The sequence below is a fragment of the Triticum aestivum genome, chromosome 7A (assembly GCF_018294505.1).
Source record: "Triticum aestivum cultivar Chinese Spring chromosome 7A, IWGSC CS RefSeq v2.1, whole genome shotgun sequence".
In the NCBI taxonomy this organism is placed as follows: Eukaryota; Viridiplantae; Streptophyta; class Magnoliopsida; order Poales; family Poaceae; genus Triticum; species Triticum aestivum.
This window is the reverse complement of record NC_057812.1, coordinates 20,952,999-21,018,140: the sequence shown is the minus strand read 5'-3', so window position 1 is coordinate 21,018,140 and position 65,142 is coordinate 20,952,999. Positions and strand designations below refer to the sequence as shown.

The 65,142-nt window shown below is 46.0% G+C and overlaps 2 protein-coding genes and 1 pseudogene across 2 annotated transcripts; 1 reads left to right on the top strand and 2 right to left on the bottom strand.

The window, feature by feature from the left end:
- Positions 1 to 5,109: 5,109 nt before the first annotated feature.
- Positions 5,110 to 5,851, bottom strand: LOC123149025 (putative cysteine proteinase inhibitor 7). The gene is made up of 2 exons (XM_044568552.1): positions 5,718 to 5,851; positions 5,110 to 5,587 (listed from the first exon to the last, which is right to left on the bottom strand). The coding sequence occupies exon 2, from the start codon at positions 5,580 to 5,582 to the stop codon at positions 5,247 to 5,249; it is 336 nt and encodes a 111-aa protein (XP_044424487.1). The 5' UTR covers positions 5,583 to 5,587; positions 5,718 to 5,851; the 3' UTR covers positions 5,110 to 5,246.
- A 20,253-nt stretch (positions 5,852 to 26,104) lies between these two features.
- On the top strand, positions 26,105 to 31,049 carry LOC123152854 (putative disease resistance protein RGA3; annotated as a pseudogene).
- Positions 31,050 to 48,070: 17,021 nt separating this feature from the next.
- LOC123151291 (disease resistance RPP13-like protein 4) lies at positions 48,071 to 50,567 on the bottom strand. The gene is made up of 2 exons (XM_044571024.1): positions 49,557 to 50,567; positions 48,071 to 48,815 (listed from the first exon to the last, which is right to left on the bottom strand). The coding sequence occupies exons 1-2, from the start codon at positions 50,559 to 50,561 to the stop codon at positions 48,657 to 48,659; spliced, it is 1,164 nt and encodes a 387-aa protein (XP_044426959.1). The 5' UTR covers positions 50,562 to 50,567; the 3' UTR covers positions 48,071 to 48,656.
- Positions 50,568 to 65,142: the final 14,575 nt, after the last annotated feature.

Below are 65,142 nucleotides of genomic sequence, written 5' to 3'. Positions count from 1 at the left end.
AAATATGCCCTAGAGGCAATAATAAAAGGATTATTATTATATTTCCTTGTTCATGATAATTGTCTTTTATTCATGCTATAATTGTGTTATCCGGAAATCATAATACATGTGTGAATACATAGACACCAACATGTCCCTAGTAAGCCTCTAGTTGACTAGCTCGTTGATCAACAGATAGTCATGGTTTCCTGACTATGGACATTGGATGTCATTGATAACGAGATCACATCATTAGGAGAATGATGTGATGGACAAGACCCAATCCTAAACATAGCACAAGATCATATAGTTCGTTTGCTAGAGTTTTTCCAATGTCAAGTATCTTTTCCTTAGACCATGAGATCGTGTAACTCCCGGATGCCGTAGGAGTGCTTTGGGTGTACCAAACGTCACAACGTAACTGGGTGACTATAAAGGTATACTACGGGTATCTCCGAAAGTGTCTGTTGGGTTGACACGGATCAAGACTGGGATTTGTCACTCCGTATAACGGAGAGGTATCTCTGGGCCCACTCGGTAATGCATCATCATAATGAGCTCAAAGTGACCAAGTGTCTGGTCACGAGATCATGCATTACGATACGAGTAAAGTGACTTGCCGGTAACGAGATTGAACGAGGTATTGGGATACCGACGATCGAATCTCGGGCAAGTAACGTACCGATTGACAAAGGGAATTGTATACGGGGTTGCTTGAATCCTCGACATCGTGGTTCATCCGATGAGATCATCGAGGAGCATGTGGGAGCCAACATGGGTATCCAGATCCCGCTGTTGGTTATTGACCGGAGAGCCATTTCGGTCATGTCTACATGTCTCCCAAACCCGTAGGGTCTACACACTTAAGGTTCGGTGACGCTAGGGTTGTAGAGATATGAATATGCAGTAACCCGAAAATTGTTCGGAGTCCCGGATGAGATCCCGGACGTCATGAGGAGTTCCGGAATGGTCCGGAGGTGAAGAATTATATATAGGAAGTGCAGTTTCGGCCATCGGGAGAGTTTCGGGGGTCACCGGTATTGTACCGGGACCACCGGAAGGGTCCCGGGGGTCCACCTGGTGGGCCACCCATCCCGGAGGGCCCCATGGGCTGAAGTGGGGAGGGGAACCAGCCCATAGTGGGCTGATGCGCCCCCCTTGGCCCACCTCCTGCGCCTAGGGTTGGAAACCCTAGGGTGGGGGGGCGCCCCACTTGCCTTGGGGGCCACTCCACCCTTGGCCACCGCCCCCCTAGGGGAGCCTATATAAAGTGGGGGGAGGGAGGGGCAGCCGCACCCTTCAGTCTTGGCGCCTCCCTCTCCCCTGCTACACCTCTCCCTCTCGCAGTAGAACGGCGAAGCCCTGCTGCGGTGACCCCCTGCATCCACCACCACGCCGTCGTGCTGCTGGATCTTCATCAACCTCTCCTCCCCCCTTGCTGGATCAAGAAGGAGGAGACGTCACGCTGACCGTACGTGTTTTGAACACGGAGGTGCCGTCCGTTCGGCGCTAGGATCTCCGGTGATTTGGATCACGTCGAGTACGACTTCCTCATCCCCGTTCTTTGAACGCTTCCGCGCGTGATCTACAAAGGTATGTAGATGCAATCCGATCACTCGTTGCTAGATGAACTCATAGATGGATCTTGGTGAAACCATAGGAAATTTTTTGTTTCCTGCAACGTTCCCCAACACATTTTTCCTGCCTGTACCATCCAAAGCCTTTAACCACCAGTCCAATATAGAGCCAGTATGAGCAATAGGTAAGAGGTTGAATGGAAAATTATATATCGCCAGGCAATAGCCCCAGATTCCAGCCGTGAAAGGGCAGCTGGATACAAGGTGCAGACCATCTTCCCACCCTAAGTGGCATAATTGACAGATCGGGTTGTGAGGCCAACCTTGCTTCGCAAGGTTGTCCGCAGTCAAACATTTGCCCTGTACAAAGAGCCAACTGAAGAATCTTATTCTTGGTGGAACCTTGATATGTCAAATGATCTCAGGAAGAGGAGAATCAATCTTGCCCCAGAATTGACATAGGTAAGCTGACTTAGTATTATATCTTCCATCTGCTGACCATTTCCAAATGAACTCATCCTTCAGGTTGGACAAAGTGACCACATTGGATCTGTGTCAGAAGTCAATGTATTCGTGCAACACCTCGGTGCCCGGGTTGCGCTTGAGAAGAGTGACCCATTTTCTATTGGTGAGTCCTTCAGCCAATGATATTCTTCTGTTCTTGCTATGATTGAAAAGTTTAGGAAACGAAACAGCTGGAATCTCACCGTTGAGCCAGTGATCATGCCAAAAGGATATCTTAATACCACTACCAATTTTGATGGAGGTACAAGCAATGAAAAGAGCCTTAACGTGCTTGTCAACAGGGAGCTGCAGACCTTGCCATGGTTTATCTGGGTCTGTGACGCTTTTCCAAAGCCAGCGTACTTTAAGCGCCCGCCCCTGAGCTTGAAGGTCATGGATGCCAAGCCCGCCTAGAGAGATGGGTGAGCACACCTGGGTCCAGCGGACAAGGCACTTGCCACTACAGACAGCATCAGAGCCAGACCATAAAAAAGCACGACGTAACTTATCGATTTGCTTGATGACCCATTTCGGTTGATGAACAACCAGAAGCATGAAAATTGGCATTGCCGAAAGTACAAACCTCACGAGTACCATTCTTCCAGTGGAGGAGATCCACCTAGCCTTCCAACCAGCAATCTTCTTAAGTAACTTGTCAAGCAGGTCTTGGGAGTCAACGAGCTTCAACCGCCTACAAGACAGAGGCATCCCAAGGTAAGTGCAAGGGAAGCTAGCCAGCTGGCATCCAAGAGCCAACTGCAGGGGAGTAAGGTCAAGGCCATCGCACCGAATAGGAAGGATCTTGCTTTTAGCTGGTGGAGGCCTTGCTTCATCTCTGCCAGCGCCCACTTTGCGAGCTCGTCGATCTTGGGGCCATCGTCGCAGGATTTCCACCCGGGTGTGGGGGCGACGGCGGCCCATATGACGGCGAGGACGTGGCCGGTGGCAAGGAGTCTGGCTGTCCTCATCCTCATGCTCGCTGGGTAGACAATTATTTGTGGCATGTGACAACATACCTAGCTAGTCAGCATATAATAGATAATAAATAAATCAAATAAAAAACCAAAGCCAGATGACGGCGATTTATTAGGAAAACTTATAATAAGAAAGTAAATACTGTATACTCTAGACTTGAAGGTACCAGCTGGCCTGGCGTGATGCCTAGCTTCTTCTTCTTGGACGGACCGCGATCGGCCGACGTGCTATTCTTCTTCTAATTCTTCACTGGGGGTGGGGTATGTCCTTCTACCACAGCTCTCTCCTCCTCCTCCATGCCAGGGTGCCCTGGTTATTTGTACTCGTGAACGGAACGGGACGGTCTCGGCACGTACATCCGTCCCTGCGGCTGCATGCATGCATGGCTTGAGTGGACGGCCTCCATTTTACTCCGCGCTGGTCACTTCGCCCTTTTCGCGTCCCGGCTGGCTGTATGTACGTGCATGCTGCCAAACGGACGGGCGTGTACGTACAGACATAAAACACGCCACACATGTACGTATACTCAGTGGCGGAGCCAGGAATATTTTTTAGGTGTGGCAGAGTTTGTGAGGGGAAAAAACAATGTAGTAACATATAACTATGTGACGTTCCTGCTTGCTGCATCTCTTGACGGTGATCGCTGCCATGCCCACCACGCTGACTAAAGATCGCGTGGTTGCTCTGTAATCGCTGCCTCTGTTGCATGCCTTAGGGGTTAGCCGACTAGGGGTCGGTCGGTCGGTCGGTAGTAGGGACAAATATCACAACAAGACATACATTGTCATGAGTTTGGAGAAGTAGCCGTTGCTCCTAGTTGTATATTGTAATACCTCAGACGATTTGAGTCCGATTAGATCTAGTTTCTTCACCGGAGAGACGGAAAGCGGTGAGGCTCTGGGTTTTGCGGAGTTGGCACTGCTCATCACACAGCTAGAGACAAGCTTGAGGGGCGACTGCAAGGCGATTCCTGATCAACCGTGCTTGAACGAAACAGCTCGTGTATCTCCAATCAACTAGTACATTTTTTTAGCATGTCCAATCAACTGGAGTACATGTGAATTGATTTGCAATTGACTGCCAATGGTGTCCTCGTTTAGAACATGGGCTTGTGGGTCATGGGCTTATGTGATGCAAGTCACCTATATTGCTTAATTCTCTCCTTCAGCGGCAGTTAGGCCTCTAATGAGGCAGAAACACGTAGGTAACAATACAACTACCTGGCGAAATACATTCGAGGCCATGAGTTGCCTGCCCCCTGCGAGTATTCATCCTCCAAATTGACGAAACTGACCAAAAATCCATTGACTCAGCTCAAAGCTTCATACATACAGTATATATATGCAATACTTTTGCCAAATTTTAGGTATGGCGGCTGCCAAACCTCGCCATATAGATGGATCCGCCCCTGCGTATACTACACCTTGTTTTTTCTACTAGACCGCTAGGTGAAAATTAGTAAATGCATGGCAGTGAGGTGAGCTGGTTAGAGCCCGGCCAGTGGTTTCCTTTTCAAGAGAAAAGGGCCAAGCAGCGCCCCACACTACTGAAATTTGCTGCTTTGCCCCGGGGTCCTCGGCCCGATTCACCTTGTCCGAAAACGACGTGGTGAGTATCCCTAGTTCAAGACACCATCACCGGTCATCTCCAGTGTTATATGGGTTGGGCTTTATCCCTCGCTTGGGCTGAGCGGGTCGTCCTCGGGCTTCACCTGAAGTGCCTGGTGTAATTGTTCCCGTGACACCTTCCTAGGAGACAGCTCGGGCTTCGTCGGCATGCTCCTCCGGTAGCGGTGACACGAAGAGGGAGCGGGGGAGGAAGGTGGTGGCGGATCCAGTGGGCTTTCACGGTGTCGCCGAGGAAGGGCAAACACGGCGGTGGCAGGTTGACTTTGCAAAAATGCTAGACTCACCGGTCTTTACAAGGGCATTACGGGCTTCTTCCAACTAACTAAACCAGCCACCCCCTGATTTTTCAGGAGGGTGTGGGCCAATTTTCCCAAATAGTCAACCATAAACTGCCAGGTGAATCCACCCCGTAAACCCCCTTAATGACTGACCCCGGGCGTGTAGCATTACTGCTTTTCTTGCAACATCTTATTACTAGTGTGAAACAAAAGACAAACATGCTTGATACTCCATCCACATGGGAAACACTGGCTTTAATTAATCACATTAGCCTAAATAGTCCTCCCATCCCGGCCGCTGCCTACTACCGGGCTGTGCCGAAGTAGAGGAGCGCGCGCACTTTGGTCGCCGCGTCCTCGTACACGTCCGCCGTGAAGTGGCCCATCCCGCCGGTGCGGTGGACCGCGTCCAGCAGGATACGATAGATGATTCCTGGACCGCCTTGGTCTTGCTCCTCGCAACGGACCACGTTGATCAACTGGAGGCCTTGCTTCATCTCCGCCACCGCCCACTTTGCGAGCTCTTCGATCTTCGGATCGTCGTCGGAGGATATCCACCCGTGTGTGGGGGTGGCGGCGGCGCAGATGACGAAAACGACGACGCCGGTGGCAAGGAGGAGGCCGGTGGTCGTCATCCTCATGGTCGCTGGGTAGACAATTATTTGGCATGTGACAACATAACTAGTCAGCATATATAGTAATAGATAATAAATCGAATGAAAAACCGAAGCCAGATGATGGCGATTTACTAAGAAAGTAAATAGATTTGAAGGTACCTGGCCTGGCGTGATGCCTAGCTTCTTCTTCTTGGACGGACGGCGATCGGCCGATGTGCTCTTCTTCTTCTTCTTCTTCTTCTTCTTCTTCTTCTTCTTCTTCTTCTTCTTCTTCTTCACTGGGGTTGGGTATGTTCTTCTACCAAAGCTCTCCTCCTCCTCGGCAGGGTGCCCTGGTTATTTGTACTCGTGAACGGAACGGGACGGGGTGGCCACCTACGTCCGTCCCGGCGGCTGCATGCATGCATGCATGGCTTGAGTGGACCGACGCTAGCTAAGATGCCGCGTGCGGACGACCTCGACTTTACTCCGGCTGGCCGTATCTGTATGTACGTGCATGCTGCCAAACGGCCGGGCGTGTACCTAGACATAAAACACGCCACACATGTGCGTATACTACACCTTGTTTTTCTACTAGACCGGTAGGTGAAAAATAGTAAATGCATGGCAGTAGGTGGCAAGGCACTGGCAGTGAGGTGAGCTGGTTACAACCCGGCCAGTGGTTTCCTTTTCAAGAGAAAAGGGCCAAGCAGCGCCCCACACTACTCGAATTTGCTGCTTTGCCCAGTGTTGTGGTCTTGTGGAGTGAAGGGCCAAAAAGAAAAAGAAAAACCTCGGCAACCCCTTTGCCGAGTTAATTTCTCGGTAAAGCGTATTCGGCGTACACCTCTCAGCCAAACAGGATTTTACCGAGAATCATCCATCGGAATACTCGGTAAACTTGTTGCCAAGAACCAAAAGGGTACTCTCTGCAAAAGAAAGTGACTTCATGTTTATCAGGTCTTTGCCAAGAGCCAGAATCGCACTCGGCAAACACTTTCCAAGTTACCGAGCGCCAACTATCGGCTTACCTGGCGCAAGGAACTCCCCAGAGAAACTTCCTTTTGCCGAGATCAATGCCATCCACTCGGCTTACCAGGCATTAGCAACTTCCAGATAGTACCTTTTGCTGAGCACCTCCTACTTGTTCTCGGCAAAAGGGAAACCAAGCTGCCAGCGCCTGCCACGTGTCCTGGTTTCTGAATACTACACTCGGAAAAGATAACTTTGCCGAGTTTGACTCTCGTAAAACGGCTTTGTTAACCTGATTTTATTTGTTTTTCATATAACCCTATAGAAAAAACAGATATAATTGTAATATCCATTAAGAATGACAAATAAAAAATTTGTATACTCAATACGGATCACATACATAACATCAAGCTCACAAAAATATCATATATGGTCTACACAAGCTTCATATGAAGTCACAAAGTAGATATTTAACACGAGTGCATGCTCACTAAACAACAAAGTGGACAATATGTGCTACATACGATCACATGATAAAAATAGCATCACAATCAGGACGAACTGAAAGATGATTATCAAGTTTTTGAATCCACTCAACCCGATAAGCTGGCTTATACCATTGACTATTCATGTTTAGTTGCTCTTCTCATCGAGCAAATAGTTGGAGTAATGGTTCTCTGCCTCCTCCTACTATTGAATAAATCAAAGGAGCTATATTTGTAATGAATCACTTGTTCATTGCAAGCGGGCCATGAATCATAGACTCGTAGACACCTACCTCCGTACACCACATACCACTTCATCCACAGAGAGAAAGAATAAGATTTCAAGAAGCAATGCAAGTTAAAATAACACATGTAACATAAGCCACGTAAGCATTCATCACTCATATACCCAAAAGCATCAGAATTGCAAATCCATGTCAACATCAGCAGCTACATAACTATGTTACTACATCAAGGTCAAACTATCTAGCTAGGTAGACTACTCCGAGTTGTAGTCGATGAAGCCAGTGATCATGGAGTCGGAGCAGGTGGGAATCTCCCCCATAGTGGAGGAGCAAGCATCATTTTTTGATGGAACCTCGTCAGAGGGTGGGGAGCTCCCGCATTGCATTAAGAAGAAGAGAATTGGTCCAGTTAATAAAGGAAACCGGACCCAAAAACCGTACATGGCACGGTTAATCAAGGGAAACCGGCGAAGACCACACACACCAGACTAGCACTCAAGGAACATCGTCCGAAGAAGCAAGCATCATCAGGAATGCCGATCAGTGGACTCGGAGGCACTGGGTCGTTGCTCTCCTTAGGTGGTGCTTTCTTCTTGGACAGGTCCTCAAAAATCTTTATTACGATGAGCTGCGGATTCTCCTGAATGAGCGTTGCCAAGGGGTCCTCACTAGCGTGCAACTCCTCAACCGGGGAATCGACCCTAGAGGTAGTTGCGTCATGGCCGGGTGAAAGTCATAACCTCGAGAAAAGTGCTAACACCTTGTAGCACACAATGAAAAAAATAACATAAGTATGGAACAACTCCGAACACCTACAAAGCTAATTCATTAGGATCTGTATGATTGTATGTTGACTTCTAATCCGTCAGAAGCTCTCTTCAACAACTCTCATCTCTCGGTATACATTGTACCTGGCATGGTGTGATGCCTCCTCCTTGGAAAGACAGTCGGATGTTTTGGCATTCTTCTTTTTCTCTTCACTGGCAGGTTCTTCTTCTACCGCATCTCTCTCCTGCTCCTCACCAGGGTGCCCCATGTCTCATTTCGTTCCGTTCCCTGCGGGCTACATGCTGGCTTGAGTGGAGGAGTGCTAGCTACGCTAAGCTATCTTCTGTCCGCTTTTTTGGAAATAATATTTTTCTTGAATGCTTTTGGCATTAGAACTAACTAAATACCAGCATCTTATAAAGAAGCACAACTCATCTAACAAATGCATATCAATCATTTGAAAAAATCATACTGTGGGACCTATACCTTGTAAACTACACCGAAACCTCCCTCCCCAAGCCTTTTGTGTTCAGAAAAATCATCTGTAGCAGCTTTTAGTGTTGATAGATCAAGGAGGAGAAACTCAATATTGCGAGTGTCATCTGAGCTTGTTGATTCTGTTGGAAGAAGTTACTCCCTCCATAAGTATTATAATTAAGAGCGTGGGCGGAGCTACAGCAGAATCGAAGGGGGGGCCAACAAGAACATATGCAGCTTTCGGGGGGGGGGGGGGGGCAAATGGCTGAACTATTCATAATTTAATCTTGTAAAAAAATTTCCTTCACTAAATGCGCAAGGGCTGGGGGGAGGGGGAGCCGCCCCCTCAGCACTACACATAGCTCCGCCACTGTATAAGAGCATTTAGATCACTACTTTAGTGATCTAAACACTCTTATAATACTTTATAGAGGAAGTATCAGGGAATATGTAAGATCTAGCTGAAAATTGCTAAAGATCTTCCTTTTTCAACCTTGTCGGTACATGATGATACTACCTCTTTTAGCACAAATGGCATCCGTTAAAACCACTACTCTCTTCCTTATGTGATTCATTGCGTACTTGCAGTGCTATAGTTTAATAATTCGAAATGGATAACAGGATTTACTTCGTTCTAATGTTGTTGTTGTTCGTCTCCTCCCCCTCTTCGAAATATAATACCATGCTACAGTGCCAGTCAGTGCTGCAATCCTCGTAAGCACGGCAATCGCTACTACTGTAGCTGTATGTATCTCGTGTTTTGGTCCTTCTGCAAACATATACAAAGTTTGTAAGTGCCAAAACAAGAAAAATATACCTCAATGCGCAAATGGTGATGCAGTAGAAAGCAAGCCATCAAAACACATTTTATTATTGATCTAGGTAAGTTCATGTTGAAAATTGAAATTTTCTTTTCCTTCGCCATAGCCCTGACAAGGCATGACAACACTGACTCACAAATGATATGGCTTGGTAGTAGACCACCATGGCAGAGGCGGAGCTATGTGTATCCCTGAGGGGGCTATTGCCCCCCCCCCCTCCCCCAGCCAAGGACAAATTTGTGAAGATTTTTTTTAAAGGGACATAGTTAGAAGGAAATTTTCTCATTAGCCCCCGCAAACATGCATACTCTGCCTTTTGCCCCCCAAGCATCTCAGTCAATCACCGCTAGTGCACCTCGTACAATAATAACCAAAAATAACATTTATGTATTCGCATGGAACTAAAGCTGATCAACCTGTAGTTATTGAATTGTGTCCACAACCAAACTTATTTTATAATTAACTATGGAAAATAGCAACGGAAGAAATAAAATGCTACTTAGCCAAACAGTGAACTGATGGAAAACTAGATGAAAAACCTGAATTGTCACATTCCATAGACTCAAGGTCACACGAGTCCCTTATTCTTTTAAACAAGGCAAAAGAATTGCCATTTTCACTAATTAAGAAGAGTTTGTTAAACATGAGCCGCAAAGTGGTAAACCCTAAACAAATACTCTCGCGGCATTACATTACTCAGACGAAACTACTCTACAGATGATACTTTATGCGGCCGATCACTATATGACACCTAATCAAGTGTGTTGGGGATCGTAGCAGAAATTTAAAATTTTCTACGCATCACCAAGATCAATCTATGGAGTAATCTAGCAACGAGGGGAAGGGGAGTGCATCTACATACCCTTGTATATCGCTAAGCGGAAGCGTTGCAAGAACGCGGATGAAGGAGTCGTACTCGTAACGATTCAGATCGCAGTTGATTCCGATCTAAGCGCCGAACAACGGCGCCTCCGCGTTCAACACACGTGCATCCCGGTGACGTCTCCTACGCCTTGATCCAGCAAGGGGAGAAGGAGAGGTTGGGGAAGACTCCGTCCAGCAGCAGCACGACGATGTGGTGGTGGTGGAGGAGCGCGGGACTCCAGCAGGGCTTCGCCAAGCACTACGAGAGACGAGGAGGGAGAGGGGTAGGGCTGCGCCAACAGGGAGATCGAATCGTGTGTTGGGCTGCCCCTTTGCCTCCACTATATATAGGGGGAGAGGGAGGGCTGCGCCCCCACCTAGGGTTCCCACCCCAAGGGGTGCGGCAGCCCTAGATCCCATCTAGGGTGGCGGCCACAAGGGGGAGAGGGGGAGGCGCACCTGGGGTGGGCCTTAGGGCCCATCTGCCCCAGGGTTTGCCCCCCTCCCCTCTTGGAGGCGCCTTGGGCCTTGGTGGGAGGCGCCCCAACCCACCTAGGGGCTGGTCCCTTCCCACTATTGGCCCATGTATGCCTCCGGGGCCCGTGGACCCTCCTGGTGGTCCCGGTACACTACCGGTGATGCCCGGAATACTTTCGGTGGCCAAAACCATACTTCCTATATATCAATCTTTACCTCCGGACCATTTCGGAACTCCTCGTGACGTCCGAGATATCATCCGGGACTCCGAACAACATTCGGTAACCGCGTCCGGGATCTCATCCGGGACTGCGAACAACATTCGGTAACCACGTACATACTTTCTCTATAACCCTAGCGTCATCGAACCTTAAGTGTGTAGACCCTACGGGTTCGGGAGTCATGCAGACATGGCTGAGACAATTCTCCGGTCAATAACCAACAGCGGGACCTGGATACCCATGTTGGCTACCACATGCTCCATGATGATCTCATCGGATGAACCACGATGTCAAGGATTCAATCAATCCCGTATACAATTCCCTTTGTCTAGCGGTATAGTACTTGCCCGAGATTCGATCATCGGTATCCCGATACCTTGTTCAATCTCGTTACTGGCAAGTCTCTTTACTCGTTCCGTAACACATCATCCCATGATCAACTCCTTGGTCACATTGTGCACATTATGACGATGTCCTACCGAGTGTGCCCAGAGATACCTCTCCGTTTACAGGGAGTGACAAATCCCAGTCTTGATTCGTGCCAACCCAACAGACACTTTCGGAGATACCCGTAGTGCACCTTTATAGCCACCCAGTTACGTTGTGATGTTTGGCACACCCAAAGCACTCCTACGGTATCCGGGAGTTGCAAAATCTCATGGTCTAAGGAAATGATACTTGACATTAGAAAAGCTTTAGCAAATGAACTACACGATCTTGTGCTAGGCTTAGGATTGGGTCTTGTCCATCACATCATTCTCCTAATGATGTGATCCCGTTATCAACGACATACAGTGTCCATGGTCAGGAAACCGTAATCATCTATTGATCAACGAGTTAGTCAACTAGAGGCATACTAGGGACATGGTGTTGTCTATGTATCCACACATGTATCTGAGTTTCCTATTAATACAATTCTAGCATGGATAATAAACGATTATCATGAACAATGAAATATAATATAATAATAACTAATTTATTATTGCCTCTAGGGCATATTTCCAACGGTCTCCCACTTGCACTAGAGTCAATAATCTAGTTCAATTCGCCATGTGATTAACACTCACAGGTCACATCGCCATGTGACCAATATCCAAAGAGTTTACTTGAGTCACTAATCTAGTTCACATCACTATGTGATTAATACTCAATGAGTTTTGGGTTTTAATCATGTTATGCTTGTGAGAGAGGTTGTAGTCAACGGGTCTTGCCATATTCAGATCCCTATGTATTTCGCAAAACTTTATGTCATATCGTAGATGCTGCTACCACGTTCCACTTGGAGCTATTCCAAATTGTTGCTCCATTATACGTATCCGGTATCTCTACTCAGAACTATCCGGATAGGTGTTAAGCTTGCATCGACGTAACTCTTTACGTCGAACTCTTTATCACCTCCATAACCGAGAAACATTTCCTTATTCCTCTAAGGACAATTTTGACCGCTATCTGGTGATCCAGTCCTAGATCACCTTTGTACCCTCTTGCCAGGCATGTGGCAAGGCACACATCAGGTGCGGTACTCAGCATGGCATACCGTATAGAGCCTATGACAAGAGCATAGGGGACGACCTTCGTCCTTCCTCTTTCTTCTGCCGTGGTCAAGCTTTGAGTCTTACTCAACTTCACACCTTACAACTCAGGTAAGAACCCCTTCTTTGACTGATCTATTTTGAACTGTTTCAAAAACATGTCAAGGTGTGTGTTCTTTGAAAGTATCATCAGGCGTCTTGATCTATTTCTATAGATCCTGATGCCCAATATGTAAGCAGCTTTATCCAGGTCTTCCTTTGAAAATCACTCTTCAAACAACCGTTTATGCTTTCCAGACATTCTACATCATTTCGAATCAACAATATGTCATCCACATATACTTATCAGAAATGGTGTAGTGCTTCCACTCACTTTCTTGTAAATACAAGTTTCTAGCAAACATTGTATAAACCTAAAAGCTTTGATCACTCCATCAAAGCATATATTCTGACTCCGAGATGCTTGATCTAGTCCATAGAAGGATCGCTGGAGCCAGCATACCTTTTAGCATCCTTAGGATCGACAAAACTTTGATTGTATCACATACAACTCTTTCTTACGAAAACTGGTAAGAAAACTTGTTTTTGACATCCATCTGTCAGATTTCATAATCGAAAAATACAACTAATGCTAACATGGTTCCGACGGACTTAAGCATCGCTACGGGTGAGAAATTTTCATCGTAGTCAACTCCTTGAACTTGTGAAAAGACTCTTTCCCACAAGTCGAGCTTCATAGACGGTAACATTACCGCCCACGTCCGTCTTCTTCTTAAAGATTCATTTATCTCAATGGCTCGCTGATCATCGGGCAAGTCCACCAAAGTCCATACTTTGTTCTGATACATGGATCCTATCTCGGATTTCATGGCTTCTAACCATTTATCGGAATACGGGCCCACCATTGCTTCTCCATAGCTCGTAGGTTCATTGTTGTCTAACAACATGATATCTAAGACAGGATTACCGTACCACTCAGGAGTAGTACATATCTTTGTCGACCTACGAGGTTCGATAACAACTTGATCCGAAGCTTCATGATCACTATCATTAACTTCCTATTCAACAGACATAGGCTCCACAGAAAACATCTTTCTGTGTTGCATCACTCTCTGGTTGAAGTAAAGGTTAGACAACCTCATCAAGTTCTATCTTCCTCCCACTCAATTCTTTCGAGAGAAACTCCTCGAGAAAGGACCCGTTCTTAGCGACAAACAATTTGCCCTCGGATCTGAGATAGAAGGTATACCCAACTGTCACCTTTGGGTATCCTATGAAGATGTGTTTGTCCGCTTTGGGTTCGAGCTTCTCCGGCTGAAGCCTTAAGCATCGCAGCCCCAAACATTAAGAAACGACAACTTTGGTTTCTTGCCAAACCAATGTTCATATGACGTCGTCTCAACGGACTTATATGGTGTCCTATCTAAAGTGAATGCAGCTGTCTCTAATGCATAGCCTCAAAATAATAGCGGTAGATCGGTAAGAGACATCATAGATCACACCATATCTCATAAGGTTCGATTACGACGTCCGGACACACCATTACCCTGTGGTGTTCCAGGTGGCTTCAACTGTGAAACAATTCCATAATGTCTTAAGTGTTTGCCAAACTCATAACTCAGAAATTCTCATTGATCCGATCGTAGGAATTTGATCTTCTTGTTATGATGATTCTTAACTTCACTCTGAAATCGTTTGAACTTTTCAAACGTTTCAGACTTGTGGTTCATTAAGTAAATATACCTATATCTACTCGAATCGTCAGTGAAGATGAGAAAATAGCGATATCCACCGCACGCTTCAATTCTCATTGGATCACACGCATCAACATGTATGATTTCCAACAAGTCACTTGCTCGTTTCATTGTACCTGAAAACGGGGTCTTAGTCATCCTGCCCATGAGGCATGGCTCGCATGTGTCAAGCGATTCAAAATCAAGTGACTCCAAACATCCATCGACATGGAGTTTCTTCATGCATCTTACGCCAATATGACCTAAGCGTCAGTACCACAAGAAAGTAGTACTATAATTATTAACTCTACATCTTTTGGTGTGAACATGTGTATTACCACGACCGAGATTCAATGAACCATTCACATAGGGTGCATGACCATGAAAGGTATTATTCATGTAAACAGAGTAACCATTATTCTCTAATTTAAATGAATAACTGTATTGCAATGAACATGATCTAATCATATTCATGCTCAACGTAGACACCTGATAACATTTATCTAGGTTCAATACTAATCCCGAAGGCAGATGGAGCGTGCGATGGTGATCTCATCAACTTTGGAAACACTTTCAACACACATCGTCACCTCGCCCTTAGCCAGTCTTCGTTTAGTCCGTAGCTTTTGTTTCAAGTCACCAATAATAGCAACTGAACCGGTATCCAATACCCAGGTGCTACCAGGAATACTAGTGAGGTACACATTAATAACACGTATATACTTTGAAGTTGCCAGCCTTCTTATCTACCATGCATTTGAGGTAATTCCGCTACCAGTGACCGTTTCCCTTAGAATAGAAGCACTTAGTCTCGGGTTTGGGTTCAACCTTGGGTTCCTTTACTGGAGCGGCAACTGGTTTGCCATCCATGAAGTTTCCCTTCTAGCCCTTACCCTTCTTGAAACCAGTGGTCTTGTTAAACCATCAACACTTGATGCTCCTTCTTGATTTCTACCTTTTGCGGTCTTAAGCACCGCGAACAGCTCCGGGATCAACTCCATCCCTTGCATGTCATAGTTCATCACGAAGATCTAGTAGCTTAGTGATAGTGGCTAGAGAACTCTATCAATCACTATCTTATCTGGAAGTTTAACTCCCACTTGATTTAAGTGATTGTAGCACCCAGACATTCTGAGCACATGCTCACTAGCTGAGCTATTCTCCTCGATCTTGTTGGCTAAAGAACTTGTCAGAGGTCTCACACCTCTCAACACGGCATGAGCCTGAAATCCCAATTTCAGCTCTTGGAACATCTCATATGTTCTATGGCGTTCAAAACATCATTGGAATCCCGATTCTAAGCCGTAAAATATGGTGCACTAAACTATCAAGTAGTCATCAGGATGTGTCTGTCAGGTGTTCACAACATCCACAGACGATGTTGTAGGGGTTTGCACATCGAGCGGTGCATCAAAGGCGTAAGCCTTCTGTGTAGTAGTGAGGACACTCCGGACCTAGTCCGTATCATTGCTTACAATATCTTTCAACTTAATGTTTCTCTAGGAACGTATTGAAACAGGGAGCTACAACATGAGCTATTTATCTACAACATATTTGCAAAGACAATTTAGACTATGTTCATGATAATTTAGTTCATCTAATCAAATTATTTAATAAACTCCCATTCAGATAGACATCCCTCTAGTCATCCAAGTGAAACATGATCCGAATCGACTAGGCCGTGTCCGATCATCACGTGAGACGGACTAGTCATCAACGGTGAACATCTCATATTGATCATATCTTCTATACGACTCATGTTTGACCTTTCGGTCTTCCGTGTTACGAGGCCATGTCTGTACATGCTAGGCTCGTCAAGTCAACCTAAGTGTTTCGCATGTGTCCCGAGGCCATGTTTGTACATGCTAGGTTCGTCAACACCCGTTGTATTCGAACGTTAGAATCTATCACACCTGATCATCACGTGGTGCTTCAAAACAACGAACCTTCGCAACGGTGCACAGTTAGGGGGAACACGTTTCTTGAAATTTTAGAGAGGGATCATCTTATTTAAGCTACTGTCGTTCTAAGAAAATAAGATGTAAAACATGATAAACATCACATGCAATCAAATAGTGACATGATATGGCCAATATCATTTTGCTCCTTTTGATCTCCATCTTCGGGGCTCCATGATCATCGTTGTCACCGGCATGACACCATGATCTCCATCATCGTGTCTTCTTGAAGTTGTCTCATCATCTATTACTTCTACTACTATGGTTAACGCTTTAGCAATAAAGTAAAGTAATTACATGATGTTTATGTTGACATGCAGGTCATAAATAAATTAAGACAACTCCTATGGCTCCTGCCGGTTGTCATACTCATCGACATGCAAGTCGTGATTCCTATTACAAGAACACGATCAATCTCATACATCACATATATCATTCATCACATCCTTTTGGCCATATCACATCACAAGGCATATGCTGCAAAGACAAGTTAGACGTCCTCTAATTGTTGTTGCAAGTTTTTACATGGCTGCTATAGGTTTCTAGCAAGAACGTTTCTTACCTACGCGAAAACCACAACGTGATATGCCAATTTCTATTTACCCTTCATAAGGACCCTTTTCATCGAATCCGATCCGACTAAAGTGGGAGAGACAGACACCCGCTAGCCACCTTATGCAACTAGTGCATGTCAGTCGGTGGAACCAGTCTCACATAAGGGTACGTGTAAGGTCGGTCCGGGCTCCTTCATCCCACGATGCCGCCGAATCAAGATAAGACTAGTAACGACAAGTAAATTGACAATATCGACGCCCACAACTGCTTTGTGTTCTACTCGTGCATAGAAACTACACATAAACCTAGCTCATGATGCCACTATTGGGGATCGTAGCAGAAATTTAAAATTTTCTACGCATCACCAAGATCAATCTATGGAGTAATCTAGCAACGAGGGGAAGGAGGGTGCATCTACATACCCTTGTAGATCGCTAAGCGGAAGCGTTGCAAGAACGCGGATGAAGGAGTCGTACTCGCAGCGATTCAGATCGCGGTTGATTCCGATCTAAGCGCCGAACAACGGAGCCTCCGCGTTCAACACACGTGCAGCCCGGTGACGTCTCCTACGCCTTGATCCAGCAAGGGGAGAAGGAGAGGTTGGGGAAGACTCCGTCCAGCAGCACGATGACGTGGTGGTGGTGGAGGAGCGCGGGACTCCAGCAGGGCTTCGCCAAGCACTATGAGAGACGAGGAGGGAGAGGGGTAGGGCTGCGCTAACAGGGAGATCGAATCGTGTGTTGGGCTGCCCCTTTGCCTCCACTATATATAGGGGGGAGGAGGGAGGGTTGCGCCCCCACCTAGGGTTGCCACCCCAAGGGGTGCGGCAGCCCTAGATCCCATCTAGGATGGCGGCCACAAGGGGGAGAGGGGGAGGCGCACCTGGGGTGGGCCTTAGGGCCCATCTGCCCTAGGGTTTGCCCCCTCCCCTCTTGGAGGTGCCTTGGGCCTTGGTGGGAGGCGCCCCAGCCCACCTAAGGGCTGGTCCCTTCCCACTATTGGCCCATGTATGCCTTCGGGGCCCGTGGCCGCTCCCGGTGGACCCCTGGACCCCTTCGGTGGTCCCGGTACACTACCGGTGATGCCCGGAACACTTCCGGTGGCCAAAACCATACTTCCTATATATCAATCTTTATCTCTGGACCATTCTGGAGCTCCTCGTGACGTCCGGGATCTCATCCGGGACTCCGAGCAACATTCGGTAACCGAGTACATACTTTCCCTATAACCCTGGCGTCATCGAACCTTAAGTGTGTAGACCCTACGGGTTCGGGAGTCATGCAGACATGGCCGAGACAACTCTCCGGTCAATAACCAACAACGGGATCTGGATACCAATGTTGGATCCCACATGCTCCACGATGATCTCATCGGATGAACCACGAAGTCAAGGATTCAATCAATCCCGTATACAATTCCCTTTGTCTAGCGGTATAGTATATGCCCGAGATTCGATCGTCGGTATCCCGATACCTTGTTCAATCTCGTTACCGGCAAGTCTCTTTACTCGTTCCGTAACACATCATCCCATGATCAACTCCTTGGTCATATTGTGCACATTATGACGATGTCCTACCGAGTGTGCCCAGAGATACCTCTCCGTTTACAGGGAGTGACAAATCCCAGTCTTGATTCGTGCCAACCCAACAGACACTTTCGGAGATACCCGTAGTGCACCTTTATAGCCACCCAGTTACGTTGTGACGTTTGGCACACCCAAAGCACTCCTACGGTATCCGGGTGTTGCACAATCTCATGGTCTAAGGAAATGATACTTGACATTAGAAAAGCTTTAGCAAATGAACTACACAATCTTGTGCTAGGCTTAGGATTGAGTCTTGTCCATCACATCATTCTCCTAATGATGTGATCCCGTTATCAACGACATCCAATGTCCATGGTCAGGAAACTATAACCATCTATTGATCAACGAGTTAGTCAACTAGAGGCTTACTAGGGACATGGTGTTGTCTATGTATCCACATATGTATTTGAGTTTCCTATCAATACAATTCTAGCATGGATAATAAACGATTATCATGAACAATGCAATATAATATAATAATAACTAATTTATTATTGCCTCTAGGGCATATTTCCAACAAAGTGGTCCACTGCAATTTACTTATATACATAGATGGCTCGATCTCATTGTCGTAGAAAAATCGTCTGATTGGTGTCATGTCCATAGCAACAATCTTACTCAGATGTTTAGCTCCACAATGGACCAAAGAGAAACCTCCTGTCCTCTTTGATGTTCCGCATTATGGCCGCCATGGGCGCCGCCTTGGTCCTAAAAACGCCTTGTAAACTAAGTAAATAATCATGGTAACCATGCATAAACTTTTTTTTGTTTAGTTTCTTACATGTGTCTCGCACTTGTAAGTTGATGCCGAATGTAGTTGGGTAATACTGTTCTCCCTTATGGAATGGTTCATTCTTCGGCCGGTGGTGTGAGGTGTATCTTTTCATAGCATCTGGTTTGACACTGTAGATGGGTTTTGTTTGGAATCCAGTACCAAGTGCGGACGTCCTCGATTTTACTCCGGACACGGGAAAGACATGTCGTGGGAGTGAGATCCGTTGCATCTGGCCATAGACTAGTTTTATCGTAGTCCGATATATTTTAGTTAAAATATAATACAAATGTTATCATCAGGTTTGAATGAAAATCATCCGGTTTACATGTAATTTGTCAGGTTTGTTTAAACCTGATTTGAAATGTATTGCGGATTGCATTGAACGGCCGGCTTCTTCATCATTGTTCGTGGACTGGCTCCCTCTTGTTCGTGGACAGATGCAGCGTCCGATATATGGGCAATGTTGGAGATGTCCATACTCCACACTTGTCACTTTACCTCTTTTGACATCCCGGCATAAAACACGCCACACATATTACGCATAGGACATCTTGTTTTTCTACTAGACCATTAGGTGAAAATAGTAAATGCATGCAGTTGTTATTATTAGGTGGTAATGCAGTGAGGTGAGCTGGTTAGAGGGCGCTAGTTTCCTTTTCTGCTATTATCTATCTATCTACTACCTTGGTATAAGCTCAAAAGAGTTCCAGATGAAAGCCCTTGTTCTTCATGTGGACTCGACAGCAACGACACTTCGCGCCGTTCCCCCTTCTAAGGGCGCTGTCATGGAGCTTAGATGTTTTAGGACGTGTCGTGGCGTAGTTTACAGGCCTACCTGTGTTATTGTTCGGCAACGTAGTCGTGTGCGTATATGTTGTCTGGTTACCTCCCAGGATCCTCTTTGTAAGAGAGTCACCTCGCCACTTTGTATCGTTCAACCGTGTACTGTGATTTGTGCTTTATATATAAAGCGAGGCGAAAGCCTATTTCTTCTCGAGAGTAAAAGGTCGAAAGGGCAGATCCAAATCAAGATCTCAGTTGTCTAACCATGCAATGTAATGGTACAAATCCCACTGATGTTGAGCATTAACTGATGCAAAGATCATGTTGGCGGGCAAAACTCTCTTGGATGAGCATGTAAAGAAGTGGCTTGCGGGGAAGAAGGAGTAGATCGACGAGCGCAGGGAGTACGAGGCGGCGAGGGCTGTTGCGGCAGCAGTGGAGCATGCTGCAAGGATGGAGGCCGAGCAGGCGGCATGGATGGTGTCCGACGAGTGATCCGGCCAGCAAGCGAGGCATCCTTCACGCTCAGACATTGATTTCATTTTGGCACATCTGGATTGTTGAACTATGATTTGCTTTGTTTTGTTTCAAATGTTGAATTCGGACAATTTATATTATATGATCGACATGCATGGATTGCATGGATTTAAGGCTTCGCATTTGAGGTGTGTGGATGTAGGGCAACCCATATGAGGGGCCCCTGGTGTTGTACTCGGACATGCCTGCGGACGTACAGGGGGCTGGATCTGCCAAGTCCGACTGTAGATGCTCTTATATTAGTTATCACTTTTTATATATTGTGTGGTTGTCTATGTTAAGATCCACAACAGATAATACACTAGTAGAACAAAAAAATATAGTATTTTATAAGAATCTCATAATGTTGATGGTCCAAATATTTTTTTTATAGACTTGGCCAAAATTTTAAAGAAGTTTAACTTATACTCCCTCCGTTTCTATATATAAGTCCTTTTAGACTAGTTACAATGGGTAGTAATTTAGACTAGTAACATGCATATGTTAGTAGTCTATGTTACTACCTCTACAGTGGGGAGTAACATATATGTGGTGTCATGCAACACTTTATTTATTAGGTTGTAGACTCATCTTATTTTGGTATGTGTGATGTTACAGTAACTAGCTATGTTACCATATACCTCTCTTTCCTCATTAATTACTCGCCGCATCATCTGTTTTGCTTAGAGATGTGTGATGCTACCACCTATGTTACTCCCACTAGAGGTAGTCTTAGAGATTGGACTATAGAGAGTATATCCAAATGTATATAGACGTCTTTTAGAGTATAGGTTCACTCATTTTGCTCCATGTGTAACTCACTGTGCTCCATGTGTAATTAATAGTGGAATTTCTAAAAGGACATATATTTAGGAATGGGAGGAAGCAGGATCAAGCTAGAAATTAAATTAGTTTGGACGGAGAGAGTAAAGGGGCAGAAGAATGAGTTACGTCCGATCTTGATCTAACGGCGCTGATTGGCTACGCGCGCGAAGCCGCGATCCAAGTCGTGTGGTTCACCGGCTGGCCTCCTCCCACCCACACCGGGGTCTCCTCCGGGCTGCGGCGGCCGGCCGGTCTCTCCCCCTTCCCTGCTATCCCCACTCTCCCCCCTCCCTCCTCAGCGGACAACATTCGCCGCCTTTAGAACATCAATGCTTATGCAACTATACATCTCTTCTCGAATTTTCTGGCTTTTTTGACTGTGTTCAATGCAATCTGACTGTCAGGATACTGACACCTACACTGTACGTCTTGTTTGGAACTGCACTAAGTGTTATGGGATCCCCGCCACCGGCCAATCCTGCTTCATCATCGCCCTCCTCTCTGTCAGCACAGGTATCCATCCTCCTACCACTCACTCCAGTAGTTCCGGCGCGCCTGTGCAAGCCTAGTACTTGTGTGCGATTTTCGGAAATTAGGGGGTAGCATCACATGTCATGTCTTCGCTCTTGGTCCAGCAATGCTGTTCTATCAGACTAGGTAGTAGCCTGAAGAACCTGATTACAAACAGCTTGAGAACTAGGCTGTAGCCTAGTGGCAAGGGAGCGCAGTGGTGTCTCTAGCAACCAGGGTTCGAGCCACGTCGGGGATGAATTTTTGGTTTCTCACAAGGGATGCTTCTCCTATATCAATAAACCATGGGTGCTAGTGCCCATGAGTTTCATCTGATTACAACAGCTTGTTTTATTGCAGTCAAGTAGTATCAGGTTGCTAGCACACATGGTTAGAACTTACTTTAGAATAGAGTAAAAAGGTCACAGTGCCATTAAAATCCCTGCTTATTCCTTGTTTCCATTGTTAAGTTTCCTGCTATCTTCCCTGTCTTCACCAACCGCTCATTATTTTTCCTCGTTTTTTCTTTCTTTCTTTTCCTGGAGACAGCCACCATAAAGAGAGGGAGAACAGTAAAGTAAGCAGAGGTGGAGACTCGAAACTCTAGGTATCCTTTCTTAAATTCATTGCTACAAGTAGTGCTTATCAAGATCCTTCACACAACACGCAAGAACTTAGGCTGTTTTGTTCAATGCCATCTGAAGGCGAGCATTGCTTTTTGTGGGGTGCTTTAGTGGCAGTGATTAGTTTAGTAGGGAGAGTTGATCTAAAGAGTAGTTAGTAGAGAGAGATGGGGAAACAATAAAGTAAACATGTGTCCTCTAAATTCGCCACCAGATGCGATGCCTTGTTGGCTGCGATTAGTTTAGTTAGGTTATTAGGTAAAGTAATGTGAAGTGAAGTAAAACATGACTGCCATCTGCTGATTGCCAATGTAAAAAAAAAACAGAAAGTAGAATGATTCGAATCAAGTAGGTAGACAAGCACCTACCATGGTTAGAAGATGTAACTAATGCTTTAGTTGTAAGATGATACAGGATCCTGTGAGTTTTTACCATTGAAAAAACTCCACATTAAGGCAAGGTGACCGCTTTCTTTGGCTTACCTCTGTTATCCCACTAGGCAAGAAGAGTCACATTCATTAGTATATTGGTGACAAGATACTCCCTCCGTTTCTATTACAATGCATATTAGTTTTTTCTCAAGTCAAACTTCGCAAACTTTGGTCAAGTTTATACCAATCATTGGTTTATACAGAAATATAATTAACATCCACAATACCAAATCAATTTCATTAGAATTAACACTGAATATATTTTTTGCATCATGCATATTTGTTATTGTGAAGGTTATATTATTTTTTATAAACTTCGTCAAACTTTATAGAGTTTGACTTAGGTCAAAGCTAATATGTGGAGTAAATAAAAACGGAGGGAGTATGTCTGTTTGGTAGTGAGAATAAGATTTGTTTCTTGGGTAGTAAGCCATCTCAGAGGAAGAGCAGCTCGCTACAAACAAAATTTGCACCATTGGTTCAGTTCTTGGTTAAGGTTTGCTTTGCCTTAGGACGCCAATGCTTATGCAATTGTAGATCTCCCCTAATTTTCCAACTTTTTTTACCATGTTCAACGCAATCTATTGTCAGGATATTAGCACCTACACTATCTGTTATCACTCTAGATGAGCAATTGAGTAAAGATACAATAATTTGCACTGATATTTTCATCCACTGATGATAGGGCGTATGGAATGTCATCATGTTGTTTCTCATGGCAATGTTTAATGTTGTTGCTCCTTTAAATAGATTTACAAGGTCTGTAGTACCGCCGTTGTGAAATACTCCCTCCGTCCCAAAATTCTTGTCTTAGATTTGTCTAAATACGGACAAGTCACATTTTAGTATTAGGTGCATCCGTATCTAGACAAATATAAGACAAGGATTTTGGGAGGAGGGAGTATTTGATGTGTGGTTATTGTCAGTGGCGAATCTAGAAAATGATGGAGGGGGGGCTGGGCTGCCTGGGTCATGCAAATATGTGTTGGATTGAGTCTGCAAGTAGCTGGGTTGGGCCTTAAAACTAGTAGTAAATACAAATTTTACATCACTAGAGGGGGGGCTTGAGCCTGTTAAAGCCCCCCTAGTAGATTCGCCCCTGGTTATTGTGGATGGTCAAACTTACTTCTCTGTCATCGACATTTGTAGCTTTCATCCTCAAGTATCGCCATGTTCTAGTTCTATCACAAAGTAGTGCAGTTTTGTTCTGTTAGATTATGAATTGCAGAGACAAAGGAGTGGAAGGTACATCTCCGATCCCATTAGTAGAGCTGTGGAAGGTACATCATCTGTTAACGCCGACCATTTTGTTTTGTTTGTCATATCAATTATTCATCATGATGGAACTATTTATCGATGAATTGTTTCATTTCTCAAAACAAAATCAATGGATAACTTTTACTGTTTGAGTAAACTAAAACGATTGCATATACGGGTATTCTAGGATTAGAGCCATGTGGAATTATCCACTGAAACACAGCGATACATCAGCACAGTAGATAAGCTACATCTTTTACAGCCCACTGTTTCAGACAATCCTATTACAAATAGCTACCATTATTGCAGTTAAATAGTACCCCCTCCGTTCACAAATATAAGAAGTTTTGGATATTTCAGTATGGACTATATATGGACTGAACTTAGTGAACAAACACACTAAAACGTGTCTATATACATCCGATCCAGAAAAAGGTTAGAACATCTTATATTTGTGAACGGAGGGAGTAGTAGTCTGCTAACACATTTTGTTTGAACCTACTCTAGAACAGAGGAAATAGTCTACTCTACATCAACCGTTGTTTTTCTTCCCCCGCTCTTATCTTTTGGAGATATAAACTCAAATTGAAAACCACCTGGATTTATATTTCGAAAGTTTGAATTACCGCAGTATGCAAAAGCAGAGGCTGATCTGCTGAAATTAACAGATGATACAAGATCAAATGACCTTTTTTATTGGCTTACCTCTTTTATCCCAGTAGGAAAGAGTTACCGGGATTAGTATATTAGTAACAAGAGATGCTTATTTAGTTGTGAGAATAAGTTTTGTTTCTTGGGTAGTAAGCCATTTCAGAGGAAGAGCAGCTTCCTACAAACAAAAAATTTGAAACATTGGTTCAGCTCTGGGTTAATGTTTGTTTTCCTCTAAAAGAGCTCGTCGTCTGTTCCTTCTTTCCCTGGAGATAACTCCTGCCTACTAAACCTACCAACCATGAAAAGCAGAGAGGAAGAAACAGTAATGCAGCCAGGCGAGACTCGAAACTGTGGTCGCACAATGAAAACCACGACACCACCACCAGCCTGAGATCTGAAGCTTTTGTGGGAGAGAGTGACGTTTTTTTGCCTTTTTATTTAGCTAGCACAAGCAAACGTTCTCTAGATCTGCGCAAAATTGTTGGCTAGATTCTGCCTGTCGCATCAGTGGATCATGACAGCGTTGCCCGGGAATGCGACCACGACGGCACTGGCCAGCCACCACCACGAGATCTAAAACCAAGTAGTACTATTATTATGGTGGTGCTCCATTGGGCGTCGACTAGTTTAGTTTAGAGACCACGGCGGCACCAGCTCGAGATCTGAAGCCAAGTACTATTGTTTTTGTAGGGTTTGCTCCATGGGGATGCTTTGCACAAGCAGACAGTTGTGTTGGATGGAGTCCGGCGTATGGTCCATCAAGATGCATGGCTGGCACATGATAATTAACTACTCTCTCCGTTCCTAAATATAAATTTTTTTAGAGATTTCAATCTGGACTACATACGGAACAAAATGAGTAAATCTACACTCTAAACAGACGTATATTTAGGAATGGAGGGAGTAACGAGTAGATAACTTTCTTGTGTTTAGTGTTGCTCCATGGGATGCTATGCTCTACTGGCAGTTGATAAGTTCAGCTTTACTGGGTGGGATGGGAGTAGGGAGTGAAATTGCTAGCAAAGTAAGCAGTCTGGCGTGGCCACCAAGACAGCTAGTATTTGTTAGTATTATAATGTTGTGATTAGTTACAGGCTCAATGCTTGGGAGCAACGACTTGACTCACAAAGCCACCATGACGACAGTCATCTCTCTGTAGATATCTTCCCTCCCCCTGCAGTTAACGCGCCATGCCATATCTCCATGCATCCTCTTCCTTAGCGGAGCAAAAAAACCTACACAACTCTCAGCAGACGACTTCCCTCACCGGCGACTGCCTCCACGACGTACGCCGGACGGCAGGTAGGCGGCTCCCCTTCCCGCGTCTACGTGCATACTGTTTGTTCATTCCTCTCGTGATCCTGCGGGTACTCCCTAGCAGCAAATTGCAATCACAATCAATTTTCTCTCTAGTGAGTACTTATTTACCGCTGCATAATTGGTGTGCATTAATAACCAAACAAAATTCTCTTAATTTTTGCAGGTCCTCACACTCACATCACATCACAGATCCTTATTCCTTAACAATACGTTGGTGTGTCTGAGCAGAGGATGCTCGTGGCCCTCAGCGCGGCGCAATGGGTGGTGGGCAAGGCGCTGGCCCCCATTGCCGATGGCTTGCTGGAGGCTTGGGGTGCTACCAAGAACTTGGGTCTCAACATCGAGGCCCTTAGGATGGAACTGCTGCTCGTGAAGGCCACGCTTGAACTCGCCGGCTGCAAGCAGATCCAAGGCCAGGCTATGGAGGAGTTGTTGGGGAAGCTGCGGCACTCGGCGCACTGTGCCGAGGACTTGTTGGACGAGCTGGACTATTTCCGCATCCACGATGAGCTCCATGGCATGTACGACGCTGCAGATCAGCATGCCAAGGGTTGCGTCCATGATTTTTGTCTCAATGCTCGCCACACTGCCAAAGCTGTTAGCCAACTGGTTGGTTTATCCACGAGGTCGTCTGCTTCCAGCCCTGCATGTGATCCTGGAGAAGTACAAGCTGCAAGACAACGGGTCAGCTGTTGCGTTTGGCCTCATGGTAGGCAGAGGTCATGCGGCAATTCCTCCTTGGCGCCAAATGCTAATCAGGAGGTCAGTGGATGCATTCCCAGGCTCGGTAAACTCCTCCTTTGCTCATCTTCCCCACATGTATGTGATGATCATTCTGGCCAGCCAACTCTTCGTGGTGCATCACAAAAGGAAACACCAGTACTGGGGTTTCATAGGGTTTATGTCTCTGAAAGAATGAAGTGCATTGTTGAGCAACTGCAGCCTGTGCGTACAGAGGTTACCAAGATTCTGCAGAGTTGTGACCGTATGACTGTCCCTGATATTTCAGTGAGCCGTCCCATTACCACTGGCCAAAGTACGGAGCAGAAATTGTATGGGAGGGACCATATCATGCATACCATCATACATGATATGACCAAGGGTAAATACTGCAGCAAGGATCTAACCGTGCTTCCGGTTGTCGGTCCAGGGGGAATAGGGAAGACAACACTGGTACAGTACATATATAGAAACCAGCAAGTGCAAGATCATTTTCAAGTCCTTATTTGGGTATGTGTGTCACTCAGTTTCAATTTGAGTAAGCTGCTAGATGAGATTAAAACATATATCCCTCGGGTCGAAGGGGAAAAAGTTGGCAGAGTCGAAGAGCTGATTGAACAGAGATTAAAATCCAAAAGGTTTTTGCTTGTACTGGATGATGTATGGGAGTTCAGTAATGGGGATGACTGGAAAAGGTTATTGCTGCCATTCAAAGCATCGCAAGAAAAAGGTAGTGTGATTCTACTCACGACTCGGTTTCCAGCAATAGCAAATATGGGTAAAACAGCTGATTATATAGAACTGGAAGGATTAAAATCTGAAGAATTTAGGAAGTTGTTTCTTTCGTTTGTGTTTGTTGATGAGCCCTTTACAAGTGATCATAGTTTTTTGCTTGAGACCGGAGATAAGATAATGGAAAACCTAAAGGGCTCTCCTCTTGCTGCAAAAACAGTTGGTGCATTATTGAGAAAAAACCTTAATTTGCGTCATTGGAGAAGAGTCTTAGAAAGTAAAGAATGGGAGAGACAAACCGGTGTCAATGACATTATGTCTGCCTTGAAGCTTAGCTATTACTATCTTCCTTTCCATCAGCGACAATGTTTCTCCTATTCTGCATTGTTTCCTGAAGATTACAAGTATAGTGGTACTGAGCTAATCAACTTTTGGATAGGACTGGATATTTTACAACCTTGTGGTCAAAATCAAACATTGGAAGATATAGGTCTGAGCAATTTAAATGATCTGGTCACATATGGATTTTTCAAAGAAGAGAAAACTAATGGTCGTCTGCGTTATGTAATGCATGACCTGCTACATGATTTAGCATTGCACATGGGATCTCATGAATACATTAGTTTACATCGGTCTAATGTGGGATCAGTGCAGATTAAGCCATCCATACGTCACTTGTCTATAATCATAGATGATGATGATACACTCTCTCAAGAGAACTTTAAGGGACAATTGAGAAAACTGAAGACGATATTGAAGGTTAAGCAATTGCATAGTTTGATGTTATTTGGAGAAATGGATGAGAGCTTTGCCAGCATTTTGAGTGATTTGTTTAGGGAAGCAAATGGTCTTCGTGTTCTCTGTCTGGTTAACATGCCAACTTCTGTGGAGTTCATGTTACACAACTTTTCAGCACTTGTCCACCTGCGATACTTATGTCTGGGTACAAAAAAGTATGGGAGGGAGATGCAATTACCACTTGCCATTTCCAGATTTTATCATTTAAGGGTTCTGGATCTAGGATCATGGTATGGCTGTTGTGATTTGCCAAGAGACTTGAGCAAGCTTGCAAAATAGATCGTTTTTATACCCTGAGTGATGAGCTTCATTCTGATATTTATAATGTGGGAAAATTCAGACTCTTAGAAGAGCTGAAAGTATTTAGACTCAATAAAGAAAGGGAAGGATTTGAAGCAAAGCAACTAGAGCATTTAAGTGAACTGAGGGAGCTTGGCATCTATAACCTTGAGAATATACACAGAAAAGAAGAAGCAACCAAAGCAAAACTGATAGAGAAAAACTACTTGGAGAGATTAACATTTGATTGGGACAGTAAGCGGTCTAATACCGAGCCTTGTGTGGAAGCAGTTGTCCTTGAAAGCCTTCAACCACATAGATATCTTCAAGAGTTGTGCATTAGAGGGCACGGAGGCTCTTCTTGTCCAACATGGCTAGGTGAAAAGCTCGTTGTTGAAGCTCTTCAATCTCTTCAGCTCGTTGGTGTTTCTTGGCAATGTCTGCCTTCTTTAGGGAAGATGTGGGGCCTTGATAAAGTAATATTGAAGCATATTGCCACAGTAAAAGAGTTCGTTGTAGAGCAAAGCTTTATCGGGCTAAAAAGGCTTGAACTTGTTGGCTTGGGAAGTTTTGAAAAATGGATACCATCACAGGACACTCATCATATGTTTCCTCTTTTGCAAGCAATGATTATTAGGGACTGCCCTAAAATCTTGGAGTTACCATTTTCAAACCACATTATTAACCCTGCAGATCAAGACTGGAAGATTGATTGGTTTCCCAAACTACAAGAGCTTGAGATATTGTACTGCCCAGAATTCTTGTTAGTGCCTCATATCACCTGGACTGAAACGCTATGTACTGTCAACATACGAGGTATAAAGCTACTAGAGATGTTCAAGTACTCAAGATCATCCTACTATGGAGTAGGACTGAAAATTGTTGGAAAGTATGAACTGCGGAGCTTAGATCAAGTGTTAGCATGCAATAAACTGTCAGGTCTCGAGCAGCTAGTACTCGAGAAGTGCCCACCTCTGGAGTTAAAGCACCTTCTGATGCTAACCTCACTGAAGAAATTGGATGTAAGGAGTTCAGATTGCCTGGTTGGGCCATTAGGAGGTGAGGGTGATGTGGTATGGCAGCACCCTATTATCCAGGAATTACTTGTGGTCCAGGAATCACTCGGTGGTCCTAGTGGGAAGGAATTAACAGAGCTTCTCACTCACCTCCCAAGGCTCTCCAAGTTACTTATTTGCCAGCTGTGAAAATGTAACACAGCTCGCGGTGAGGGTGGATGTGCAGCAAACAACTTTAGCAGCCGCGTCGGAGGTGGAGCAGGAGAAAGAAGAAGATGGGTTGCTGCTCTTCCCGGGCCATCTCTGCGACTCACTCAGGGAATTGGTCATCAACAGATGTCCAGAGCTGGTCATGGTGGAAGTGGAAACCCCTTCGACTTGTCTTCCTGCTGCAGGAGGAGGGTTCCAAGCCCTACGGTCCCTCCAGAGTTTACGGATTTTTGACAGCCCCAAGATACTATCCGCCAAGAGCTCGCTTTCTGTCAGCATCGCCAAGACAAGGACTGAACCACTGGTTCAGTCGAGACGAGTTATTGCCAAACAGCAGACTGTAGCGGATCCGGCAACAGAAGATAGCGCGATGGAATTCAATCAAGGAGATGGGCCGGCCCAGCGGCCCAAGCAAGCGACCAACCCACCGCGTTGGCTCGACGACTACAGCCTGGCCCGTTAATCGAGCCAACGGTAACTGGTTTAAATAGAGATCGATCTCTTCCTGTAATAGTTGGCTAGGATTGGAATGACGGCTTCGGCCGGTGTAATCGGATAGCTGTGAGGGTGGTTGGGTGGCTAGCTACCGAACTTTTCCCCAATTCGAAATCGAATCCCTAAATTCCTTCCCGATCTAGCGAGTTGCTTACACTTTCCTGCTGCATTTTCCCATCCTCCCTGCAAGTCCTCGAGCTTTACGGTGTGGAAGGCATGGGGACGCTGGAGCCTCTCTCAAACCTCACCTCTCTCACCCGATTAAAGTTGTGCAATTGTGGAGAGGATCTAAGATGCAAGGGCCTGGGCCCTCTCCTGGGACATCTCAGAGAATTTATCGTCTTTGGCAGCCCAAGAGCATTTGCTGGTTTGGATCCCAATCCTAGGCTTGTGTTGCATGATGAAGGAGAAGACCAGGAGCTGAAGCAGTTGCAGCTTGTTTCCCCTTTGAGTTCATCCCAAGTACATATCCTCTGTACGGATGAGGCCATGGGTCTCCTCGCCGCACCCATCTGCAGCTTGTTGTCTTCCTCCCTAACCTGCCTGCACTTTCACCTCCTCGCCTCCGTCCCTGATAAGATCGAGCGCTTCACCAAGGAGCAAGAGGATGCCCTTCACCTCCTCGCGTCCCTCCAGTAACTCGAGTTTTGGTATTTCGACAAGCTTCAGAGCCTCCCTGCAGGGCTGCAAAAGCTTACCAATCTCCAGCGGCTACAGGTCCGCTCATGTCTGGCCGTCCGGTCGCTGCCAAAGGATGGCCTCCCCAAATCACTGCAAGAATTAGATGTCCAGGAATGCGGCAACATGAGCTAATACAACAGTGCAGAGGGTTAGTGGGAACCATCCCAAAAATCCTACTGCAACATGGAGACTGACAGAAGGTAACGACAACTGCTTCCTTGTTTGTGTCCTCTGCCACTTTCCAGCTCCCACCACACTTGCTTTTTTCATGCATAATAATCTGACGAGTGTTTATTTCTATCTATTATGCAGGCCTCTGTCTAGCACATCCTTCTACCCTTTTAGAGCTCAACTCCACGTATGCACATTTTCCACATGGGGGAGGGTCTTAAGGCCATCTTCCTTCATGATCTGGTAATTAAATCTGAACTAGAACCGTAGTCCTTACTGTGTATCAATTTTATCAACTTCCATGTATACTTCTCATGAAAAAAGAACCCCCGTTTATATTCCCGTGACATCAGATTTCCAGCTTCTTTCGAACGGTAGTGAAAATAGTTCTAAAGCATTACTCAGGATTTGTTCCCCTCCATTTCCCTTGTCTTTTTTCAAGAAAATCGACGTAATTATTTGCTTGTGCCTTCTAAACCTGTGATGTAATCACCATTTATATTGTTCTATGTGCAGGTGTTTGTTCGTGTTTGTCAGGATGAAAATTTGGCATCCGCATGTTGCATAAAAATTTGGGTTCTTGTCATTCATCGTGACTTGGTAGTCTACTTGCCTAGTTCAGGTCTCAGAATCAACATATAACTATAGCATAAGTATGAAATAAATGAGACCTTGGGATCATTCCACTGATATTAAGGTTAGCAATTTTTTCACACTGCTGCATTGCTATCGGTACTAGCTGTTCTTGCATTCATCATCTTTGTTAGCTTTGATGTGCAGGGGTTCTTGTGTCTGTTCTAGTAGTCTTCTGGCCATGTTGTGTTAACATTTTATCCAAAGCTCGTGAAGACTTGGTAGTGTATGTGGAAAGTTCAGGTTTAAGGATTAAAACGTCGCCATGGCGTAATAATGGAAAACAATGAACTTTATGTGGTACTTACTGATAAGGTTTTGTAGTTTTCTAGCTCAGTCGCCATGGCATAATAATGGAAAACAATGAGCTTTCTACAGTGCATCTGTATTTTTATTGTATGTCCAGTACGGTCTCCCTTTGCGTCTGTACGGAAGGCATTTTACAGTTGTTTGGTGTTTTCGCGAAGAAGTATGAATTGACACATGGTTTCAAAGTTTCAGACTCAGACAAGATTCTTATGTTGCTTGGTACATACTGTATATAGGTGTGGCATGTGGTACAACTTTGGAACTACACAACATAGTTGCAGACGGCCTGAAAGTATACCTCTTTTTCCTAATGTTTACACTGAGCTTTGTAATTGTGTTTTTTGTGTGTGTGTGTTATTTGATCAATCAACACTTAATCAGGGCGTCACTTGTGCCAACGGTTTACTTGCTCACATGCTGTATTGATGGATCTGTGAGTGCCTCACTCATATTAATTGCTCTTTTCCCTAGCTACCAGTTAAATAAATAGTGGCAATTACGGTGTTACTTTACTTTTGTTGATCAATATCCCTGGAAGCAGCAGGTCGAATTGGCAAAAAGACGCGGTTGATTCACACAGCAAAGCAAAATAAAATAAAAATGGTTTTGAAGTTGCACCGCACCGATGCCAGATGAAGTTTAACTGCATGGTGCGCATTATTGGGTAAGCTTGGATCGTAAAATCGCTCTGAACTTCCTAACCTTGTGATATTACTATCCTCGATGACTTGTTCATGTTTGTATTCTTTGTAGAGTGCAGCAATTGAAACCCGTCTTGATCTTACACTGGTCACTCGACAATCGGGTTTTGACTTGTTCATGGTTGTATTCTTTGCCGGTACATATGGAGAATAATACCGGCGACATGGTCAGTGTTTTCTTTGAAAGAAGAGGAGGCTTGCTTGAAGCATTGAGCGTCAGTTCTGTCCCGGAAAACATCGCTAGATGTTGCAATCAGAGAGGGATTCCTTGATGAACAATGTTTGGCTGGCTCCATCTGTTGACAAAATTGCTTCTGACAAACAAGTTTCCTTCTACTACTTCAAAATCAGTTTTGCCTCACACGCTGTCTAAGTCCAGAAAAGAAGGGAACAGTCGGTTTGATATAGTTTATAAGTTACACAATCTTGTACCTTGGTAATTACAACACCACCCCAAAAAGTGACCATGTACCAACATTAATAGGGACGGCAAGAATCGTGGTTCAACGACGCACGAATCATCAGCTGATCCACATTTCACATTTTCGCCAGAAAACATTCTGTCCAACCATACATCTGAGCTGTGGAATGCATGGTTTATTGTTAGATGTCATAAGACTAAGAGACAAACATGTTATAACTTAAATTACATACTACTACATGTACACCATGTCACTATAAAGGTTGCGGTATAAAAATTAACGCCCCAACCCAAACAAACACTACCCCTTAAACAACTATGCTGACGTTTACCTGCTCACTAACTGCCGGGTAGTGACCAGTTAACCGTCAATGGTTGTGTTCACCTACACCTGAAATTCACAAGTCTGACGCGTTCCTCCGAACTAACAACGACATGGTTCCTCTCCGCCGACTCTGACAGCACTGGCCGTCGTACCTCCTGCGCCATCGTGTCACGCCGCACCGACCATCATGACGCCACATAACCGATGTTGGCAGGATGCTGCCTCTGCAGCCATATCCTGTGGTCCTTCTCTACAACCACTTGCCAAGGTAAAACCTCGTCACCAACATATACAATGAAATGCATGACACTTGTCTTTACCAAGAAACGGCCAAGATAATATGAAAGGCGCCTTGGGCTTCCAATCAGTGTCGCGTCAGCATCGAATCAGCAGCTAGCATTTGGGTCTACTGCAAGGAAGCGCTTGCATTGCATTTCATGCATCATCTGAACTGAATCCGGTCCATCTAACCAAGCAGCAGGATGAGGTGGAGGTCCGCATGGCCGTCTAGCTTCGCTTCCTGCTCACATCAAGGTTTAACTTGTCAAGATATTTCACTTTTCCATATGTTGTGGTATAGTTGCTAACTTAATTGCTCATTGATAGGCGTATCAGCTTAATTCCTTCCCAAATAATTTAACGTATCACAACAACATCAAATGAACGAGCAACAATAGAAGAACTGTTATGCATAAGCACGATGCAGGGGACCATACAAGTTATAGGCTGGAAGATGTGGCAGAAAAAACAGTACCAAGTTAAGCGATGAGGACGTACTGTGTGCTACCCCCCTCTTCATGGCTAGCTAGCTATTCTTCCTCTGCTGCTCGTGCGTGCGTGCACGCTTCTTGTCGCACTTTAGTTGCCCCCTGAGCTGGAAGCTACTTCCTGTTCCTGGTCTGCAACTACGGACGAAGAAAGACTGGAATCAGCAGGACGGAGTAAATACAACAAACTATGTGGACACAAGAACCTCAATAAATTAGGACTTGGCTAGCTAGGAGCATCTGTGTTGATTTACCTCCAGATTGTGATGGCATACTTGTCAAGCAGTACCAGGCCAATACATCCCTTGTCCTGACAGCGTCTTCATTTGCCAATCTCCGCACTTGCTGGCTGTAATCCTGTTAGGTTTTGTAGAAGCGTCTCAACCCCCGTAATATGGGAGCCCGCGTATATATATTGATATGGCGAGGCCAGCTCTCGCAGGAGGCATACATCGAGGTAGTTGAAACCACCAGAGAGATACATGGAGATAGAGAGGATTACATCAAGAGATAAACATGAAAAATAAAACAAAGAGATCTCTAACTATCCCAACCGACGGTGGCCCATATCCATACGTGACAATGTTTAACACGCCCCCTTAATCACAACTGTCTCAAGTTGAGATTACGCCTGAATTCTTCAAAGCTTCTGGTTGGTAAGGCCTTTGTGAAACCATCTGCAAGCTGGTCTTTGGAAGGAATAAACCAAACATCAAGTTGTTTATTGGCAACTCGTTCTCTCATAAAATGAAAGTCTATTTCAATGTGCTTGGTTCTGGCATGAAAAACTGGGTTAGCAGACAAATAAGTGGCACCAAGATTGTCACACCACAAACAGGGAGGTTGAACTTGAGGTACTCCAAGTTCTTTAAGCATAGGTTGAATCCAAATGACCTCTGCTGTGGCATTTGCTAATGCTTTATATTCTGCTTCTGTACTTGACCTGGACACAGTAGCTTGTTTTCTGACACACCATGAAATTAGGTTAGGACCATAAAATATAGCAAAACCTCCTGTAGACCTTCTGTCATCCAAACAACCAGCCCAGTCTGCATCTGAGAAGGCACTCACAAGTGTGGAAGATGACTGCTGAAACATAAGACCTGTGGCTAAAGTATTCTTTATGTACCTCAAAATTCTTTTGGCTGCTGTCCACTGAGCTGTGGTAGGTGCATGGAGAAACTGACACACCTTGTTAACTGCAAAAGAGATATCTGGTCTGGTAAGAGTTAAGTACTGAAGACCACCCACCAAGCTTCTGTACCCAGTAATGTCCTCTTGAGTCAAAGGTTCTCCTTCTGTTAAAGACAAAGTTTCTGAACTAGACAAGGGTGTCGGTGAGGATTTGCAATTTGCCATGCCAATTCTGCTCAACAACTATGTTGCATATTTTGCTTGTGACAAGTGAATGCCATTATTAATTTTGTTTACCTCAATACCCAGAAAGAAATGCAAGTCTCCCAAATCCTTAAGGGCAAATTCTGACCCTAGGTCTCTGAGTAAAGCTGACACTACTCCATTTGAAGAACTGGTGACAATAATATCATCAACATATATGAGGACAAATATGAAGGCTTGATGCTTATGGTAGATGAACAAGGAGGCGTCAGACTTTGATGGAATAAAACCAAGTGCTTGCAGTTTGATACTTAACCATGAGTACCATGCTCTAGGTGCTTGTTTTAATCCATATATAGCCTTATCAAGCTTACACACATGAAAAGGTGCATCTTTATCTTCAAACCCAGGAGGTTGTTTCATGTACACTTCCTCTTCCAGAACACCATGGAGAAACGCGTTATGTACGTCTAACTGTCGAAGACTCCATCCCCTAGACACAGCAATTGACAGTACAAGACGTATCGTTGCAGCTTTAACGACTGGACTAAACATGTCCTCGTAGTCTATGACATACCTTTGCTTGAAGCCCTTTGCCACAAGTCTTGCTTTATAACGATCTACTGTGCCATCAGATTTCTTCTTGATTCGATACACCCATTTACAGTCAATCACGTTCCTGCCTTGCCGAGGGGGAACAAGATGCCATGTCTTGTTTTTCATCAAGGCCTTGAACTCTTCTTCCATTGCCTGTTCCCACCTGGGATCATCAAGAGCTGCTTTCAAACTATTAGGTTCACCAGTAGTACATAACATGCCAAATTTGGAGAAGCTTTTGTAATTCATACGAGTAGTAACTCCCCTTTGTAATCTGGTGCGCTGTGCCACAGGAGAGACCACAAGTTGTTGCTGCACAGGCGATCCAGGAGGTGGAGATCCTCCTGCGTCAGCGTCAGATGCTGGCGATCCCAATCCCGAGGGAGATCCTGTCGCTGGCACAGGCGACCGCGGGCTGGGCGACCGATCCGCCCTGGCGCTGGGGCCAGGCGACCGCGGGCTGGGCAACCGATCCGCCCTAGCGCTGGGGCCGGGCGAGTCTGCGGTTGGTCCCCTCCACGTGCCCTCCTCCGGTTGGCGCTGGATGGTGGGTTGCATGCACCCACCCGTGACGCTGCCGCTGTCCACTACGGGGCGCACGGGCACCGAGGCAGAATCAGGCGCTGCAGCGCCGGATCCCGAAGCGGATCTGTCTGCCGCCTGCAGGGGCGATCCCGAGGCGGATCCACCTCGTGGTTCGGTGTCTCCTGCTGGGGGCACATAAAATGATGCCCGCTTGGATCCAAATTTGCTCCTGATGACGAATCTGCGGCAATAAACTCAGGCAAAACATGATGAGTAGTCAAAGGTTGATCAGTACTATTGTGTTCACCCCCGTGATCAATGCCGGATAGGGAAGGTGGAAGTAGAAGTATTTCTTGTTTAAGAAGAGCACCAGCATTTGGATGAAGGGATGCAAAGGGGAATTTTTTTCATCGAAAACAACATCGCGGGAGATGTAAACACGTCCCGTGGCCACATCTAGACATTTGACTCCCTTGTGTTGGGCACTATAGCCAAGAAAAACACACTGTTTTGATCTAAAGCTAAGTTTGTGAGTGTTATAAGGACGAAGATTAGGCCAACACGCACACCCAAAAACACGAAGAGAAATATAATCTGGCTTGGTGTGAAAGAGGCGCTCAGTTGGGGTTTCATTGTTGATAACTCGACTAGGGAGTAGATTTATGAGGTGAACTGCAGTGAGGAAGGCCTCATCCCAAAACTTCAAGGGCATGGAGGCAGCAGCAAGGAGTGAAAACCCCACATCAACAATGTGTCTGTGTTTACGTTCTGCGGAGCCATTTTGCTGGTGAGCATGAGGACAGGAAACATGATGAGAAATTCCTATTTTCTGGAAAAAAAAGGAGTTGAGTTTTTCATACTCACCACCCCAGTCTGATTGCATGGCAATAATTTTGCTATCAAATTTTCTCTCAACTAGGGATTGGAAGTTGTGAAAAACTTGAAAAACATCGGAGCGTTTCTTAAGCAAATAGATCCACGTGTACTTGCTATAATCATCAATGAAGCTCACGTAATATGTGTGTCTACCAACAGAGGAGGGGGCTGGGCCCCATACATCAGAGAAAATAAGTTGGAAGGGTTTTGTGGACACACTGGTAGAAATAGAATAGGGCAATTGATGACTTTTTGCCCTCTGACAAGCATCACAAATAGTTTCACGATCATGCTCACCAACAAAAGGTAGCTTATGTTTACTAAGAATTTGATAAACAATAGAAAAAGATGGGTGGCCTAAACGATTGTGCCATCATTCTGAAGAGACTTTGACGGCTCCATGAGCTTGCTTATTGAACTTGGAAAACTTGGGAATCAACGGATAGAGGCCATGCACACATCTACCGCGATAGAGGACCCTCCTCGTGACCTGGTCCTTGATCAAAAAGAAAAATGGGTGAAATTCAATAAAAACTCCATTGTCAAGTGTGATACGATGAACGGAAAGGAGATTTTTTGATGCACTTGGAACATGTAAGACATCTTTGAGATGAATATCACAATGTGGGGTTTTAACAATAGACTGACCAACATGACTTATCATCATACCTGCAGCGTTTTCTGCTGTGTTGATTTGCTCCTTGCCGTGATATCTTTAATGCATGGTCAGCTTCTCAAGATCAGAGGTAATGTTCTCGTTGGCGCCGGAGTCAAGGTACCAGTTGGAGTCAACTCCGTAGGAGGTATCTGCTGCCGCCGCAACTCGTTTCCTCTAGGAGTTATCCTCTGCATAACGCCATTTGCACTCTTTTGCGATGTGGTTAGTTTTTTTGCAAATCTGACACTTGTTCTCATATTCCTCATACCCGGCAAAGTGGCGACCTTGGTTGTTGTTGTAGTAGTGACGCGGCTGGCCGTTGTTGTTGTAGAAGCCGCCGCCGCCACCATGGTTGTTGTTGTAGTTGTTGTAGTTGCCGCCACCGCCGCCGCGGTAGCCATTGCCACCGCTGTTTCCATGGCCGCCGCCGCCGCGGTAGCCACCATTGTTGCCGCCGTTGTTGAAGCCGCCGTTGCTGCTGCCATTGTTGCCACCACTCTTGGGGAAACCACGGTTGCCCTTGGGAGGGCCACCGCGTCCGCGAGCGGCGGCGTTTGCGGAGGACTTGAAGGCGCCCGATCCAGATCCGTGGAACATCTCCACTCTCTGATCGAAGTTCGACACCATGCCGAACAGATCGTCGACGGAGAGAGGCTTAGTGCGAACATCAAGAGCGGATATGAGGGGTTGATAGTCCATGTCAAGGCCAGCAATGAGAAAGGAAATGAGCTCTCCTTCGAGAAGAGGCTTTCCAGCCATGGCAAGTTCATCTGCGAGTGCACGCATCTGACCAAAGTACGCAGCAGCGGATTGAGAACCCTTCTGGGCATTGGAGAGGGCGGCGCGGCAGTTGTTGGCTCGCGACCTGGACTGGGCAGCAAACATGTTTGCGAGAGCAGTCCAGATGGCGTGGGATTTTTCTAAGGAGGCGACTTGCTCCAGACCTTCTTTCGAGAGATTGCGAAGGAGATAGGCTACAAGCTGTTGATCCTGGATCAACCAGGCGGAGTAGGCTGGGTTTGGAACGATCTGATCTTTGCCTTCAGCATTCTTTGAGGTGATGGTGGCTGGTGGTTCTGGGATTGTTTGATCTAGGTATCCTAGGAGGCCCGCTCCTATAATCTGAGGTCGGGCTTGAGCTCGCCACAGAACATAGTTCGTGCGAGTCAGGGGTTCTGAGATGGTGTTGTTTAGGCCAGCGGAGGAGAGAGTTGAGCTGGAGGAAGACATGGCGAGACGAGGTTTGATGCGTTGGTGGAGATCGATGATGGAGGCTAGACGAGAGGGAAGAGGGAGGCTCTGATTACCATGTTAGGTTTTGTAGAAGCGTCTCAACCCCCGTAATATGGGAGCCCGCGTATATATATTGATATGGCGAGGCCAGCTCTCGCAGGAGGCATACATCGAGGTAGTTGAAACCACCAGAGAGATACATGGAGATAGAGAGGATTACATTAAGAGATAAACATGAAAATAAAACAAAGAGATCTCCTCTAACTATCCCAACCGACGGTGGCCCATATCCATACGTGACAATGTTTAACAAATCTGACTCCTCACTGAACGGTGCACCTTCACCTTCCTCCATGTCTATCACTATGTTCTGCAACAACAAGCACGCCCAAATTGCATTACCAGGACTTTTCGGGTGCCACGTCCCTCTGTACAACCACTTATATGTGTCTTGAAACCTTGCCATCGCCTTCAATGTGACAGTTCGGGCTGCAGAGTGTCTCCTGTTGAACTCGACTTGATCAGGGAAGTTTGAGTGATCCTCCTTTTCCAGCTGGTTATAAGGTGTCAGGAGCCAGGGGAGAAGAGGGTATTCTGCACCACCGATTACATATTCCCCAACGTCTGATCCATCTAAAGATACCTTGAGCTTGTTGCCGTTCAACCACTCGCCCTTGTCACAACTCTGGAAGAGATCAGAGTCGTACAAAATAATACCAGACTGGATCCTGCTATCTAACCATTTCCATTGACCATGAATGAACCTCAAATCAGGGTCAACGACGGCTTGCAATACAAAGCTGTAACCTCTCTCGTCGGCTTGTGGTGTAGTGTGAATTGTATGTACAACACCGCAGCAGTTTGGCAGACCATGGATCTTATGAAACTTGGATTTGGTCTTCTCCATCTGATCAGGGTATGGCCAGCCCCAGTGGTGTCTTGCTTTCTCCACCATGGCATCAACAAAGCTATCAGTTACCAGCGAGATGGTTGATTCGTTCACACCAACAGATGATCCTGTGGTCTCCAGAGGCTCACTAGAGTTCAGCACTAACAGAGCAAGGGCTACTCGATCTTGTAAAGACAGCACCCTGCCATCAGCAAAGGTGCAGCTGCTCATATCTTCTAAAGATGGCACATACACCAAGCCGCGGACATAGTTGAAGGTACTTCTTCTCATCTTGAATATAGATTCAAATCCTTGTGCATCCACCATAGAAGATGGTAAGGTTCCTGAAAGCCAAGAAAATACTACAACTGTTCTTAACTTGCAAGGCAAGAACCAAGAGCTCTATACTCTAATACTCATAACAATGGTAACTTAAAGCAGTCACGATATGAACTTTTATAATTATAAAAATGATAGCGCCCTAGATTTGTTGAACCCTCGGAAACCTATGAGAACAAGTGACAGACATGCCCAAATATTTAACGACATGCAGGAGAGAAGCCAAATCAAGTAGCCATTCCGGCCCACATGCACAACTACTCGCTTAAACTTAAGTTGCATATCTACAAACTTAAGTTGCACGGCTAAAGGTATGAAATATATTCAGACATGAGTATATAGGGAAGGGCACAATATTCAGGGAACTAATGTCAGAACACTTAAGTAAATAAAGACGATAGCTCGTATTTAATTTACCTGCAGATACAAATGAGTGGTTGATATTTGTCTCCAAGCTGAAGGAATCCCTTGTGTACAACACGTACAATGTTCTGGAATTGTTCCCATCATCTGCATATGCCATGACATGTTCGACATGGCTGAACTTGTCCCACTCAGTGCCAGATTGCCCTGCAGCTACTGAGGCAAGCAACAATAGCTTGCACTCTACATGCAAATGTCTTGGTTTTATACCTCGCATGTATTCTGGAAGTTCTTCCATGGCGTAATCCTCTAGCATCAGAATCTGCAGTGCAGGAACACCCTCTAACACATTCAGCTTTGGGCACTTGACGATGGTAAGCTTCTGAAGATTTGGGAGATTAGTGATCCTCTCCAGGTCAGGGCTGTAAGACACTTCAAGCTCAGTAACAGAAGCAAAGTTCTCCAGAAATTTGACTTGCTGTACGAAAGATATAAACAGTTTTTTCAAAGCCCGTGAATTGGAGGCAAGGCCAGGAGGAACAAGCCTCAGTTTGCACTTCTATAGGAAAAGCACCTCCAAAACAGGAAAGGCTTGCACTTGCTCCTCCCACACCCCCTCCTCCCACTGAAGCATTCTGGCTAAGGCCAATGTGTGTAATCTCGGAAAGGCATGTGCCGCCTGGAAAGGATGAGCGCCATGGTGATGGTAGGGCTGAAGGAATTCTGGCCCAACACGCTTGATGGATGGAGCGTGCATGATTTGAAAGTGCTCCAGATAGGGGAGTTGGCACAAGACAGACGGAAGTTGTGTGCAGCAAACCAGGTCTTTCATCCATAGAGTCCTCAAGCACCCGAGGGATGATGCTAATAATGTTGACGTCATCCATCTTGGGAGTTGTCGGCCAAAATATCCTGACATACTAAGATAATCTAAGCTGGGCGGAGGGCACAACCCATCAAACACCTCCTTGATTTGTCGCTGCTCAGAAACACCTTCTTCATCTTTAATCAGCCCATCAACCCAAAGTATACTACTGCACTCTAAATACAAGCTGGTAAGATGCACCTTCTCACTAAGCCTTTCCTTTGAGGCAGACGAGGTAGAAGATACATTCTGCAGTTCCCTCAGATAAAGAAACCTGAGCTGGGAAAGTGGACCCAACTCTTCCAAACTACACCGATCACCATCCACCAGGACTGGAAACCCAGATAGTGTCCTCACATTTTTTAAGGCACGAAACCCCCTAGGTATACCGTTTATACTAGTTTCCCTGACGTCAAGAAGCCATAGCTTCCCCAAATTTACAATGCTATGTGGAAGTTTCACAAATTGCTGGCATCCTCTAAGGCTGATGTACTGCAAGAATTTCATCTTCCCTGTAAGACAATAGGCTTTGGGGGGAACCGGCACAACCCTCTAGGGGTGGCCTATCACATATATATATATAATGAGGTGGTATACAACGTTACAATATACACATGTAAATACAGTCTAACACCCTCCCTCAATCTTAGCCACTTTCTAATGAATCTAGAAGGATAAGATTGCGCCTGCAAGTCTCAAACTGTGGCAAAGGCAATGGCTTGGTGAAGATGTCAGCAAGTTGATCCTTGGAAGAAATAAACTTGATCTGTAGTTGCTTCTGAGAGACACGTTCACGCACAAAGTGATAGTCAACTTCAATGTGTTTCGTTCGGGCATGGAATACCGGATTTGCAGAAAGGTATGTAGCACCGATGTTATCACACCAAAGAACAGGAGGCTGTGATTGGGGTATACTTAACTCCTGAAGCAAGGACTGTACCCAGATAATCTCTGACGTGGCATTGGCCACAGCCTTATACTCAGCCTCAGTACTGCTACGCGAGACAGTAGCCTGTTTCCGAGCACTCCAGGCAATCAGGTTAGAGCCAAAGAAGACAGCATAACCCCCCGTGGATCGCCTGTCATCCGGATTGCCAGCCCAGTCTGCATCAGAATATGCTGAAAGACAACCAGAATCAGACGGCCGAATATGCAAACCATGAGCCACCGTGAAACGAATATAGCGCAAAATCCGCTTAACAGCAGACCAATGAGTGTCACGGGGTGACTGCAGATACTGGCAGACTCGGTTAACAGCATAGGAAATGTCTGGTCGCGTGATCGTCAAGTACTGGAGCCCACCAACAATACTCCGGTACTCGGTCGCATCAGAAGAAGAAAGAAGCACACCATCAACAGCATTGAGCTTATCAGTGGTAGACATGGGTGTAGTCGTCAGTTTGCACTTAAGCATCCCAGCTCGCTGCAACAAATCCAGAGAATACTTCTTCTGCGTCATAACAAGGCCAGCAGCACGAGAAGTAACCTCCACACCAAGAAAGTAATGAAGCTTCCCAAGGTCCTTGACCGCAAAATCAGCACCAAGTGAGCGAACAAGCGCAGTAGCAGCCGACTGAGAGGAGCTGACCAAAATGATATCATCTACATAGACCAACAAGTACATAGTAACCTCAGGCCTTTGAAGAAGAAACAATGAGGAGTCAGCAGTTGATGATGCAAAACCATGAGCACGAAGAGCCATTGCAAGACGAGCATGCCAAGCACGAGGAGCCTGCTTCAGACCATAAATTGCCTTGGACAGACGACAGAGATGATCAGGGCGATCCGGATCAGAGAAACCCGGAGGCTGGCGCATGTAAACCTCCTCCGCCAAGACACCATGAAGAAAAGCATTTTGAACATCAAGCTGACGAAGAAACCAACCTCGAGTAACAGCCAGAGAGAGAAGAAGTCTGATGGTAGTAGGCTTGACCACTGGACTGAAGGTGTCTTCATAGTCAAGTCCAAAACGCTGTCGAAAACCACGAGCAACCAGACGAGCCTTATAGCGCTCAATGGACCCATCAGAATGCCTCTTCACTTTAAAAACCCATTTGGAATCAATGACATTTACCCGTGATTGTGGAGGAACAAGAGTCCATGTCTGATTGCGAAGAAGCGCTTGATACTCCTGCTCCATGGCCTCTCTCCAATGAGGAATGCGCATAGCAGCTTGATACGTGCGTGGCTCAGAGGATGGATCTGCGAGAGCAGCAGACATGCACGCCGCTAACCAAGCAACTGTGCCATCGTGACGTTGCTTAGGCTGAAAAATGCCACTCCGACTGCGCGTATGTGGACGTAGAGCAGCAGCAGGAGCCGGCGGAGGCGAAGGTGACGGAGACGTGACGGTCGCCGGAGATGCAGGAATCACCTCAGGCGAGCTCGGGACAGACGACTCCGGGCTGCATGGCGAAGACTGGCCCGACGACAGGGGCTCAGAGGCCATGGGCGAACCGAGGGTGGGCGAGGCCAGCTCCGGTGACACCGGCCCAGACGGCCTTGGCGAGGCGAGAGCAGGCGAGACCGGCCCTGGTGAGAAGGGCCCAGACACCCTGGGCGAGGCAGGGGCGGGCGAGGCCAGGCCTGGTGATGACTGCCCCGACGCCCTGGGCGAGACGGGGACCGAGGAGGCCGGCCCAGTCGGCGGGGTTGCAGGGCGCGACGATGGCGAAGGCAGCCCAGAAGCCAGAGGCGACCGGGCGAGGACGTCGATCGGCCGTGCATGAGCACGGAAACCGAGGCCATGCAGGGGCGCCATGTGCTCCTCATGCACAACAGAAGGTGCCGAGGATGAAGGCGATGGCGACGAAGAGGAAGATGGCGCTTCCAGAATCTCCAAACGAGCCCCAGGACCAGTGCCTGCACCATGGTTAGGCAACAATAGAGGAGAATATGCAACATCATCAAATTGGTCAGAAGCAACAGAGGATGAATGCATGACAGGTGGCTCGGTAGTGGACACAGGGAGTTTGGCAAAGGGAAAAACATGCTCATCAAACACAACATCCCGAGAGATGTAGACACGATTAGTGGGAACATGAAGACATTTGTATCCTTTATGAAGAGAGCTATAACCAAGAAAAACACACTTCTTGGAACGAAACTCGAGCTTACGCTTGTTATATGGACGGAGATGGGGCCAGCAAGCACACCCAAACACCTTGAGAAAGGTGTAGTCCGGTTGTTCATTAAGGAGAACTTCAATGGGAGTCTTCATATTCAAAACACGAGTGGGAGTACGATTGATGAGAAAACATGCAGTGGTGAAAGCATCACTCCAAAAACGAAACGGAACAGATGCATGGGCCAAAAGAGTCAGACCAGCTTCAACAATGTGACGATGCTTACGTTCTACTGAACCATTCTGCTGATGTGTATGTGGACATGTTAAACGGTGAGTGATCCCAAGCGACTGAAAGAAGGAGTTGAGGTTGCGATACTCGCCACCCCAGTCCGACTGAACATGAACAATTTTGTGCTTGAGAAGGCGTTCAACATGTTTTTGGAACTGAACAAAAATGTCAAACACATCAGATTTACGTTTGATAAGATAAAGTCAGGTAAAGCGGCTGTAAGCATCAACAAAACTGATATAATAATTATGACCACTAACAGAAGTCTGAGCAGGACCCCATACATCTGAAAACACAAGTTCTAAAGGATGTTTCACCTCACGACTGGACTCCGAAAAAGGAAGTTGATGACTCTTCCCCTGCTGACAAGCATCACACACTGCTACATCTTTATTACTAGACACACTAGGAAGCTCATGACGACGCAAAACATGCCGGACAATAGGTGTGGCCGGGTGACCAAGACGAGCATGCCACTGTGACGGAGATACCCGAACTCCACTGAAGACGCGAGCGACGCCAGGATGCTCCAGACGATAGAGACCTTGGCAGAGCCGCCCACTAAGAAGAATGTCCCTCGTGCCCCGATCCTTAATAAAAAGATCAAAAGGATGAAATTCACAAAGCACATTATTATCACGAGTGAGTTTAGGAACTGAAAGAAGATTACGTGTCACAGATGGAACTCAAAGAACATTGCGAAGTTGAAGACTCCTATTGGCATGTCTAGTGAGAAGTGATGCTTGACCAATATGAGAGATGTGCATACCTGCTCCATTGGCGGTGTGGATCTTGTCGGAGCCATGGTAGGGTTCACGAGTGTGAAGCTTCCCCATCTCACTGGTCAGGTGCTCTGTCGCCCCAGAGTCCATGTACCAGTGGGGATCAATGGAGTAGGACTGAGTGTGTCCCTGTGGCTTCTGCGGCGGCGGACGATCAGCCATGGCGACCTGACGAGCAAAGTTGCGTGTATCCTTCCCGTCATTGCCAAGACCAAGAAAACCCCGCTGGAAGCGCTTGTGACACTTCGAGGCCCAGTGCCCATCGCGACCACAAAGCTGGCACACACGTGGACCGCCAGCCCCTGGTAGCGTCGCAGTAGGAGGAGGGGCCGAGGCGGGTGGTGGTGACTGCCCCGAAGGAGCCCTGGATGAAGCAGAGGAGCGACCACCCTTGGTGGCGGCGTTTGCCGAGAGGGCGCCGTTGCCCCTGGATCGGCGCGTCTCTACTCGTTGCTCAGTAAGTAGGAGGCGTGAAAAGACCTCGTGTGCTGGCATGGGCGTGGAGTTGCCCCTCTCATTGATGATCTCGACTAGGGCGTCATACTCCTCATCAAGACCATTGACAATAAACGAGTTGAACTCGGAGTCGGTGAGGGGCTGTCCAATGGAGGCCAGCGTGTCGGCGAGACTCTTGACTTTGTTGTAGAACTCAGTGGCGGTGGAGTCAAGCTTCTGACACTCCCCAAGTTGGCGACGGAGCCCAGATACACGAGCCTGCGACTGTGCCGCAAACGAGCGCTCAAGAATAGTCCATGCCTCGTGGGACGTCTTGGCGAAGACAACAAGCCCAGCAACAGCCGGAGAGAGCGACCCCTGGATGGAGGAGAGGTTCGCCTGATCCTGCCCTGTCCAGACACGGTGAGCCGGATTATAGACCGGACCATGCACGCTGTCAACCAGCGCAGGAGGGCAAGGGAGAGAGCCGTCGACATAGCCAAGCAGGTAGTGACTCCCAAGAAGCGGAAGAACCTGCGCGCGCCAGAAGATGTAATTGTCCGACGACAACTTGATGGTGATGAGATGGCCGAAGTGAAACGGCGGCGGCGGCTGCGATCCCATCGAGGAGACTGGCTGAGGTGAGAACACCGTGGAGACAGTCGGAGGGGCAGCCGGCGCGGTGACAGAGGGCGCGATGGCCGTGGTTGACGCCGCGAAGCCTGCCAGCGCGACGTCCTCCGCCACCAGCGGCGCAGTGGCCGAGGGCGCGACAGCCGCGGTTGACGGGGCGGCGGTGTTGTGGGCCACAAGCGCCTGCCCGGGCGAAGTAGCAGCCGGCGGGAGTGCGAAGAGGGAGCCGACGCTCCGTGTCCTGATCGGCGCCTGAAGGGAGGCGGCATCCAGCGGCCTCGAGAGAAGTGCCGCGAGGGAGGCCGGCAGAAAACCGGTGGCGGTGGAGCCGGACGCAGCGGCGGACGTCATAGCAGTCGGGCGACGGCGGCGGCGGGCGCGGCGGCGGCGGCGGTGGCGGCGGCGGCGGCGGCGGCGGTTTAGGGTTTTTAGGCGGAAGCGGACGTAACCTAGCGTGATACCATGTAAGGCAATAGGCTTTGGGGGGAACCGGCACAACCCTCTAGGGATGGCCTATCACACATATATATATAATGAGGTGGTATACAACGTTACAATATACACATGTAAATAGAGTCTAACATTCCCAATGTTATCTGGCAGACTAGATATATCAGAATTCCATATGGACAAGTACCTCAAGTGCTTTAGTTCATGTAAAGATTCAACCAGTAGAGCAACATTTGCAGAATCTATGTGTAGAATCAGAGTCCGCAGGCATGGAAAAGCAACCAATGAATCACCAGGCTTTATATTTACGTGGCCGACACATATTAGTGTTCTCAATGTCTTTTGTGCTTGTAAAGAACTCCAGTCCAGCCCTTCTGATTCTGAAACTTTGCTTTCTATAGATAAGTGAAGAAACTTTTGTGCAGTGAGTTCACTAATATTATCATTTTCTCCACTCTGAACAGCTACTGCCTCATCTCTAGCAACAAATTGAGCAAATGAGCGAACAACATCATGCATATTGAAAACTGGGTTATCTTTGACGTGAAACAGCAGGAGCTCTGCTTTTGCATTTAAGAAGAGTAGAGAAAGTCATTACAACATGCAGTCTGCCAAGGCAGATAGCCTTGCCGGCAGCCGCCAACTCGGCCAGGCAGGAAGCCTAGGCGGCCCTCAAAAAGCAGGGGCAAAAGGAGGAAGAAAACCAACAAAAAAAGAGCTGGGGGGGAGACAATTTCCTCCTCCAGCGGTCAGCCCTCTATTGTCACAGGGCTAGTGGCCTCGTAGAAAACTCGAGCCTCATCTCTTATCATTCCAGCAAGGGCAACCGGCGTCAGCTCCTTTTGCTCGAAAACTGGGTTATCAATATACTGTATCCCTGGCTCAATAAGGTTCCTAAGTATCAGCTAAATATAGTACTTTATTCCTAATTCTTCCAAGTCGTCTGAGCTTCCGTGAATAAATCCTTCACTAATCCACATGCCAATAATTTCAGCACGACGGAACAGTCCACCTTTAGGGAGAAGGGAGTAGTTTAGAAAGCACTGCTTGATGCAAGGAGGCAAATCTTCATAGCTTAAATATACTGCATAGTTTAGTTCTTCGGGCATTTCAGATATTGACCAAATAGAATCATTCAGAACCATCTCCCAGTCATGGCGTTGCTTCCCTTCTGACGCAAAACTCCTCCCATTACTTTGACAGCAAGAGGCAAACCATCACATTTTTCAACCACTTGCAGTCCAATATCCTTAAGCATATCGATATCAGGTCCATCTTCATCGCCCGAGACTACCTGCAATCGAGTTAGTCCTTAGAGCAGATTCAATGAATCGGCAAGTCAGCATACTGCATACTAAAATGAATTGGCAAGTCAAATTTAGAATTGCCAGTTGATTATTGATTATTAATTTAAAGGTGCACTCATGCAGACTAGTTAATCGCTCCCCTTTTTTTGTTCTCATGAACCCGGACGGAGCAAGAGTATAAGTATGTGGTGTCCTAATGATAGAGTTTATGTCAATGTCCCAAATGACCTACATTTTTTATCAGAGGAACTAATAAACATCACCTGGCCATTAATCTGGTGCACCTCCATCTTTAGTGAACCTCTTTGTTACTGTATACTAAATATATCAGGCCATTTATCTCATAGACCCTTATCTCATCATTAATGGAGCTCATCGGTAGATATTCGTAACTACACGACAATGTAGATACTAATACACGTACCAATCTACATCAGGTGCAAATTGACCGACAATCCAAACTTTATTCAGCACAATCAAAAATCTAAATAACTCCATGTACTAAACTAATATAAGTTCAAAACAACGGATCGAATCGGCATTTTAATTACATATCATGACAAACAGCCAATGACACTGAGGTGACATCTCTGATTCTGGTTTCATCATCCACTTCTAAGATCAACTAAAATATATAACACTTATAAAACAGATGTACAGCACTATCGAAATAAATAAATAATTAGAACTTTCATTTTGAGGTCACTGCCAGTTAATTATTTACGCACCTGTTTCTTGAGCAATGACCAGGCATCATCAGGCCCTAATTTGTCAATGCGGTGGTAGGGCTCTCTGGCTCTCGTGCCTCGGGCAACAGTATCATTTCTAGTGGTGATGACAATCCGGCTACCAGGGGCACCATAGCTGAAGGGACGATTGAGCAAGGAGGTCCATGCTCTATCAGTCCACATGTCATCCAAAACCAGAAGAAACTTCTGATTTCTGACGGCGTTGAGAAGGGCCGGCACAAGCATAGATTTGTCTTGAGTTGCAGGGAGTTTTCCATCAGCGGCAGTGATGGCCGATCTTAGTAGCTCAACCTCGCTGAAGTCCTGTGGCCACATCTTCTTGTCAAACTTGTGTTGAATTTCCTCATGGTTGAAGACCTTCTTGGCAAGGGTGGTCTTCCCAATCCCGCCGACACCAACGATGGCGACCACCATGATACCATCGTTATCCTTTGTCAGCTCCTCAACCAGTGTTCTTGTATCATCTTCAATCTTCTCCCCTACTACGGCCGAGCGCTCCAAAACCGGATCCGTCTTCCGGTCAGCCGCAGAAGGTCGGCCGGTCCTGTAGTCCTGGTAGGTCTCCAGCTTGATGAAGCTGAAGGCAGCACCCAGCTTGCAGATGTTGTCCAGCCTCTTGTTGAGCTTCCTGATGCGGCTGCCAATGTCATGGGCGAATCTGGGGTGCCGCAAGCAGAAGAGCAGAGGGTTGCAGCAGGATGCGGGTGCTGCGTCCCGCCGACCCATGGCCTTGAGCTCGCAGAGGTCGAGGATGTTGCTCGCCTCGTACATGACACCCTTGAGCTTCGTGACCCACCCCTGCACCCTCCGGTCAGTGATGCGCTTCCTCTCGGCATCGGCGAGGTAATCCCTGAGGCTCTCCAGCTTGTCCTTCAGGCTGTCGATCTCCCCCGTGACGCCGAGCAGCATCCCCACCTCGTCTGCCGCCATCTGCTTGATCGTGTCGGCGATGTAGGACGCGAAGGCGTCCAGCACCATGGCCATGGTTGATTTCTCCTTGCTTGTCCTCAGACCGGCAAAGAAATGGTAATCAACAGAGAGTGTGTATGTTTGGCTTCCAGGCTAGCTAGGAGATGTGAAAGGGGTGGCAATTAGGCTGAAATGTGGTGCTCTGCCTTGTTGGTGGGTGATGGATCTGGATGCTTTGCTGGCTAAACAAGCCAGGCTGATGCTTAGCTTTGGGCTCGCCGGCGGGGGCACCGGCAGAAAAGACGGTGCCTTGCTTGAATCGCCGGCAAAGCCACCCACGGCCATGGCCCCTGTTTATTCCTTTCTCCTCCGCGCCTTTTTTGGTCCGGGGTGGCAAGAAAGGGATCTAACCTGAGAGCATCTCCAACAGTCGCGCCAAACTAGCGCCGCGCCACAAAATCCCCTCTTTTAGCGCGCGCGCAACCGGAAGAGCTGCTCCAGCGGGCGAGCGAAAACCGCGCGCGCGGCATACGTAGTCCAGCGCGCCTGCCGAAACGCAATCGCGCGCCGCTTATTTGCTGCGCCCGCTACCGCGCGCTGGACTCTCGCGTGCTCGCTCGAACCTCCCACACCCCGTCCAGCCGCGCCGCCGCCGCCGACCGCGCCACCCGGCGACTGTTCCGGCGCTTCCCCGGCCTATCCCCGCCCCGCGCGCGTGCTGGTCCGCCGACGAATAGCGCCCGCGCGCTCGCTGCCGCTCGGTGCCCGCTAAGTGTTCGACAAAACGCCTAGAAGGTATGTATTGCTCAAAAGCCATGAATTTCGTGCATGTTGATTGTAGTTTTTTATTTATAGCATAGTATTCAACATTGTAGATGAGTTCGTCGTATGATTCTTCCGAAGAAGAATTTGATATGGAAGAGGAGGAGGATCTTGCAATGATCCTAGCTATGCATATTAATAAAAAACCGAAACACGATGGTTCGGTTATGGGTCGGCAAAAAATTTGGAGGGATAGGATCGATGCCCACAACAGATTGATCAGGCATTATTTTGCGGAGAATCCCACATACCCTGAGTCGTATTTTCGTCGCCATTTTAGGATGAGCACCGAGTTGTTCAGGCGCATTGCAGAGAAACTAGCGAGCCATGACCGCTTTTTTCAGCAAAGGAGGAATGCCGCCGGAGAGCTCGGGCATAGCACCTTTCCGAAGGTGACAGCCGCTTTGCGTATGTTGGCATACGGTATATCGGCTGATCTAGTTGATGATCACTTGGCTATGGGTGAGAACCAAGCAATCATGTGTGTCAAGCACTTCGCAGTCGGAATTGTGCAAGTGTTTGGCGAGGAGTATTTGAGATCTCCCACCGCTGAAGACGTCGCAAGTCTTTTGGCGATGAACAAAGCTCGCGGCTTTCCTGGCATGCTTGGCTCAATAGATTGCACGCATTGGAGTTGGAAGAATTGTCCAAAGGCATGACATGAGCAATTCCACGGCCAAAAAAAGGGTTCCACTATAATCCTTGAAGCGGTGGCCGATCAAGAGACTTGGATTTGGCATGCATTCTTTGGAATGCCGGGATCTTTGAAAGACATCGATGTTGTCAACCGGTCACCACTGATGAGTAAGATTGCAAATGGGGAGTTGCCACCGGTGCAGTTTGTAGCAAATGACCGTACATACAACTATGGCTATTATCTAGCGGATGGCATCTATCCAAAGTGGCAAACCTTTGTCAAGCCGTTGAAAAAGCCAGAAGGTAAGAAAAATCTTGATTTCCACAATGCTCAGGCGGCGGCTAGAAAAGATGTGGAGAGAGCTTTTGGGATTTTGCAAGCCCAATTTGCTATTGTGAGAGGACCGGCTAAATTTTGGGATCAGAAGATGCTTTGGTACATAATGCACGCTTGTGTGATCATGCACAACATGATCATCGAGAATGAGCATGGCCAAGATGTAGACTACTCTCAGTATGAGCTCTTGGGACATCCGGCGCGAGTGCGACGGAGGGCTGAAAGGGTGGCCCGTTTTGTTACCTCCTATCATGCCATTCGACGTCCCGCAGCGCATAATGATCTTCAGAAGGATCTCATTGAGGAGTGGTGGGCATGGAATGGACGACAAAGAGCATCATAATTTGTGCGTTCGTTATTGTATTGTTGAACTATTTGTTGTGTTTAATTATACTATTTGTTGTATTAAACGATAAACTGTTTGTTTGAGTTGTAATAAACGAAATTGAACTATTTATTTTTGTTTGTTTTTTATTTATTTTTGCTTTGTTTTCGAATGCATATGTTGTTTGTGCACATCGCGCACGCTGCATTTTTGCGCGCTGCTGGAGCAGCGCCCGCGCGCTGCATTTTAGCGCGGCTGCTGGAGCCAGCGCTGCGCGCCGCGCCAAATCAGGCGATGCGCGCGCGGCATATGTGTTTTTTGCGCGCGGCGCGACCGGCACCTGTTGGAGATGGTTTGGAACCGGACAATGGTTGATCCCTTTCCGCGACAATAATTTCAGAACAAAAGGCAAAGAATCAAACCCCTACCAAGCAATGGCTGGCGGGGGGTGGTCGGTCACTCACTCGCCGATGCGCGGCCGAGCCACCGGACACAGGGGAGGATCCATCGATGCGGATGCGGCCGGTGTTGGAGCAAGGCTGTCGGCGCGGAAGGGAGCCGGCTGCCCCCGTAGAAAGCTGGAGACACATCGAGGGGGCCAACGAGCTGCGAAGACGGTGGGCGGAGTCGCCGTCGCCACCACCGGCGGCGTAGCGGTCGCCGTCACTTGGGGGAACTCTCATGGTTTTCTTTTCTTTTTCTGGATTTCGAAGTTTCTTGAGGGAATACAACGATGTACTAGCTTTTGATTCGTGTGAACAATAAAATTTCTAAAAAAAATCGGTTGTAACTTCAAGATGTTTTTTTCTAAAAAATAATCAATCTATTATTCATCAATTGTCAAGGTAATACAAAGAACACATAAGAAAAAAAAATACATCTAGGTCCGCAGAACTGCGTAGCGACGACTACAAATACTGTAGCGAACCGACGACGCACGACCGTCATCACACCTCCCTCATCGAAGCCGGACAAACCTTATTGTACTAGACAGCCGGGAAGCCATCATGCTGAGGCCTCGTTCGGATCTTCTCTACAAGCCAGATTCCCGAGAAGCCACCCGAACGGGACAGCTCCGAGAATCCCGCCGCTAGAGAACGAGCGACCCGCAGTGCAAATATTTGGAGCAGCCGAAGCGCAGCTTCATGTAAACGAGAAGGGGGAGTTGCTTTAAATTACGCTGGAATGCCCTTCCGAAGTGGCATCCGCGAAACGTTTTCTTCTCCTCGTATAGTTTGCCTCTCGTGATGAGCCACCTAACTGGGCCTTGGGCTCGCTTTCTTCTGGCCGAGAGGAGTTGCTCGGTGTTGCCGAACGCATCTTTCTCCCCTCGGAAGCTATCGACGACTGGCTTCCCGGAAGCTAGCTATTCCGTGAAGCTGGAGAAGATCCGGACGTGCTCTAAGCCCCCAAAGATCAACACACGAGAATAACAACCACGAAGAGAAGCATAGACTGAAAGGATCAAACATGTAGCACACGAACGCAAACAAACGAAGACCGGATCCAAGCAGATCCAACAAAGACAAACGTGGATAGAATCGCAAGATATCCATCGGAGACAGACCTCCACACGCCCTTCGACAACACTATAAACATCGTTTGGGTGGAGGTTAGGTTGAAAGAATCTTATTCTATCTTCAGGTAGCCACCGCTGCCTCGCCTTCCTAAGTAGAACACAAACCCTAATGAAACTAAAAAAACACCTAAAATTGATGCCCTCCCACCGACAAGGGCTAGGATCTATCGCAGTTCCATGTCCCTAAAGCCACACAAGACAAGGCAAACCAGCGACGTCGATGGGTAGCAGTAGCGGAAACTATTGAATGATTGAGCAATTTTCCATTAAGTTCAATTAAAAAAAATAGTAGATAAAATATGATAGACATGGCAATCGGAACAGGAAACAGATTATTCTCGTGCGTTAGAGAATAAAAAGGATAAGCATCATATCCATATCGATTTGTATTGCTAGTAGACCAAACGCAAACCCTAACGAAGAGGATAAGAAAACATACAACACAACTGAAGAAGAAGAAGCATTTGCAATCGCAACGGCACAATCACGAAGTGTCATGTTGTGAAGAAGGTGGTCGACGTCGGGAAAGAAGTCGTCAGGGAACTCATCATCTGTAGCCACGTTGAAAAAGATCCAACAGTCGTGCGGAAGCGCTGCTCACAAACATAATAGCCCCTCTCCCAGACATGATCGCAAGAGGCGGGATTTCGAAGGCCTGCTATCTCACTCCTTGGTGCATGCTGAGAAGCGAGATGGAAAAGAGGTAGCCAGTGATACGTCTCCAACGTATATATAATTTTTGATTGCTCCATGCTATATTGTCTACTGTTTTGGACTATATTGGGCTTTATTTTCCACTTTTATATTATTTTTGGGACTAATCTATTAACCGAAGGCCCAGCCCAGAATTGTTGTTTTTTGTCTATTTCAGTGTTTCGGATAAACGGAATATCAAACGGGGTCCAAACGGAATAAAATCCTCGAAAACATGATTTTCTCACCGAACGTGATCCAGGAGACTTGGACCCTACTGCAAGGGATCAAAGAGGTGGTCACAAGGGTGGGGGCGACCCCCCCCCCTAGGGCGCGCCCCCTACCTCGTGGGCCCCTAGGTGCTCCACCAACGTACTCCTTCTTTCTATATATACACATGTACCCCCAAACGATCAGAACAGGAGCCAAAAACCTAATTCCACCGCCGCAACTTTCTGTATCCACGAGATCCCATCTTGGGGCCTGTTCCGGAGCTCCGCCCGAAGAGGGCCGTCATCACGGAGGGCTTCTACATCATCATAGCCCTCTGATGAAGTGTGAGTAGTTTACCTCAGACCTTCAGGTCCATAGTTAGTAGCTAGATGGGTTCTTCTCTCTCTTTGAATCTCAATACAAAGTTCTCCCCCTCTCTTGTGGAGATCTATTCGATGTAATCTTCTTTTTGCGGTGTGTTTGTTGAGACCGATGAATTGTGGGTTTATGATCAAGTCTATCTATGAATAATATTTGAATCTTCTCTGAATTCTTTTATGCATGATTGGTTATCTTTGCAAGTCTTTTCGAATTATCCGTTTGGTTTGGCCAACTAGATTGGTAGTTCTTGCCATGGGAGAAGTGCTTAGCTTTGGGTTCGATCTTGCGGTGTCCTTACCCAGTGACAGAAGGGGCAGCAAGGCACGTATTGTATCTTGCCATCGAGGATAACAAGATGGGGTTTATTTCATATTGCATGAATTTATCTCTCTACATCATGTCATCTTGCTTAAGGCGTTACTCTGTTTTTAACTTAATACTCTAGATGCATGCTGGATAGCGGTCGATGAGTGGAGTAATAGTAGTAGATGCAGAATCGTTTCGATCTACTTGTCATGGACGTGATGCCTATATACATGATCATGCCTAGATATTCTCATAATTATGCATAATTCTATCAATTGCTCAACAGTAATTTGTTCACCCACCGTAGAATACTTATGCTCTTGAAAGAAGCCACTAGTGAAACCTATGGCCCTCGGGTCTATTCTCATCATATCAATCTCCATTACTTTTATATTGTTTTGCTATTTACTTTGCTTTTACTTTTTACTTTGCATCTTTATATCAAAAATACCAAAAATATTCTATCTATCAGATCTCACTCTCGTAAGTGACCGTGAAGGGCTTGACAACCCCTAATCGCGTTGGTTGCGAGTAGCTATCACTTTGTGCAGGTACGAGGGACTTGAGCGTGGGCTCCTACTGGATTGATACCTTGGTTCTCAAAAACTGAGGGAATACTTACGCTACTCTGCTGCATCATCCCTTCCTCTTCGGGGAAAACCAACGCAAGATCAAGACGTAGCAAGAAGGATTTCTGGCGCCGTTGTTGGGGAGTCTACGCAAAAAGTCAATATACCAAGTACCCATCACAATCCCTATCTCTCGCATTACATTATTTGCCATTTACCCTCTCTCTCTATCCTCCCTCTCTGTTTGCCTCTTTTTTCCGCTTGCTTTTTGTTTGCTCGTGTGTTAGATTGCTTGTTTGTCGCGATGGCTCAAGATACTACCAAATTGCGTGACTTCACCAATACCAATAATAATGATTTCCTTAGCACTCCGATTGCTCCTCTTACCGATGCTGAATCTTATGAAATTAATACTGCTTTGTTGAATCTTGTTATGAAAGATCAATTCGCCGGCCTTCCTAGTGAAGATGCCGCTACTCATCTGAATAGCTTCGTTGATTTATGTGATATGCAAAAGAAAAAAGATGTAAATAATGATGTCGTTAAATTGAAGCTATTTCCTTTTTCTCTTAGAGATCGTGCTAAAGCTTGGTTTTCGTCATTGCCTAAGAATAGTATTGATTCATGGAACAAATGCAAAGATGCTTTTATCTCTAAGTATTTTCCTCCCGCTAAGATCACCTCTCTTAGAAACGATATAATGAACTTTAAAAAACTTGATCATGAACATGTTGCACAAGCTTGGGAGAGAATGAAATTAATGATACGTAATTGCCCTACTCATTGTTTGAATTTGTGGATGATTATACAAAAAATTTATGCTGGATTGAATTTTGCTTCTAGAAACCTTTTAGATTCTGCCGCGGGGGGCACTTTTATGGAAATCACTTTAGGAGATGCTACTAAACTCCTAGATAATATTATGGTTAATTATTCTCAATGGCATACTAAAAGAACTTCTAATAAAAAGTGCATGCGATAGAAGAAATTAATATGTTGAGTAGAAAGATGGATGAGCTTATCAAATTATTTGCTACTAAGAGTGTTTCTTCTGATCCTAATGATATGCCTTTGTCTACTTTGATTGAGAATAACAATGAATCTATGGATGTAAATTTTGTTGGTAGGAATAATTTTGGTAACAACGCTTATAGAGGGAATTTTAATCCTAGGCCATATCCTAGTAATCCCTCTAATAATTATGAGAATTCCTACAACAACTCTTATGGGAATTATAATAAGATGCCCTCTGATTTTGAATCTAATATTAAAGAATTTATTTCTTCGCAAAAGAATTTTAATGCTATGATTGAAGAAAAATTGCTAAAGATTGATGATTTGGCTAGGAACATTGATAGAATTGCTCTTGATGTTGATGCTTTGAAACTTAGATCTATTCCACCTAAGCATGATACTAATGAGTCTCTAAAAGCCATGAGAATTTCAATTGATGAGTGTAAAGAAAGAACCGCTAGGATGCGTGCTTCCAAAGATGCCTTTATTAAAGCGTGTTCTTATAATTCTTATGAAAATCAAGATGAAGATCTAAAAATTATTGATGTGTCTCCTATTAAATCTTTATTTTGCAATATGAATCTTGATGAAACTGAATATGATCTTCCTTTACCTAGAAGGCGTTCTAAAAATTCGGAGTGTTTAGATCTTAATGATGAAATTGATGAATGTGGGATGGAAAGAAATAAAAATCTAGATGTTGCTAAACCCACTATATTGGATTTCAAGAAATTAAATTAAGAAAATTACTCTTTGATTGATTGTATTTCCTTGTTGCAATCCGTGCTAAATTCTCCACATGCTTATAGTTGATATAAAGCCTTCACCGAACATATTGTTGATGCCTTGATGCAATCTTATAAAGAAAAACTTGAGTTGAAAGTTTCTATCCCTAGAAAACTCTATGATGTGTGCGAACTGACGGTGTCCTGGACTAGGGGGTACTCACCACGTCATCTCCCGATCTGTTAGATTGGATCGAGGACCCCCATGGCCGTATACTCATGGGCCAGTTTAGACAGCTGCCGCATACATGGAAGATTCCACAAGACTTGGTGATCAAGACAAGGACTCCTCCCCACCGGCGTATTCGGCTAGGACTCTTGTTATCCTAGGCCTCTGGTGCATTATATAAACCGAGGCCAGACTAGTCGATAGATCATATACATACAATCATACCATAGGCTAGTTTCCAGGGTTTAGCCTCTCCGATCTCGTGGTAGATCAACTCTTGTAATACTCATATCATCAAGAATAAATCAAGCAGGACGTAGGGTTTTAGCTCCATCAAGAGGGCCCGAACCTGGGTAAAACATCGTGTCCCCTGCCTCCTGTTACCATCCGCCTTAGACGCACAGTTCGGGACCCCCTACCCGAGATCCGCCGGTTTTGACACCGACATTGGTGCTTTCATTAAGAGTTCCGTTGTGTGATCGGCAAAAGGATCGATGGCTCGCCTGTAGATCAACTGCGACTTCGGCATCTTCATCACCAGCTCGACTGGTCACCTTGGCTGGACCAAGGATTGTGCCCAACCTCCGATCGTCATGCTCGGATGAGGGCCTTCATCAACATCAACTCCGATCTCTATCAAGATCATGGAGGAATCATCCATGGAGCTCGGGGGCTCAACGTCAACATTGTCCTCGGGCGACCGTGCTGTTTTTCCGAACAGCAAACTTGTATCCACTGCCACCACCTCTTAGAGCATCTCTTTGATGATCCCTTTCATGGAATTGTGCGGAATTGAGTCTACCACAGACATGCAAAATTTCTTCGAGTTCTAATGGAGGAATCTCTGACAATCTACGATATACCGGAGTCCTGTCAAATCTGGATGGGAATCTGGACGAGTTTAGGGCGTGGTCTCCAGAGCCTATCTCGGAGGTCCTTTGGAAGATCCAACCGTTCATCTACTGCGGAATTCCCATATCTACCACCCCTCCAAATTTCAGCTCGATCCGACGGTTCAAACTCCGGGAACCTTCCGATGAGTGGATCAATTTTCGGATCCGTTTCCTGCGCGAATACGGATCCAACCCGAATTCATGTTTCTTTATGAACGTGAAATTGGACAACCATTTTAGAGGAATTCTCTTTTAGGGTATTGTGCGTTGTTTTTAAACACGTGCCCATAAATTTTTAAGCCTCCCCTGAGGTCGCCTTCATCATCATGGTGGTGTCAAACCAGTCTGGCGATATTGCTCCAAGGCTGCCGACCTGTGCTAGACACGTCATCACTTTGTTGAGCCGAGCTCAACTTCTTCGGATCATCATCTCGGCAAGCTGAACAAGAGTTCGGCATCGCGAAGGATAAATCACCACCAACATCACCGCCCCACGGATTACACAGAGCGGGCAATACCGGCATCGCCGCACGGTCACTTCATCAAGCCGGCATCGACCACGTGACGACCTGCATCGGCAGGGCCGCACTATTGCTTCTTCAAGCTGGTGTCCATCACGCCGACCTACTTCGACTCATCGGTTGACATCGAGGCTTCGACATCTCGGCTGGACCGGGGGCTTCGCCATCTCTTCCTCAACCTACTCTGGAGACTTCGGCGTCACTAGCCGACCAGCTCCGTCACGTTAGCTGGACCGAGGGCTTTGCCTCGGCGAGCCAACCTTTGCCAGCATCGCCATACCGTCGCTTTATCGCCCATCAGGCAATGGGTGTGCGGATCGAGTCCCAATTTTGGGAATCACCTTTCTTCGGATTGCTACAACAAATAAACCAGGTGCTATTAATCCTAGTATTTTTGGCTTGTTTGGGTTTGTTTTTCCCAAGGAATTATTACTCTGGTTTGTCCATCATCTGTACATAGGTCTATCAAATGATGGCCGCATTAACGACAGTCGCGTGGTGGCTCGGTCAGTTTCTGTACATAGTCCGGCGAACACCGCATCCGGAACACTGACCGACCTATGAATTCAGGCTTTGCCACGCCTCTACCGCATCACGCCGACGCCCTGCATCGACATTGACTTCGGCGCCAGGCCATATTTCTTTTATTACTCACTTTGCATAAATTATTTATTATGCAACGATTTTTTTAATTATTATTACTATTATCTCCGGTTTGCACTATTTTTTGTGCACAGGAAAATGATCCGGGGACTTCGTCGTCACTCTGCCGGTCTGCATTGACCGTGCTATGTCACCACTTCGGCGTGTCAAGCTCTCCGCTCCGCCATCTCGGGACCGGCTTGGGGGATGGAACCTTGTCCCGCATCGAGCTCGGACCGCGTCATCAATGCCGAACACATTAACCAGCTAAGTCGCTTTCATGCTCCAAGTTTTAATTTTTAACTTGTGTTCGGTTCGACCAAGCATTATACTATTTTGGAAAAAAAAGTGTTGGGGAACGTAGTAATTTCAAAAAAAATCCTACCCACATGCAAGATCATGGTGATGCATAGCAACGAGAGGGGAGAGTGTTGTCTACGTACCCTCGTAGACCGTTCGCAGAAGCGTTATATCAACGCGGTTGATGTAGTCGTACGTCTTCACGTCCGACTGATCCAAGTACCGAAAGCGCGGCACCTCTGAGTTCTGCACACGTTCGGCTCGATGACGTCCTCGCCTTCTCGATCCAGCAAGAGGGGGGAAGTAGTAGATGAGTTCCGGCAGCACGACGGCGTGGTGACGGTGTTGGTGAAGAACAATCTCCACAGGGCTTTGCCTAAGCACTACGAAAACTATAACGGAGGATAGACTAGAGGAGACGGGGTAGTCGGCACACGGCTTGGTGTTTCTTGATGTGTCTTTGGTGCTAGCCCTACCCCTCTATTTATATGTTGAGCCCTGGGGTCGAAACATGGAGTAAGAGCCTCCTCAAAGTCGGTTTCACCTGAAAGGCAAGAGTCCTTCTCGGAATCCAGGGCTAGACGCCAGGGTTCCCGGCGTCTACCCCCTAGATGCCAGGGTTCCTGGCGTCTAGCCTCTGGTCTCCGCAAAACTTCCTTTTGCACTTTCCAAAAGCCTCATGGGCTTTCCCTTTGGCCCAGATAAAGTGTTCTCGTGCCCAAACATTTCGGGAAACATCCGGAACCCCTTCCGGTGAATTCCGGAACCCTTGCGGAGATCAAACACTAATATCCCATATATCAAACTTTATCTCCGGACCATTCCGGAGTGCCTCATCATGTCCGTGATCTCATCCCGGACTCCGAAAAACATTCGGCCATCATCATACATAACTCATATAGTACTATATCTTCAACGAACGTTAAGCGTGCGGACCCTACGGGTTCGAGAACTATGTAGACATGACCGAGACACCTCTCTGGTCAATAACCAATAGCGGGACCTGGATGCCCATATTGGCTCCTACATATTCTACGAAGATCTTTATCGGTCAGACCGCATAACAACATACATTGTTACCTTTGTTCATCGGTATGTTACTTGCCCGAGATTCGATCGTCGGTATCTCAATACCTAGTTCAATCTCGTTACCGGCAAGTCTCTTTACTCGTTCCGTAATACATCATCCCGCAACTAACTCATTAGTTGCAATGCTTGCAAGGCTTATAGTGATGTGCATTACCGAGTGGGCCCAGAGATACCTCTCCGACAATCAGAGTGACAAATCCTAATCTCGAAATACGCCAACCCAACAAGTACCTTCAGAGACACCTGTAGAGCACCTTTATAATCACCCAGTTACGTTGTGACGTTTGGTGGCACACAAAGTGTTCCTCCGGTAAACGGGAGTTGCATAATCTCATAGTCATAGGAACATGTATAAGTCATGAAGAAAGCAATAGCAACAAACTAAACGATCAAGTGCTAAGCTAACGGAATGGGTCAAGTCAATCACATCATTCTCCTAATGATGTGATCCCCTTAATCAAATGACAACTCATGTCTATGGTTAGGAAACTTAACCATCTTTGATCAACGAGCTAGTCAAGTAGAGGCATACTAGTGACACTCTGTTTGTCTATGTATTCACACATGTATTATGTTTCTGGTTAATACAATTCTAGCATGAATAATAAACATTTATCATGAAATAAGGAAATAAATAATAACTTTATTATTGCCTCTAGGGCATATTTCCTTCAGTCTCCCACTTGCACTAGAGTCAATAATCTAGTTCACATCGCCATGTGATTTAACATCAATAGTTCACATCACCATGTGATTAACACCCATAGTTCACATCGACATGTGACCAACACCCAAAGGGTTTACTAGAGTCAATAATCTAGTTCACATCGCTATGTGATTAACACCCAAAGAGTACTGAGGTGTGATCATGTTTTGCTTGTGAGAGAAGTTTAGTCAACGGGTCTGCCACATTCAGATCCGTAAGTATTTTGCAAATTTCTATGTCAACAATGCTCTGCATGGAGCTACTCTAGCTAATTGCTCCCACTTTCAATATGTATCCAATTGAGACTTAGAGTCATCTGGATCAGTGTCAAAACTTGCATCGACGTAACCCTTTACGACGAACCTTTTCTCACCTCCATAATCGAGAAACATATCCTTACTCCAGTAAGGATAATTTTGACCAATGTCCAATGATCTACTCCTAGATCACTATTGTACTCCCTTGCCAAACTCAGGGCAGGGTATACAATAGGTCTGGTACACAACATGGCATACTTTATAGAACCTATGGCTGAGGCATAGGGAATGTCTTTCATTCTCTCTCTATCTTCTGCCATGGTCGGGTTTTGAGTCTTACTCAACTTCACACCTTGTAACACAGGCAAGAACTCCTTTTTGACTGTTCCATTTTGAACTACTTCAAAATCTTGTCAAGGTATGTACTCATTGAAAAACTTATCAAGCGTCTTGATCTATCTCTATAGATCTTGATGCTCAATATGTAAGCAGCTTCACCCAGGTCTTTCTTTAAAAAAACTCCTTTCAAACATTCCTTTATGCTTTGCAGAATAATTCTACATTATCTCCGATCAACAATATGTCATTCACATATACTTATCAGAAATGTTGTAATGCTCCCACTCACTTTCTTGTAAATACAGGCTTCACCGCAAGTCTATATAGAACTATATGCTTTGATCAACTTATCAAAGCGTATATTCCAACTCCGAGATGCTTGCACCAGTCCGTAGATGGATCGCTGGAGCTTGCATATTTTGTTAGTACCTTTAGGATTGACAAAACCTTCTGGTTGCATCATATACAACTCTTCTTTAATAAATCCATTAAGGAATGCAGTTTTGTTTATCCATTTGCCAGATTTCACAAAATGCGGCAATTGCTAACATGATTCGGACAGACTTAAGCATAGATACGAGTGAGAAACTCTCATCATAGTCAACACCTTGAACTTGTCGAAAACCCTTTTGCGACAATTCTAGCTTTGTAGATAGTAACACTACTATCAGCGTCCGTCTTCCTCTTGAAGATCCATTTAATCTCAATGGCTCGCCGATCATTGGGCAAGCCAATCAAAGTCCATACTTTGTTCGCATACATGGATCTCATCTCATATTTCATGGCCTCAAGCCATTTCGCGGAATCTGGGCTCATCATCGCTTCCTCATAGTTCGTAGGCTCGTCATGGTCAAGTAACATGACCTCCAGAACAGGATTACCGTACCACTTTGGTGCAGATCTCACTCTGGTTTACCTACGAGGTTCGGTAGTAACTTGATCTGAAGTTACATGATCATCATCATTAGCTTCCTCACTAATTGGTGTAGTAGTCACAGGAACATATTTCTGTGATGAACTTCTTTCCAATAAGGGAGCAGGTACAGTTACCTCATCAAGTTCTACTTTCCTCCCACTCACTTCTTTCGAGAGAAACTCCTTCTCTAGAAAGGATCCATTCTCAGCAACAAATATCTTGCCTTCGGATCTGTGATAGAAGGTGTACCCAACATTTTCTTTTGGGTATCTTATGAAGACACACTTCTCCGATTTGGGTTTGAGCTTATCAGGTTGAAACTTTTTCACATAAGCATTGCAACCTCAAACTTTAAGAAACGATGGCTTAGGTTTCTTGCCAAACCATAGTTCATACGGTGTCGTCTCAACGGATTTAGATGGTGCCCTATTTAACGTGAATGTAGCTGTCTCTAATGCATAACCCCAAAACGATAGCGGTAAATCAGTAAGAGACGTCATAGATCGCACCATATCTAATAAAGCACGGTTACAACGTTCGGACACACCATTACACTGTGGTGTTCCAGGTGGCATGAGTAGTGAAACTATTTCACATTGTTTTAACTGAAGGCCAAACTCGTAACTCAAATATTTTACTTCTGCGATCATATCGTAGAAACTTTTATTTTGTTACGATGATTCTCCACTTCACTCTGAAATTCTTCGAACTTTTCAAATGTTTCAGATTTGTGTTTCATCAAGTAGATATACTCATATCTGCTCAAATCATCTGTGAAGATCAGAAAATAATGATACCTGTCGCGAGATTCAATATTCATCGGACCACATACATCAGTATGCATGATTTCCAACAAATCTGTTGCTTGCTGCATTGTTCCGGAGAATGGAGTCTTAGTCATCTTTCCCATGAGGCATGGTTCGCAAGCATCAACTGATTCATAATCAAGTGATTCCAAAAGTCCATCAGCATGGAGTTTCTTCATGCGCTTTACACCAATATGACCTAAACGGCAGTGCCACAAATAAGTTGCACTATCATTATTAACTTTGCATCTTTTGGTTTCAATATTATGAATATGTGTATCACTACGATCGAGATCCAACGAACCATTTTCATTGGGTGTGTAACCATATATGTAAATAGAACAACAATTTATTCTCT

Bases quoted from the DNA above. Each gene is read 5' to 3' on its own strand.
- LOC123151291 (XM_044571024.1), bottom strand. From the start codon at position 50,561: ATGGCCATGGTGCTGGACGCCTTCGCGTCCTACATCGCCGACACGATC. The intron at 48,816-49,556 runs GTGCGTAAATAA...ACTCGATTGCAG, and splicing joins GGTCATTGCTCAAGAAACAG to GTAGTCTCGGGCGATGAAGA.
- LOC123149025 (XM_044568552.1), bottom strand. From the start codon at position 5,582: ATGAGGATGACGACCACCGGCCTCCTCCTTGCCACCGGCGTCGTCGTT.